Source organism: Eublepharis macularius, chromosome 4 (assembly GCF_028583425.1).
Source record: "Eublepharis macularius isolate TG4126 chromosome 4, MPM_Emac_v1.0, whole genome shotgun sequence".
NCBI lineage: Eukaryota > Metazoa > Chordata > Lepidosauria > Squamata > Eublepharidae > Eublepharis > Eublepharis macularius.
The window spans coordinates 95,829,044-95,901,132 of record NC_072793.1 but is presented as its reverse complement, the minus strand read 5'-3'; positions in this window follow the sequence as shown (position 1 = coordinate 95,901,132).

The following is a 72,089-nucleotide window of genomic DNA, read 5'->3' as shown; positions in this document are numbered from 1 at the left end:
GTCTGACACTCTGGGATCCGTTTACAGATCCCCAGAGTGGGTCAAATCTTCCCAGCTTAAGGTGTGTGTGTGGGGGGGGAAGCAAATAGCAGCCACAGATAGAGAGAGAATGGTCTGTTTCATCCACCCAGATTTTTGTCAATTGAAACTAACCCCCCCACCCCACACTGTTATTAGCCCTGGGATAGGGAACAGACAGGCAAAGAGATGGTTGCTAAAACTGTGGCATGAAAGGTTGAAACACCTTCTCTCCCTCACACTGCAGTTCCAATCTAAATCAGGCTCGTGGGGCTATTTCCCTTAAAAAAAAACTTTATGAAGAATTTATCAAAAATCTCTCAGTATCTGAAGGTCATTAGAAAAATTCATAAAATCATAGAAGCACTTTTAATGTTTATTGCATTTGTCATTGAGAACCAATGCTGTTTTAAAACTATGCAGATTCAGTTGCAAGTAACAGGATAATTAAACAAATAGCTTGCTTCCAGTTATAGGAAGAAATAACTAACTTCATTGCTGGATTAGCACTGGCTGATGGAATTAATGGGAATTCTCCTAATGGAGAATCTACACCAGAGCCAACCCTATACCAAATAAACATGAGCCTTGTGGCACCTTAAGCATTAACAACAAACTTTTATTCTAACATTGACGTACATAAACTAGAGTCTAATTTAACCAGTGGATCCTCGTTGTGGTGTCATTGGATGTATGAGGTATAGGGGGGGAAACAGCAGGATTAAGAGATCATGAAATGTAGGAAAGCACATAGTGAAAGGTAGCTGTGTAAAATTCAGATGTAATCATGAAAAATACAGAGACAAGTTTGCTAAGCTAGTTAATATCTATGATGGAGTGGGATTACTAAGTTTGCTAAGGTAGTTAATGCCTATAGCCAGCCATTAAAACATCCCAGCTCCCTATACCTTTGTGATGGGGATTTAACTGGAACCTGAGATTTTTTACTCAGAAGACTTGCATTTATTTTTGATACAACATATTAAACTGACTGCCCCTCCTGAATTATATTTTTATACACCAAATAATACTCCAGCAAGGACTGTTTTCATTCTTTTGATGAACTATCTGCTTGTATACTTTATTCTGATTATGTAAGATAATACATTTGCATGGTGGGCATCATTTATTGATGCCATATAAAACAAAAAAAAACATTTATTTCTCCTAAGCTCATAGAAGCGTTTTCATTTTAAGAGCAACAGAAATTTTCTAACGTCAAGAATTCAACTATGTGCCAATGCTGAATTGACCACTATAAACAAATGTTATAGCAGATGATATCCTTAGCATCTCTGGTTCTTTGGTTTATAGTATTTGATTCAGCATTGCATTGATAGTTTACTAGATAGCCCAGTCAAGTCTATCACTGAGGATATCTTTAAGACAAACTCACAGAGGACAACAGTTAGCTCAAGCTTGGCATTCCCTCCCCTTAAATCCAGCCTGCACAAGAAGAAGCCAGATAGAATGGCATAGACTGTAAGACTAGCTTTCATATGCAAATGATCTAATCTCCAGTCTTTCTGGGCATACTCAATGGGCACTGTTTTGAGACATAAGGAATTCAATAGGTAAACATATCATGAATAGATGTAAGGTTCCTGTTGGGATGTAGACTTCACTGTTAAGAAATGTAGGCTGTGTTAACAACATGGAACTGGTTTTGACAATGTGAGCAAGCAAAGAATCCTTACAAACAACTAGGCTAGCTAAAGTTAGATTAGAACCTGTCTATGATAATAAAACCAACAAAGTTAAAGATAGCCTTCAATTTGATCTGTTCAAATGAAGCAGAACAAACAGCAAGGATTTTCTTGAAGTTGAACAAGACATTTTCTTTGGGGCAAGCAATCACATTTTACTACTGTAAATAAATGCTGGCTTATTTTAGTATATTTTATATTTTAAGCTCTGTTGTTTCTAGCCCAGAATATCAATAAGTTATCATCAATTATTATTATTTAAATAAATATTACACGCATACCCCTCTTGGTGTGGTTCAGGCTTACATTTCCTTTGCTGGACTTTTCTAAGCTTGCTGGAAACTACAGGTCTTGTCCCCTTAAGAAGTGATTTCCCTTTGCACTGACTATTTTCAATGGAGCTCTGCCAGAATCTGTCATATGTCTAATGACTTTGATCTATGGGCTAGCTGGGACAATACAACAGGATTCCCCCTCCCCCCCGTAACTATGCATAAATCCAGCCTAACATAACATGTAAAGTAGGACTAAACAATTTGAACAATTTAATAAGCACATAACACTAAAATGCACTCACAATGAAATCTTATAGCCTAATCACTGTGCACACTGTCTAATCAGGACAGATGGAGGTGTTGGCTGACAAATTAACTGGGAAAGACCCAAGGTCTTATGAAAGCATCCTAATAGTGAGTAGACATGGGCACGAACAGAAAACTACCGAATATGGTGTTCGTTGCCATCCATGAACAACGAACAACGAACACTGACGACGATGATTCTGTTCACAAACATGTTCGTTGTTCATTGTTCATGGGAGGCAGCAGGCTCTCCTCCAGCCATCAAGATCCCTACTGCACCACTCCCAGAAACCCTACCTGAGCAGGCAGCAGGAAATGTACCAATAATAAATAATAGCTTGGCCCCAGAGCCTGGCAGCAGCCCTGGAACTTGAAGGGGTAGATCCCTTCCGCTCTACTCCCAGAAACCCTACCTGAGCAGGCAGCAGGGAATGTACCAATAATAAATAATAGCTTGGCCCCTGGAACCTGAAGGGGTAGATCCCTATCCCACCACACACAAAGAAAATTCAAGCTCCAATGCACTCACTCTGTCTCTCTAACAGCAGCTGTCTCTCCCTGAAAGCTGGGACCCACCCCCCACCCCCGTCTTTTCCTCTTGTAACAAATTTGGAGCTCCAGTCCACACTTGGAAGGAAGACCTGCCTATCAAGCTAAATTGGGCTTAGATTGGGGTTTCCAAGGCAACAGCAGGAGTTCATACAGAGTTCATACAATCCCTGCCTGAGTTGCCATGGGAATTGATTGCAGATGCCAGACTGTCTGGTTTGACGAACAGCAACAAACTAGGCTTGCAATGACCACGTGTTTATTTAGAATGGGGCCTCACAAACAGCTTGTTTGTGAACAGCAGATTGGGCTGTTCGTGGTTTTTTTTAGTTCGTATTGCTGTTCGTGCCCATCTCTAGTAGTGAGAAGCCCAGAGATGTCCAGGCCAGTCAGGTGTTGGGAAAGGAAGCAATTATTTTAACATGTTAAACTTTTCTGTTCATTTGTGCTATATATGTCCTTTCAGAAAGTTAATGGTGGTCCCAACTGTTGACCAGATAGCAGGTGGTGTTTTTCCTAATAAAGACCCCCAGCCTTTCATTTTTTTCCCTGTGCCCAGGAGGGAAACACTCTTTTACAACAATTAATATCAAGGACATAGCCTGGGCTAGTGGGAGGGAAAGAAGTGGCTAAATACAGGTTTCAGAGGTTTGGGGGCTGGATCCTGGAGAGGGTGGGGTTTAGGTAGGGGAGGCACCTCAGTGGAGTAGAATGCTATAGATTCCACCCTCCCAAGCAGGCTTTTCCTCCAGGGGATCTGATCTCCATCACTGGGAGATCAGTTGTAATTCTGGGAGATCTCCAACCACCACCTGAAGGCTGGCAGCCCTGTGTTCAAAACTGTAGTAGAATCCCAACCAATAGCCAACATCTTGGCCAATAAGGGAGGTGGGGAACTCCACACAACTGGTCATCACATGTAGTTTGGTCCTTGAGTTCCTTACTGAGATCCAGCAAATCCATTGGCACTTGGCACTTTCAAGGCCAGTTCTATCTGTGGGCTTTCAAGGGCAGTGAATATGATTATCATTTTGTAATGTTAGAGTCCAATCATATGAGGGACTCGCCAAAGTAAAACAAATAGCTTAGTGACAAACATAGCCATTTACCTTCCCTAAATGTCTGTAGCTCCTACTGCCTGCAGCTTCTCCCCACTAGCCAGCAGAGATCCTCTGTAAACTTTCTTCCTCTATATGCCTTAGTAGGATACGTCTCTAAATTACAACAACCACTGCGTCTTATGTTGAACACAGACCAAGGAAATATTGTGCTTCATCACACAATATGTATTATTGAATTCATTGCCATCAGATGTGTTGATAATGGCATTAAAATACCCCATTTATTTCATTTATACCCTGCCTTTCTCCCAATGGGGACCCAAAGTGGCTTATATCATTCTCTTCTCCATTTTATCCTCACAACAACCCTGTGAGGTAGCTTAGGCTGAAAGAGTGCAGCTGGCCCAAGGTCACCCAACAAGCTTCCATGACAGAGTGAAGATTTGAACTTGGGCACCCCCAATTCTAGTTTGATACTCTAATCACTACCCCACACTGGTTCTGTACAGACAAATCCACATTGTGAGCTGCCCTGAAGCTTTTGAGTGGCCAGTACTAGAGACAGAATGCTGGACGAGATGGACCTTAATATGATCTAGTGGTCAATTGCTTAAGCTCTTATCAGTATTGGTAACTGAGATTCTTTGTTGGATGGGGGCTTTTAAGTTTTTCCTATTGTGCTGAATAATGTGGCCAAGCTTTTCCTGGTCCATTGTTTTATTGTACTTTCATGTCCACAAACATATACAGTCACTAATAATACATCCACTCATCAATATGTCTAATTCTCAACATGGCCCCATACTTAAATCCAGAGGTAGGTACCATGAACAGAAAAGATAGCTTTCTACAAACCTGAGAAAAATCCCAGGTTCGCATAAAAATCTGAAATTTAAAAACAAACAAACCCCCACAAACTCTGGGGGTTAAACACCAGAAGCAGCACCTATGCCTTTAAAAATTGAATTCCACCAGAGATTTCAGTTTTCATTGTGGTGGTTGCTGGAGGGAAGAGTCATTGGGGTCAGGCCTAGCAGCAGCCACCAAACAACTTGCTGCTATACAATTTGTGCTACAAACCCAAGTGCAGTGATGGCTACAACTTGGTGCCATACAACTTGCTTTGGTCCAGTAGCAGCCTCCACAAAACTTGTAAGACTTGGTAGGGCCCAGAAGTGACTGCCACACAAATCACCTGAACAATTTGCTATCATAGAGCTTTTGCAATTGACCAGAATTTTACCAGGGAAAGTTGAGAGCCAGTGTGATGGTAGACTAGGATCTGGGAAGCTATGGTGGTAGACTAGGATCTGGGAAGTCCAGGGAAAAATCTCATGGAAGCTTGCTCAGTGACCATGGGCCTTGGTCATCGAAGCTTGGCAGTTATATTCTGTCAGCCTAAACTATCTCACAGGGTTGTTGTGAAGATAAAACAGAGGAAAACAGAATGCGGGTATAATTGAAGTAAGAACGTAACACTTACAGCATGTAACCCACCTTGGATCTCAGCGAGAAAAACAGACTATAAATAAAGAACAACAACGAAGAGCCCTGCTAGATCAGACAAGTGGTCCATCTAGTCCAGCATCTTGTCTCACACAGTGGTGAACCAGTTACACTGGAGGGCCAACAACAGGGCATAGAGGCTGAAGCCATGCCTTGATTTTGCCTCCTGGCACTGGCTTTCAGAAGTCTCTGGATGTGGGGGTTCTCTTTAGTAAATAAACAAAGTTAATAAAAAGAAAGCTAAAGATGCAGGGACAGATAAAAGAAAGGTTGGCCGGGGGGTGAGAAAAAGAGAAGAAAATGGGCCATTTCCCCACAGTCTAAAAATAGCGCAATATTCATGGAAGGCTGTCAGCTTCCTTGCACAATTTTTTACGCCATCCATTTACAAAACAGAGGCAGACATCCATGAAAGCACCATCATCACTGCATGCCTCCGTTTTGTAAACAGATGGTATCAAAAATTGCACGAAGAAGCCGGCAGCTTTCTGTGAGTATCTCGCTATTTTTAGACCACGGGGAAATGGCCAATGTAAGGGGATAGAATATAGGGGCTGTAACAGAGAATGAGGAAATAGTATGGGGACGGGAGACATCAGGAAATAAATTGACCCCTGCAAATCCTTGTAGACCCAAATCCTTATCAGACCCATAGCCCCCCCCCACTGCCCAGTGCTGTTTGGGAGTAGGGCCTTGGAGGTAGGATTGTCAAGTCCCTTTACCCTCCCAGCGGGAGGTAGGAGACCTGGCACTCACCTTTGTTGTTGTTCTTGGGCATGCTCCTGGGCTGTGCAATGACATCACTTCCAGAAAGTGACATCATCACACAGTGCCTCATTCTGTCCCTGGATGTGCTCCTGCACTCTGCAGCAGGCTGATTTTGGCCTGTTTGGGGCTGAATAGGGCCCATTTGGGCCCCAGATTGGCTCACTGCGGTGTGCGGGAGCATGCTGCGCCACCCAGGAGTGTGCCCCAGGAGGCACGTTCCCTCGCTTTCCCCCCTGCTGCCAAGGTAAGCGGTGGTGGGAGTGGAAGGTGGGAACAGGAGACCCCCCCTGTTCCCAGTGGAGGACTGGTAACCGTACTGGGAGAAGAAAGCATCACTGATATTTTAATGTCACTTCCAAGCTAAGACCCAGAAGTGACATTGTTTTCCCCCAAACTCTATGGTAAATACCATAGAGATTTAGTCCTTCCATAGAGTGTCCGAGGAGGGCAATGAATTAATTGTTCATTAATTTTATACAGGAGGAAGGCACTTATATGTGGAACCAAAGTGACATTGTTTTTACCACACAGTTTTATTAATTGCTTGGAATTTTATTAAACATTTTTGTAATAATTTTTTGTTTTTCTGTATTGACCTTGCTTTCTTCTTTTTTTCTCTTTTTTGGTTACCACTTCCAGGTCTTTACTTGGAAGTGACATTGAAATATCAGCAATAATGTCTCCCATTCTCATTTTTCTCCTGCTGGGGGCAGGCAATGCAGAGTAGGGCAGGAGTTCCTCTACCCTCAGCAGATACCTGGCAACCCTATTTGTAACCAATATATTTGTTGTACATCTGGCAGAGTCCTATTATATCTATGCATTTCTACCATCTTTTGATTCATTTGGATTGAAGAATATAAGGGGAATAGAAGACAATGCATTATAATCTATACAATAAAGACCAGAAGTCTACAGCTGAATTTCTGTGCAACAGTATAGTTGGACAGGGTCAGGTTTCATGAACAAAATAAATGGAAAAAGCAATAGAACTTATAAAAGCTGTGACTCCTACTCAAACAGAAGAACATGCTGACCTAGCCTGTGTATGTTCAGCGAGTTCTGTTTCCCACAGTTCTGTCTCCTTGCCTGCTATTTTCATCAGTGAAACACTCTGGGCTGGTACTTCCTCAACTGACTGATACATGTGTGTGGAACACAATCCAGGTATATCTGAACCCCACAAGTGATGGTTCTGGGAAAACTCTCACAGGCTTAATCAGTCAAGCACACGTTAGAATCTGGGTCTGAGGACATTTGTTAGTAAGAAAAAATAAGTTATTTAATATGCACATGTTCATAGGGGACCTCTTTGAGGAGGGGATAATGTAATTCCTCAATTAGACTTCCAGCAACTGATTTCAACTAAAGTTGGGTAAAAGGTGAGTTCCAAAAATGTTCTTGTTATAAAACTACAATGTTTTCAGATTTCCTGAAGAAACCCCTTGTAAGAATATTGTAACATGATAGCATATTATAGTCCCTACAAAGATACATAAATCAGTTAGTTAGGTGGGTAGCTGTGTTGGTCTGCAGTAGAACAGCAGGATTGGATTCCAGTAGCATCTCAGAGACCAACAACATTTTCAGGGTGTATGCAACCAAAAGGAAGACTGCAACCAAGAAACCAGAAGAAGACTGAGAGTTGGAAGAGCAGCTGTGAGGGAACTAGAAAAGATACTCTCTGAGGAAAAAATGTCTCTCTGGGAACCAAGATCAAGGTAAACCAAACAATGATATTCCCCATTAATATTTATGGACGTGAAAGTTGGATTGTGAAGAAAGCTGACAAGAAGAAAATTGATTCATCTGAAATGTGGTGTTGGAGGAGAGTTTTGCAGATACCATGGATGGCCAAAAAAACCAATAATTGGATTCCAGATCAAATCAAGCCTGAATTCTCGCCATATAAGCTAAAATGACAAAACTGAGGCTACTTTGTTCACATCATGAGAAGACAAAACTCACTGAAAAAGACAATAATGATAGGAAAAGTGGAAGGCAGTAGGAAAAGAGGAAGACATAAAATGAGATGGCTTCACTCAATAAAAGAAGCCACGTCCTCCAATTTGCAAGATCTGAGTAAATCTGTTAATGATAGGCCATTTTGGAGGTTTTTAATTCACAGGGTCCGGATAGGTCGGAGGCAACTTGATGGCACATCACACACACACACATGCTTTAAGAGTCAGAGATCCCTTCTTCAGAAATCTTCTTTAGACAAAAATGGTGTTATCAGTTTAAAACTAGTTTAAGATCTCATTTGCTTCATATGTTTTGCTTTTAGCATGTATCCAGTTATATAGTCTAAAATATCTCTTGTATTCCAGAAAATGTATGCATTTCATGTGTTTATTTATTATTTACTGTTTTCTATACCACATTTCCTTTAAAAAGCTCAAAACAGTTTCCAAACGTAAAAATTCAATCTAAAACAAATATTTAATTCATAATATTACTACAAAAGTATAAAAGCAATATTCAGAGAAATTTTTTTTCGAAAAAGCTCTGCTTTGCACTTTTACTTAAACTGCAGAAGGGAAGGAAAAGCTCTTGCATCATAGGGCAGCCTATTCCAAAGATACAGAACTACCACAGAAAACATTTTTGCCCAGGATGATGCTGAAAGTGGGCCCAGATGAGAACATAGGGTCCACCAAAAGAAACTCTTGAATGGATGTGGCATTTCTCATGTGGGAAAGCATGTGTTTTCCTGACATAATATGTGAAGCAGCTCTTTGAAGCAAGTGATTAACAGCATGATCCTGGCATGCTGCTGATACCAGTCAGCAGGGTAATTTCTAAATTTTAAAAAATCCCAACCAAAAGGCAATGAGGGCATAGGAACAGTAATGGATTCCATATAGACACCTCCATTGGCCTTTTCAGTGGTATGATCGAAAAGAACCTGGTAGCTAATAGGGAAAGAACCAACCAGCACAAATCAACATCAGCAAGTCTTAGTAGAGCCACTGAACTTCATTCTACCCACAAAGCAGAACAATGGAAGAAACAAAGGGCCAAGCTACAAGTGACAAATGACACTTGAATGGCAAGTGGAGCGCAAGTGGAGGGCAAGTGAACATGGAGAAATAAACTTGCTGTTCAAGCATCATTTGTCTCTTGTAGCTTGGCCCAAAGGCAAGATAGCAACCTCAACTGGATGGAGGACTGTAGGAGACCTATGCCTGCTAGTGTCCTGGGCTTCCTATAGGGTGGGGGTGGGGAGGAAGAGAGTTAATTCTCATCTGCTGACAGCCACTTTTTTGTCAAGCATGGGCAGTCTAAGCAAACCACCTAACCACCTCCACGGTTTGCTTGGTAAGAAAAGACCTATGGAAAAGCCATGGCTGCTTCCAGGCAACAGTTCAGATCACCTGGGAGAAGGAAATATTGCCCAGAAGAACAGCTTTTTGAAAGGTAGGAGCAGACACTGGAACAACAACAAGGGAAGACGCAACTGCACAGAGTTGTTTTTGTCAGATTTTGGCATTTATTTAAAGCATAGACATGGTTTAGTCTTGTTTAGTAACATTCTGATCATACATCCCTAGTAGGGTTGCTAGGCCCCCTCAACCTCCCAGCGGGGGGATTGGGGCCTAGCACTCACCTTTCCAGGGGTGGTGGTGTGTGCGTGCAAAGCGCGCACGCTCCCGCAAGCATGATGACATCACTTCCCGAAAGTAACATCATCACGCACTGCCCCGCCCAGAGTGCACACATGCTCCGCAGGTGCTTGCATCGGGGCCACTGCAGAGGGCAGGAGTGCTCCTGCCTTCCGCAGTGGCCCAAAATGGGCCCGATCCGTGCCAAAATGGGCTCATTTTGGACCCGTTTTGAAGCGGACCGGGCCCATTTTAAGCTGCTGCAGAGCGCAGGAGAGCTCCTGCCCTCTGCAGCACCAAAAACGGTTCCGTTTGGGCATGGATCAGGCCCGTTTTGAGCTGCTGTGGAGTGCACCCAGCCTGCTGCTGCTCGTTTTGGGCCCATTTTGGCATGGATCGGGCCCGTTTTGAGCCGCTGCAGAGGGCAGGAGTGCTCCTGCCTCTGCAGCGACCCAAACGGGCCCAATCCACACCAAAATGGGCTCATTTTGGGCCCATTTTGGCACGGATCAGGCCCATTTGGAGCTGCTGCAGAGCACAGGAGTGCTCCTGCCCTCTGCAGCACCAAAAATGGCTCCATTTGGGTGTGGATCAGACCCATTTTGAGCCGCTGTGGAGTGCGCCCAGGTGGCGGCTGCGCATGAGAGTGCGCAGCGACGCAGGGGAGCATGCACAGAAGATGCGCGTGCTCCCGCCAGCCAGGTAAGTGGGGGCAGGGTGTGAGGAGTGGGGGCGGGGGATTCCCCGCCCCCACCGGGGGTATGGTATCCCTAACCCCTAGTCATGTTTGTAATAAATATTCATTTATAATAACTAAGTATTCATAGATCTTCATGATATAAATGGGGAGCTGTGGCATAAAGTGAGCTCAGAAGATAGAGATATGGGCTTTAAGGAGATGGTTTGGTTACTGAAGCATGTAAGGACTATTTGTAATTTTACATCCCATATTACTAAGGCAGTCAGTGCTCATGAATCTGACGCTGCAGATGACCTGACATCACTAACAGGGAATTACCCTTCACAGTTTTTCAGCTATCTGACAGTTTGTCATATATTATTTAGTACTAGGCAGTACCTAGTACATAGTAATAGTTAAAGCCAGGCATGAACTGGATGAAGTTTGAACGTTCTGTGATGCTGCTGATCATGTACCCATGATTCGCTTAAAGTTTGTGAATGGATATTTTGCAGGAAGAAACTGAATAGTTTTTGAATAATGATTTAAATTATTTGTATATTTGTGTGCTTTACATTCAGTGCCCAGTTAAAGTATGGGTTACCGGCTTGTATGGGTTACTGGCTTGACTGTAATAGAAGCAATGTTCCTTTCCTATCTTGCCATAACACAGTATTAAGTCTACTGTGCTGGGCCTTAAAAACAGTCTTGCATTTGCTTGTTATTGTTGGCATTTCTATTTCTTGATCATAGTTTTTTTCTGCCCTTAACTAGGGGTTATTTGGGTTTTTACCACTGAATTAATTCAATCCTACTTTAATAAGTCATGATAGGAACAATTATGCCTGTGTGCACATATTTTTACCCATGTTGTTTACTATTTTGAATTAAGGCCAGAGGGCAGGTTGCTGGGATTTGTTAGGAAGTAATTATGAATCAACCATGTGACTGATCCTGCAGAACGCCCAGTGGCATCATATTAGAAAGTGTAAGAGACATGGAAACCATTCCTTAATGAACCACAGCCATTACAGAAAGCCTTTGATATCTCTAAGAACTGGTGGTCATGTGGCTTTGGGGCAAAGAGATGAATGTGGCCTCATGATATCACAAGTTTTCTTGGCAGGATTGAACTGATACAGCAGCAAACAAACCCTGATGAAAGGTTTAGGACTGTAAGTACTGCTACATAGGGATGCGAGCATGAAAAAATCAGGCGTTTTTATTTGTTTGTTTGTTTGTTTTGGGGTTTGGGAATGGGTTTCATATTAGTATTCCAGAATATTTGGATCCCTCCATACTTTTTCTAGCTTATGATTTGGAGTGGGTTTTTTTAACATTAAGACTTTTGGGGGTCCATTATTCCCTAAGGGGAAATGTTTTCTGAGGGGCTAGAGTGGCTGTTTTTTTTTAACCGACACCAAAGTTGCAGGGAAGATAGTCCTGCCTGTCCACTAAAAGCCCCACAAGTTTCAAACAAATCATATCAAGGGATCCAATTTTACACTCCCCTAGACAATTACTACCGGACATCCTAATTACATCCATTGTTTTCTATGGGGGAAATGCCATGCTTTCCCCAGGGCAAAGAGCCAATAGCCAAACATTCAAGAATAACCACTGGTCAAAAGCCTCCAAATGCAAACAGAACTAACAAGCCCAACAGAAGTCACTTAGCACTCCATCTTTGGTTTGAATACTTCTGACCTGGCCAAAGGAGATCTATGGGCAAATGACATAGCCCATAGAGAGCCAGTTGGGTGTAGTTGTTAAGAGAGCGGGACTCTAATCTGGAGAACCGGGTTTGATTCCTCGCTCCTCCACTTGAAGCCAGCTGGGTGACCTTGGGTCAGCCAGAGCTCTTCCAGAGCTCTCTCAGCCCCACCCACCTCACAGGGTGTTTTGTTGTGGGGATAATAACAACATACTTCGTAAACCACTATGAGTGGGCATTAAGTTGTCCTGAAGGGCGGTATATAAATTGAATGTTGTTGTTGTTGTTGTTGTTGTTATAACCCTGATGAGTTGCCCACATTGCACTTTAAGCTTTTTCATGGGATGATTTAAATGCATTTACTCAACTATTGTTTTATACAACATCTTTGTGTCCATTCTGCGCAAGGTCAGGTATTTTGGATGTATTAGTTATATTGATGGAGCACTTTGTATGAATATATACCACGGAGGAAGGCCCTTGGGTCAAAATGTGTCTGGTTTTGATTCTATACATATGGAGATAAAATTTACTAACATACCTGTGAATTTGTAAGTTTTCTATGTGCAAGGGTATGGTACTTATATGTTGCTGGTTTTAATCATACCTTTGCACTTCCATTTGTTTGATTAAATTATATATTGGTGTTTTATTCATTTGTATTATATTTGTAGTTATATTTAATTTACTTTTCCTATTCCAACCTCTCTGGTTACTAAAGAGTTATATTTTTTTCTTCCCATTTTTTCCTACCCTTCTACTAGTACCAGCTGCTCTTAACATCTTTATCACAGGTGCTTGACATCCCTTCTTTACAGGAGATTTGGAGGGCCAAGCACCAGAGGAAGTCACAGAACAACTCCCTTCTCTGCTGCCTGGAAGGTGCATGGCCACCCCACTAGCTTCTCTTTCCCACGAAGAAGCACTATCTGGCGGTACTTCTTCAAACAGTTTTTGAACAAGGCCATTGAGAGATGACCCAGGTCCTTCCCTTGACTTTCCCTTGATCCTAGTCCTACACAGCTGGCTCTGGAAGGGCTTCAGTTGCCTTCCCCCCCCCCCACCCACACAAACTAACCTGTTTTGAATGTAAAACTACACCTAGACTTCTTCAGTTCAATTCTTTTTGAAAACCTGCTTTTGACTTCCTAGCCTAAAGGTATACTAACATTTTTATAACTATAACCTGTGATGGAAGTATGGAATTCTTTTTAAATATCTCAGTATATTTCTTTCCAAGCCTAGAAGTGAAGCCTATTTCCCCCCTCAAAATTAAGTAAATGCCTATTCTTTCTAAAAACCTGATTTTATTTTTGGAAGACTAAAAGGTCAACCTAAACCCTATTTTTTAACCACCTGGCTTCAATTGCTTTGAAGCTTAGGTCAGTCTAATTTTTTTTTAAACAAAAAAACCCCTATGCTTCAAATGATTTTTTTTAAAAAAAACCACCTGGCTAATATTTTTGGAAGCTGAACCAAAGCTTTTTTTTTTTTTTTTTTGGAGAACTCTGAATCCTAAACTGAAATTTATTTTGTTTTTCTTTTTTTAAAAAAACATAAATACTCACCCACAGTTAACTGTTATTGAAACCTAACTAGAAATTTCCTTCAGAATCCCAATTTTTTTAAAGTGTAGAATCCTTTTTTCAGGGTGAGGCCTGGCCCTGGCCCTGCCGTTCACCCTTGCCTTTATCCCCCTGCACTCTGGTCCTTTGTGCACTTACAGTTTAAAATGCCATTTATGAGCATTCGCTGCTATCGCAGTGGCTTTGACTTGGCACCCCCATGTTCCACATTGTCCAAGGCAGTTTCAATTTGGTGTCTTGCTTTTCATTTTGGATGGGCTTTGAAGTCTCGGTGCAGTTTTGGGCTTTGGGGGCTTTGCAGTTCACATCACACTTTTTTTTTAACTTTGAGCATGCTTAGTAATGTTGCAATGCTGGAGCCCATCCCCCCTCCTTTTGCTGATTGGGCTGTCCCCTGCCAACTGGAGAGGCAATTGGTGGCAGATTTCTGGGGGGAAACATATCACTCTCATTTATTTCTTTAAAAAGCCAAGACAGGAAAGGGTTAAAATGCTGCTGCTTCTTTTCCTTCCTGCCACTTTGATTTGCAAAGGGCTGTATACCAGGAGGGAGGGGGAAGCAGCCATTTAACCCTTACTTGGCTTTTAAAGCTTTTAAAACCAGGAGAAATGAGGAGTAAATGAGAAGTTACAACACTTTCCTGGCTTTAAAAGTAAACAAACAAGAGAGTGTGCACAGATCCTAGAGGGAGGAAGGGGAAAGCAGCCATTTAACCCTTTTCTGGCTCAGAATTGTTTCTGACTTTGGGAAAAAAATAAGAGAGAGTGTGCATACCCAGAAGGAAGCCAATGGAGAAGCAGCTTTATGACCCTTACCTCGCTTTACTGGAAAAAATGGTGGAAAAGGAATTCAGAGAGCCGAGGAATGGTTAATTCCGCACAGACCAATCAGCTCCCAGGTAAAAGGAGAGGGGGAAAAGAGAAGCAGTGGGGGAATATAGAGTTTGCACTGATATTAATTGTGCCAGCCATGACTCGGCAGTGGCTTCAAAATAACCTAATGGTACGTCTGCAGGGGGGGAAATCAGGGATACAGAGGACAAACATCAGTACTGTGTCCCATGACTACCTTGCAAATGTGAAACTCCAAAAGAAACCAAGGGGCTCCTCCAGAAAAAGCCAAAGCAAAAAGAAGGCACACACCTGCTGGATGGTTAAAGTAATGTAAAGTAAATAACGTAAAGTTATTAAGTAAATAATTTATTAATAAATATTTTTAGAAATTTTTAAAGTGCTGGAAGTGCACTTTAAAATTTTTAAAGTGCCTCCAAAGTGCAAGAGTTATTGATACATTCTACACATTAAATAACATACAAAAAAATCTATGATCCACAATATAAATCCTGGAGAGAGATAATAATGTCACCGGTAACAATGTACCAACTGTATCATACACACACCATTGGATACACAAAAACCCTATTTGGCTTGATACACTGAATCACTCTATTATCAGTTCTATAAACAAACAGACTCTTTGAAGTTGGCTTCTCAGGTAAGTGGTTAATCCTCAACTCTGTTATTAAAGACATTTCTTCTTCTTTTTCAGATATAGAGAAGTAAAGATGTGCTGTCTGGCTTCTTCAAGATGAACAACGTGCAACCATCTCTTATAGAGGAATCTAGAGAGGTGGAGCCTAACGGGCATTTGCCAGCATTTTTAATTCCATTTCGTATTACAACTTTTTCAAAGGCTCAAAGCAATCAAGACAATCAATACAGCATTACACCAATCAATTCCTAGAGCCCAAATGGTGTGTGCTCTCGACGGAGAATTTTCCGCCAAACTCCTGCAAACATGGGAGGTGAAATGCTTTAAAGTCCGAGTGTGAAAAGGGACCGTCTGATTGGTTGAATAGCAACCAATGCTGGGCTTTTTGCAATGTTGCAATGTAGGTGCCTTAAAAAAACTTGCAAAAAAAGGCTGCAAACTCTGCAGAGGACCCTGAATCCCACTTGATATTTCCCTTTATGTTTCCTGTACTTTTTAGTCCATTGTTTTTTGGCAGTTTAATTTTTTAAAACAAATTGCAACATTGCAACATTGGTGCCTTTAAAAAACGTGTAAGTTTCCTAAGCGGATCAACTGATGAAGCTGATTTGTCCTAAATCAATCAACTGACGAAACTGATGTGCCTGCAGCAGAAATGGGCCATTTTTCTAGTGTAGAAAAGATAAACGGACACTACTTGATTTCAACCCCCTCAGGCGTGGAATTACACAAGGCCAAAAAGCAAATCCTAGCCTTGCTTATTGAAAGCCAGAAGACCCAGTTGTAGTGGTGTGGTCTCCACCAAGGGGATCTGCAGCCATGTAGAGTAAGGAGGAGGAGCTCCAGTTGGTACGGCCTCTGCCAGCAGAGCTCAAGGTGAAGCAGTTTTCATGCTTCGCAAATGAGTTAGGGACCACAGACTTCACCACTATGTTGCCTTGCATATTATCTGTTGCTTTGAATATGTACTCCTACATACTACCTTTGCTTCATGTTATCTAATGTCAGTCGTAGTTTCAATTATGTTCTGTTTCAGTAATTCTCCTACTCTGTATTTGATCCTTGCTAATGCTATGGCTTTGTAAAATCCTATTACATTGTTGTCCTTGACACTTTATGTAAATGTCCTTGACACTGTATGGAAATGCCTGCCTTTGTCCTTGTTACTGATTGTACTAATCTCATAGTATGTAATCCGCCTTGAGTCTCAGTGAGAAAAGCGAACTATAAATGATATCAACAACAACAACAACATAAACAAACAAACAAACAAATATGAAGGGAGCCCATGACCAGGCAGATTGCAGGGAAGATGAGACGAGAGCAGCAGTGATGGCATGGCTGGTGCAGCTCCCAGCCTTGCAGCTCCCAAAGGTGAGACTGCGGGGTCGAAGCAGTGTTGCTGTGCCACCCCTGACCTGGCTGGAAGCAAGTAAGGCTGGGTTGTGGGAGATACCAGCATGATATTGGGGGAGGCAGGACTCACTGGGGAGGCATGGGCTTTAAAGGAAAGGATGCCAGCAACAGGAGGCAGCTGAAGCAAGAGAGTTCCCTGGTGCATGGGCAGGCAAGATGAGACCAGGAGGGAGTTGAGAGGTGGATGACTCTGGGGGCCCAGACCCCAGGAGGAAGCCCACCAGTAGCGGACCAGAAGAAACCCAAGGATGCTGAGGAGGCACAGCTAGGCCAGAAGGACTCCCCAGGTGAGGTGGGCAAGGGAAGGACCTCATTGCAATCTTGCTGCAGCCTGAAGGAGCAGCAGGGGTCTGGTAAAGAAGCATAACTACAGAGGACTCCATGCAGTGGTAGTATTGGGTGACTTGGAAGAGGGAGCACTAGGAAGCCTAAGATGCTGATGAATGTTACAGAGAGCTGACAGTATCATCTAGCACCCTGGTTCTCAGGCCTTGGGAAAATCTTCACACCGGTGTAAGTATGCATGCAGAAAACACCATAGTTTTGGGATAGGGATGCTTAAAACTTTGTTTTTGGTCGAGTTTCCAGAAGAGCAAGGGGCAAGGCTGACTTAAGTTATAGTGTACAGGAGACAAGAGGAGGGAGATGAGAGCGTAACAATTCCTTATGCATGCACAGATAGAAACCCCACTTTAATAACATAATAACATTTGATTTATATACCACTCTTCAGGATAACTTAACACCCACTCAGAGCGGTCTACAAAGTATGTTATTATTATTCCCACAACAATAATCACCCTGTGAGGTGAGTGGGGCTGAGAGAGCTCCTAGAAGCTGTGACTAACCCAAGGTCACCCAGCTGGCTTCAAGTGGAGGAGTAAGGAATCAAACCCGGTTCTCCAGATTAGAGTCCTGCCACTCTTAACCACTACTCCAAACTGGCTCTTTCTAGATGTGTGCACTGAGAAAAATTCTGTTTCACTTTCATATCTGGAGTTTTTGATCAAACTGTTCTGTTATTTTTTTTCTGGCTGGGCCATTGCTGGCTAAGATCTAATCCATTTTGTTTTTTCTGTTTGCATGAGTTTTAGCCCACTGCACCCTCACAAGGCACCACATGCACACTGTTTTTTTCAAGGGTGGTTGGGGAAGCAAGGCTCTGAGGCACCTGTTTTTGCTCTTAATGGTAGCAAAACTACACAGAACACAGTCCTCCCTCCAAATCATCAACCTACTGCATTTGACCACACACAAAACAATGGAGTTTGGCCTTTAGGAACCCTGAAGAATATTTGGGGAAAGGCCTCAGGGCAAGTGTGGGGCAGCTGTGCGTGCACACACTGTTATTTTCAGGGTGAGTGGCAAACAAGCTGTATTTGCACTTAACCAAAAAACGCATCATTACCAACCATTAGTCCCCCCTCCTAGTCCAAAGGTTTGTAAAGATGTCATGGCACTGAATATAATGATTCTAATGGGTTTTATGTCTTTTAAAACTCTAATGGCGCTAGTGCCATTGATTATATCCTGGTTTCCTTGCCTCTTTTATCAAGGATTCAACATTTTGATATTCACAATAGATCAGAGAGTGATCATTTGCCTCAGTCTATACTTCTTTCTGCACTTACTAAACTTTCAACTATGATAAGTTATAATAGTGCAGGTCTAAATTTAGACAAATGACATCTTAAATAGAATGTTAGTCTAGCCAACAAAATTAGAGCTCTTCTAAACTCTCGGAAATTAATAGTATTGAGAAATTACACAAACTCACCTACCATAAATATTTTCGATACCTTTACAAATATTATTTCTTTGTTGAAAACTTACTTAACCCCAGTTAGACAATCTAACCAGGGCCACATAAGAAAGACTTGATTTTACCAGGAATGTAGACTTAAGAAGGCAAATGTTACGTGCATTTCAAAACAGAGTTAGAACACCTGTGTCTGATCATTCAGTTCAACTATTGTCTCAGTTTTGTTCCCAATACAAGCAACTCTTGAAGACGGAAAAAACTCTTCTATTGTAAATTACAGTGGAAAGAACTAAGTCTTTCCATCATACAAAAAAAATGATAAAAGGCTTTGGGAACTGATAGCTCTAGGCACCCAAATCAGTAATTTTAAAACGGATGCACTTATTCCAGCAGAAAAGTGGTTTTGTCATTTTTTACTCCTTACAGTAACACCCAAACTGAGTCATTTCCTGAATAGCCACTTATGGATTTGGACTCTCTTCCAACCTGAGACCCAATCTCAACCTCAGAATGTAATCAGCTGATTGACTCCTGGATGTTAGATAAAGCTCCAGGGGAAGATTTGGTGCCTCCTGAGGCATTTAAGCTGGATGCTCATTGGTGGTGCCCAAGACTTTTCTCAGAAATCAACTATGCTTGTATTATTCCCTCTTATTGGAAACAAAGTATTATAATTCCTATTTATAAAAAAGGTAATAGGCAAGACCATCTGGTAAAATACTGTTTTGGTACTACAAGGAAGAGAATCAGTGGTCCAACTTGCTGTTCCCTAATTTGCAGTTATATTCCTTGCCCACCTTAGAGGCTGCAATGTTTTGGGACCCAAGCAAAATTCGTAGTTGGCTTTTTGAAAAAGATGCCCTTCAGGATATAGGAATAGTCCCACAATCTAAATTTTCTTTGTGGTATCCTCAGCTCAAGAAAAACATTTTTTTCTCCTGCTATTCAGCTGACCTTTCTAATGTTACATTAAGAAAGGCTTTTACTAGTGCTCGTTTTCAAACTATGCCATCTGAGTATATACAGGGCAGATTTCAAAAAACACCTATGGAAGAAAGCCTCTGTCTTTGTGGTCTTAATCAGATGGAAGACACAGTACACGGTCAGTGCAATCCTAAGCGGGGGAGGCGACTAAGGGTTATGATGGCAAATGCTGGACTACACCAGCATAACCCTCTATGATGTCCGCTCCCAGCCACCATGGCCAAGCACAAGCATAAGTGCAGCATAAGTCCCTATGCTGGTGCCCTGGGGGGCATGCCAGGGGTGGAGCATGAGTTAGTCAGCTTTCTAAGCTGTTTCTGGCCAGGGCACAATCCCATCAGTGGCAGAAAGTTACATCACAAAAATGGTGACATAGCGTATAGGCACCCATTGTCCAGGGAAATCCAGCCCCCCCCTCCCACTTGGCCTTGCCCAAGCAGTCTGGCGAGCATAGGATGCTGACTACCATGAGAACCAATCTGCTTGCACCCCTGAGCAGCCAAGTCCCTCCCCATTAGCCAATTCGTTCCCTGCCCACCCTACATAACCTCTGTCTGGGACGGCCATGGTCCCAGAAGAGTGGCGACAGGGCTGGAGGCTCTGTCTGTGAGCTTCCTGCCATGGGGACTTAGAACATGAAGGAGGAGAGAGTGCACACAGTGCTGCATGAAGGGGCCAAAGTTGATGCCAGCAGGTGGGGGGATGTGGAGCAACATCCCAGGATCTCAGGGGCTCCTCTCCCACGAGGCCAGACCACCCTCCTTTTGCTATTTGCAGAGACAAGGATGGACTTGGGGAATCTGGTGCAGGGCATGGGATGACAGCCCCCAGAGCAGTTTCTCTGGTCCCAGAGGCTGCTTTTCCACTCTGGACTGGAGCATGGCTCTTGAGGTCCACCCTGCATTCTCCTCTCATCTTCACAATGCAGTGCTGTGTTTCAATGGAGCTGCCACAAGTTGATGGGCATTCACTGTTCTCATCACACCCAATGGGCCTGCCAGAATTGACACAGGTGGAACAGCTCTATCCTCAGCTCTGATCTTTGAACTCCAGAACCCAAAAGCCCAGAAAGAGCATTTGTAGAACTCTTTCCAGGCTTCAAAATTAAGAGTGAAGTGCTCCCAACTAAAGGCCTTAATCTAATCATTAGATTTCTTGTCACAGTGGACCTGCTGTCACAGTGGAGAGACCTGCTGGAATTGTAACTGGCATTTAGCTTGATGCTCTGTGCCTCTGAGCACCTGTTGTACTTTGAAATGTACTGTGTTTTTGACTAGAGTAGACCATGAAAATCACATTACCATAATCCTTTGCATTTGACCCTTGACCTATCATGATTTAATGACAGAACCAGGGCTTTTTTTCAGTGGGAACACGGTGGAACGGAGTTCCAGCATCTCTTAAAAATGGTCACACAGCCAGTGGCCCCGCCCCCTGATCTCCAGACAGAGGAGAGTTTAGTTTGCCTTTCCTCGCCACTGAGTGGCACGGAGGGCAATTTAAACTCCCTTCTGTCTGGAGATCAGGGGGGCGAGGCCACCGGCCATGTGACCATTTTCACCGAGGGCAATTTAAACTTTAAAAAACTCCCCCCTTGTTCCAGCTGACCCAAAGTGACGTCATTGTTCAATCTTGAGTTCCACCATTGAGTTCCACCACCTCTTTTCTGAGAAAAAAAGCCCTGGACAGAACTGTAATGTTGTTTCATGCTGTACCCAAAACATGATAAAGTACTGGCAGAGAAATGTGGAGATCATGCTGCTATACAGTCAACATGAGAGTCAGTGTTATGTTTCACTCATAGCCTCCTACACTGGAGATTCCTCTCCGTCCTGAAACAGTCCACTGCAGTTAAATTAGGAGTAAGGCAGAGGATCTTTGGTTTTGTTAATGGGACATTGAAGGAATGAAGGATGTGAGTCTCCCTTTTCTGACTGAAACCATTAACCCAGAGTGGAACGATGAAGGACAAGAAGTTAAAATGAAGCCACAGACAGAGTCTTAATAAAGAAAATGAAGGGAGCACAGTCTTTAATTAGATTGACTCCTTTCATTTGAAAAGACTTTGGGTCCACATGGAACTGTGTACAGTGCTATCTCTGCTCATTTAACACTGGATTAATAGTGTTAATCAGAGCCTGGAAAAGATGAAGTCTTTATCAGGCAAGATGAAGCATCTCCTGATGCTTTGTGACCTGTTATCTTAGGTTGACTTCTACAGTCACAATTGGCTTGCAGTGGTGCCTATGCAGAAGACAACAGCAGGCCACTGAATGGGCAGCAGCCTGATCCACATGCCTAAGTCCTCCTCATTGCAGATCTCCTGTAATAATTCTTTATTATTTCCAATTTCCCCCCTGCAGAACATGAATCTTTGCAGCAGCCAGGGTCTTGGACTGGAAGAGAACCCTCCCTCCTCACATCCATGTGAAGAATAAGATATGCCCACCCAGCATAGTTGCTGCTGGCTGCTAGGGTTCCTTGCATTGAGCATACAAGTGCACAGAAAGGAAGGGATTGATCTTTGGTTTTCTTCACAGGAAGAGAAATAGAGGGATGTCCCTCTCTTTTCTCTGTTTTTCACTAGTGAAAATGGGAGACTGGACAGGTCGCCCAGTCTCCCTTTCCAACTAAAAGTATTAATCGATAGTTGAATGAAATAGGAGGCAAAGTGAATAGCAAAGTTCTGTAAAAGTTCCTGGAAATAATCTAACCAGATCAGCCCTGCCACGTGGAATACTGATCTGGAAACACTTGGGCATGAACAATGCAACACCTCTATTTAATGAACCAAAACAGCAAATTCTGGGTGTATATCCAGCTTGTTTGTTTTGTTTTGCACACTCATACCACTTTTAGTGAGTCAGACCTCTAGGAGAGTGAAACAGGGTGGGGGCAGGGGATAAGCAGTTTGGTTGCTGGTGGCTAACCAAAAAATAAAAAGGAAGAGATGGCTAGGGTTTTTTATAAGTGGGTTCAAGCATCCCCATGCATACCCGGACACTCCCGCCACTTGGTTGTTGACAGCCTGGAAGCTTAGGCAAGGAGGGTCAAGGAGCTGTGGGATTAGGACAGCCAAAAAGCTGTACATCATACATTAATAGTTCACTTTTGTGCTAAGCTGTACCCAAGATCCACCAAATCCTATGAAATCCTGCCCTTAGTCTTTCCAAAAAGCACTGGGTTCCATTGTTATGCCAACCCACCCAAGAATGCAGGGCTGTAACCTCTGGCTCCACCACCAGACCTGCTCTGATTTCTGCCCTGCACTAGACAGCTCCTCAACTATGCCCTTCTTAGGGGCCAGAATTTTTGATTTTGAGTCTTGGCAACCCTAGTTGTTGACCCGGAGACATATGATGAGAGTAATGTCTGCTATGCCTTCAGCTTTTCCCAGTTCCCCCCCCACACCTTCCAAGTTCCCTGTGGCTCAGTCTAAGCTTTTCTTGTTTAACTGGCAAAAGTCTAAATTACACTCCCAAAAGAGGTGTGTCACCGTAGCAACCAGGGCCAGCAACAGCGGTAACAAGAGGAGAGCGCTCATGGCAAAGGAACAAGTGTCAATGAATTCACATCCATTAGTGTAACTTTAGGTTGACTGCCTTAGGTAATCCTAGCCAGGCTGCATTGTGGGTGGGTGGGGCAGTGAGGGTAGCAGGAGCTGTTCCAAGCAATATATTCTGCTCTCTAAAGGGGCCAAAGAAGCACTTGAGTGGTTTATTCCTATTCAGCTTTTTACCCCATCCTTCAGTGGGACCTGAAACTGGGGGGAAACGGGGTAGAGAGAGGGCAAATGCCCTCTTATAAAAGAATTCCTCACTGGCCAAGTTTTTTGTTGAGCTTTCTGGTTTCTACCATATGTTTTCATCTGAAGTTTAAAGGCTTTCTTCTCTGCCTCATTAAGTCAGTTAAACATGATGATTTGATTTAGTTTTTTACTTGTTCTTCTTTTGAGCAGTACTTCCTGGTGGAGTATGCGCCCCTCCCTTCTGATTGCTCCCCTCAAGGCTGGTAGAAATCACTCCATACCAGGGACATGTTATTGCACTGGGCCTCAGTGCTGTTCCACTGGGCTTGTTCATCAACCACATCTCTTCTCAACTCATCCGTTATTAGGATAGCTCAGGCAGAGGGACAGAAACTGCTGCTCTGTATCTTTAAGTCGCACATGTTTAGGTTAACCAGGGCCTGCTCCATTAACTATACCTGAGCTAGGTTATCTACTGTTACTAGCTGTTTATATTTTGTTGTTGTTTTTTTTTTAAAGAAAAGTTAATTGGGATTATTTGAAGCACTCAAGAAAGGCTTCTGCCAGGAGTTTTTTTGTCCAGGGATACAGTAGGAGCTGTGCCCAAATTTTCCTGTAAACATGACTTGTGTCTATTCATTTTGTTGCTGCTTCCAAATGTTTAATGCAACTATTAGTGTGAGACTAAGAGCAAAAAGGAAAAATAATGTAAGAAGACAAGGAAAAATGAGAATTTAACTGTCCCAGGGGAAATTAAAAATTATGTGGTTTACACTGGGGTTAATGTATCAATCATTAATATTTGATTATGAATATTTGTCCAGGTTTACAGTCAGAGATAGACCAGAGACAGTTTCCCATTTTTCTTCTAAAGAGTTTCAAACTCTTCAGGGAATCCTTTCTGAATTCATAAGGCACGATGTTCAAGAGGCCACAATAAATAGTGGAACTGAAAACATTTGGTGGAGTCAAGGTGGTACTTGCATTCTTTCCAAACCGGAGCTTTTTTTGCATGGGAGATTTTCACCACTTTTGGCCCAATACCTCTTGGGGTTTTCTTCCAAATTCTGGATTCTTAATTCCCTTTCAGATTTCAATGCAGCATTTTCAAGATTTCTCTTCAGATTTTCTGCCTGCATTTATTCCCCAATGTTTTTCTTGATGCAGTTTTGAGTCAGTTTTTTCAATCAGGCAGAATTTTCCATACCCCCACCCCTCTGGCAACAAGAGAAAGAGGCTGTCAGTTTCACAGACCCCGTGCTGGAACCAGTGCAGGGTCTGTAAAACTGACAGCCTGGGCAGCAGGAAAAGAGGCTGTCAGTTTCACAGACCCCACACTGGGTTCAGCTGATGGGCTGAAACCGGCATGGGGTCTGTGAAACTCTGAACCGGCCACGGAATGGCTGGAAAAATTTGTTTGTTCCGGAAAAACATGTTCCCACAGAATGCGTGTTTTGGTGCAAACGAACTGGCCATTCCATACGGAACTTTGTTCCGTGGTTCGTTTTGTGCCCATCTCTATTCCTGACAATGTATACTAAATTTAATTTCAGTATCTCAATGTTCAAGTGACATATCATGTCAGAAACAAACCAACAAACCAATGGAATGTTGAACAGGCAAATCAGATGGCTAAATTTGGTTAATCAATTAATTGTCTCATGAAGAATCCCTATGCTGACAAACCACAGCTGCCGATGAAAGAGTGTAGTGTTTTTTATTCTGTTTTATGTGTGGTATTGTGAAAGTATATATGTACATTAGTATATTTTGTTAAGTGTACTTTGTTTATACTGTAGGGTTTTTATAAATCTTTTTATAATTCTTTTTGACCAAAAAGTGTATACCAAAACACCTAAGGAAACAGGAACTAGGGGAAGAAAGGAAGACTGGATATATTGTTAAATATGAATAAAATTTCCAAATAATGTGTTTGCTTTGTATGTGCACAGTGTTGGGGGGATAGATGCAAGTAGGCCTATAATCAACCTTCCTTCAAGCCCCCCCCAAACCCCCAAATGCTGGCTATGCCATTCAATCTAACTTAACTATTTTTCCCATCATCATCAATAAAAGGTCCCTCTCTTGTTACCATTACAGTATCTATTCAGAATGTTTTCCTGTCTCAGGAAAAAAGTGGCAACTCTAATTCCAGTTTAAAACAGCACAATTTTTGTAGAAAGTGCAATTAGCCTGAGTAATTGTTGTGGCAAATAAATTTGTCTTATTTTGTTATTTATTAGTTTAACTAGTTTGCCCTCTGGTATTGACTGATAATGTGAACATTGTGGTTTTAAGATTTTCACTTTAGAGATCCAGTTGTAGCTTTCTGGGATCAATAAATTATTTATTTACTTCTTCTTTGGTATTGCCTCTTTATTTATTACCCAAAAAAGTTACTGTCAAACAGCAAAGTAAACAATAATCACAAATTAAAATTGCATTTTTAGAAAAAGGGATTGCTACAAGCAAACATAAGAAATTGATTGAAATGAACTTACGCCCAGTTAAATATCTTCTGGGGACATTCAGCAGATGGATGATGTTCTTGTTCAGGATTTCTCTGATCAAAGAGAGAGGCAGAATGAACTGAAAGGCAAAGGAAAGGGCAACTGTGATGCAGATTAACTGCCTTAATTGTCCACTATCAGGGTGGAGGGCAGCAGATAATTTGCTGACATTCCTTCACAAGATGTTTAGTTTAGCATGTCTGATCCCCCCAACCCCACTGATATGCAAATGATGATCCATGAAGCTAGCTTAGAGGAAGGCCAAACACGATGTCACTTGCAAATACTAATATTATTCCATATGTAGCAAAAGACCCACCAGTCCTTTTCCTGCAACCCTCAGTTCTTTGTCTTCCCAAATTCAGAAGCAAGGATGTAATTCTGATTATGCAAAGATATTGCGCTGATGTAAATTGGCAAGACTGTCTATATTTAAGTGATATCCACATGGAGGTTTAGGGTGGGTGGCTAGGCTGTAAATTTTGGTTAAAATACTGAATGAAAGCAGGAAACTCTCATGTCAGCACATACTCACAAAGATGAGCTTCATTTGCATGACACTTGCTCACTGTTTTAGTGTGTCTCACAGTTCACTCAAGAGATTGATATGTCATCTATGTGAGGGAGACAATATCCTTCAGTTCTACCATGTGCATAACCTGAGCTGAGAATCCAGGACTACATGGAATGACATAAACATGGTCTATATGTGTAGACAACAGCAGGATAGGGGAGAAGGAGTTCACTAAAGGCTAGTTCCAAGTTTCAACCATTTGTTGTGAACTAGCCACGAGAAGATTATTGCATCTCCTTGTCTACAGCTTCCTGGCCACTGAAATAGCTTTCTTTGTCCAATCAATGGGCACTTCTTTGTCTTTTTAAAAAATGTTCTCCTCTTTGGCTTTTTGCCCAGTGTCAACCATCCTTAACTTCAGCCCTTAACAAAGTGTTTGGCTTTAACACAAACAATTTCTCTTCTTCTGTGTACCTGCTCCCTCTCAACTGTGCTGTCACTGATCAGATATTTTTAGCTGACAAATGGGAAGTGAAAAGGAAACAAAGAAAATGCTCCTTTTTTGTGTGTATTTTGGCATGTAAATGATGCTGCAGAGAAGGGTAAAAAGAAACTGGTGTGAGTCTTCAAAACTAAGAATAAAAGGGACAAGCTCAGTGCCCTTCAATTGGCTTTGAAGTTCAGAAGGAACCTGTTAAGGACACCTTTGAAATGGAATCTGGTGGGGAGAAAATCAGTACTGAGATAGGAAATGTCTGTGAAAGCATTGCAATCGCTCTGATTGCTATGCAGAGAGCTGTTCTTTCTTAGTATCGTGGCATGCACAAATGTGTGAATGATCTAGGGATGTGGGGCAGGATACACAGTTTGTCTATGTCTTCCTAATCAGTTTTGGAGCTGAGTGAAACATGCCTCACTTCTGACTAGGTCTGTTTAACATGGGTGTTCTGTGATGCAATGGTGAATCAATGATTGTTCGAAGTAGGAAGGGCAGGGAACAGAAGGAAATGACAGAGTGACCACAGTGTATTAGCCAGTGTAAAATAATGTAAAGCAGGATGTAGATTAGAAATGAAATCAGCACAAATGATTAATAGTGAAGGGTGAGACCACCAAAAGTAGGGTCTAAGTTTTGGCCTACTCAAATCATTCTAGGATGAACAATGGTCCAGTGATCCAAATTCAATCACTGTGGAGACACATGGAAATGAACAACAGGAAACCACATAACAATTAAAATACAGGGAGTATTTGGAATGATGCAAACACTGATAAAGAAGGAAAACTGGAGGGGAAGAACCAATAAGTTAAAGATAATGTATTTGTAGGCCCTTCCTAGGTGGGAAAAGCCAAGTGGTATTAAAAGGATAGATTATTAAATTGAGGAGAGTAAGAAGAAAGGCCAGAAAAAAATTAGATAGGATCTGCTAAAGGTAGGGTTAGATACAGGCTTAATCAGGAGGACAGGAGGTTCATAAAGCCAGATCATTAGAAATGTTCAGTGTAATTGCTAAATGGGACTGGGTTTATTTGAAATTTGCTCTTGTGCCACACATGAAAACTGTATGAGTACTGAAGTTGTACTCTTCAAGTATGTCTGAGCCATTTTTTAGGCTTCCAGGTGCATAGAATCAATGTGCATAAGGGGAGTATCAGGATTGAGTTGGCAAGTTCAGCACTGACCTTAGAATCCATATGTACAATCTGTGCTTCTTCAGGGATCCTAATCATCTGGAGAAAGCCCTATATACAAATCCTGCAATTCAAATAGATTATTATAGGTACATTTTCCAATGAAACCTGTTTTATTTATTCATAGCCCACTCTTGTTTGCTGAGAATCAAGGCAAAGTATACAATGCAAAACAACGCAATCCAATAGCACGAAACTTCTGGTAAGCAATGCAATATGACTAGTATTACAAAATTAGAAAACATAATATGTCATAAAGAATTCAGAAGATGGAATTACAAAAGTAGAAGACAATGCTGTAAGATAATATTTAAACAGTAGAATTGACTACAACCCTGTTACCTTTAGAAACAACAGCAGCTGAATCATTCCATTATGCTACAACCCTAATTCCTTTATAAATATGCCCTCCTGAACTATTCTGTTTTACACAATCTTCAGAATGATACAAGGAGCCTTCCTGACCTCCTCAGACAGGCAGTTTACAAGGTGGGAGCCACAACAGAGAACGCATGTACATGGGCAGTTATCAATCCTATCCATTTTCATAGTGGCACTTTTCAAGGCTTTGCTTCAATAAGCAAAGATGTGACAAAGGAGCATAGCAGGAAAGGTGGTCATGCAAATATGAGGGTTTGATGCCATGCAAGGCTTTGTATGTAATAAACAGTACCTTAAATTAAACCTGGTAACTGATAAGTAGCCAATGGAGTGACTACAGATCCTGATATTAACTGAGCTGTAGCATTCTAAGGGCAGGCCCATGTAGACTGCGTTACTGCAGTCTAGTTTCAAGTTCACAATGGCGTGGATCCATGTGGCTAGACTGGCCAAGTCAAGACAGAGAGGCATCTTCCAGGTTAAATGAAGATGGAAGAAAGCTTTTTTGAAACTGCATTAACTTGCTTCTCCAGCAATAACGCTGTCCTCTACCTCCCAGGTACTTAATTGAGTCAGCAAGAGTCAGCTGAACACCATTGACTATGGGAAGCACAATGTCTTTCTAGACTTCAGCCTTCCCAACTAACATTACCTCTGTCTTGTTAGAATTCAGTTTCAACTTGTTGTCTCTTAGCCATTAACAACAGAAGTCAGGCAGTAGTTCAAGACCAGGTCAGATAGTGGATAAAGAAATATAGAGCTGAGTGTCATGAGCATATTAATAACAGCCAACTCAAAAACCATGAAAGATTTCTCCTAAGAGCTTTATATAGAGATTGAATAACATGAGGAAGAGGCTTATGCCTTGTGTGAACCCCATGGAACAAGTACTTGAAATATTTTTATCAGCAAAAAACTTTGCAAACACATTACAACAAATCACCTGTTCCTGAGAACAAGCTGATGCTAGTAGCAGAGAAATAAAATCTCTTTGCCTTTGTCACTGCTCATAGGTTTTCTAATGAGCTCTATAATAAGCTCAGTTGTTGGATTCCTTCCTAAATTTTTGCCAATGCCTCTCTAGACATCTCCTGTCCTGACCCTCTTCAGGTCACTCAGCTCCATAGAAAACCAAGGGGCCAGGTTCCACTTTGAGAGTGGGATAGATTGAAGAGGGGCCACCATGTCAACGAGGGAACTTCCAGGTGCTTCATATTCTAAGCTCCCACTATGGCCTCAACCAAGCTGTCCTTAAGGAGCCTAAAACCCCACAGAACATTTCAGGATCCAGTAAGATCCACAAGACTCTCAGGTGGACCACTTTAACCACCCTCCCCTCCAACGGAGTGTCGGTGTCACATTCACTTAAAATTTGAGGAGGCAGTGATCACACCCTAGCACAGTCTGAACATTCTGACCTCTCCCAAAAGGATTAGTACAAAACATGAAAGACAAGGCAATGTCAGACTGTGGCTAAATAATGTCCTTCTCACAGGTTCCCCTTTACACGCAAACAAGAGTCCATTGTTTGAATAAGGAAACTTTACTGTAGAAATGGTTCATTATAGTCCACTGTCCTGAATAGGAGACTCAGGATGGTACAAGATCATTGTTACCAATGAAGGGCAAAGCATGAGGTACAAAGTAACAGTTCCCAGCTGCACCAGCCTCCCCCCATAGTTCTCAAAACAACATCTTTCAGTCTTGGGAAGTTGCTCCCTCTCAAGGCCAATCCTTGGTGGAACGGTGTTAGACAAAACAACCTCATCCGGTGAGAAATCCGCTTGGGAACTGGTGCACCTGTGGGGAAAGCACTTAAACACTAGAAGCATTAGAAAATGGAGTCAGTACAGTTTATATATGCACTAGACCTGACATTCTGCCCCCCTTAAAACAAATTCCCCCCTGGTTTGTATGGATAGCGAGTATGAAAAGCTGTAGTTAATCTAGGAGCATGAACATGTACAGAGTTCACCCACTCATCATAACCAGAATCAAAGTCCTTCCACCTAATGAGGTAAAAAAGTTGGTTACGTTTGAATTTAGAGTCCAGAATTTGTTGTACTTCATAGTGTATTTGGTCATCTATTAGAGTTGGGATGGGTGGAGCTTTGACGTGCCATTTGTCATCGGTTGGGGCTCTTTTTAAGAGACTGACATGGAATGTATCATGAACATGGCGCAAATTTTTGGGTAAATTTACGGCAACAGTCACTTTGTTGATTACTTTGCGCACAGGAAAAGGTCCGAGGAACTTCAATGCTAGTTTGCGGCTGGTTTGGGCCAGTTTTAAATTCTTGGTGGAAATGTAGACATGATCTCCAGGATGTAAATCCCAATCGGCCGCACGATGGCGATCTGCGTATTTTTTGTAGTCCTGCTTGGCTTTCTCGAGGTGTTGTTTTATAAGAGTCCATTGGTGAGCGGCCTCCCCCCACCATGAGGATACATCTGGCGAACTAGGGGAATGAAGAGGGGGAATGTCCAACGGGAAAGGGTTGAAGTGAACTCCATATACAACCTTGAACGGAGCCTCCCCAGTGGAAGCATGTACACTGTTGTTGTATGAGAACTCAGCTAGAGGGAGAAGGTCCACCCAATTATCTTGCTGGAAATTAATGTAGCAACGAAGGAACTGCTCTAAGATCTGATTAGTTTTTTCGGATTGTCCGTCGGTTTGTGGGTGGTGGCTTGAACTGATTCCTTGTTCAATATTCAACATCTGTAAAAGCTCCCGCCAGAAGTTGGCAACGAACTGTCCGCCGCGATCCGAAATCACCTTGGACGGAAAAGAATGTAATTTTACAATGTGTTTCAAGAATAAATCCGCCAATTTTCGAGCGGTGGGTACAGCCTTACATGGAATAAAATGTGCTTGTTTGGAGAACAGATCTACCACTACTAAAATGCAATTATGTCCTTTTGAATTGGGCAAATCAGTGATAAAGTCCATGGATATTATTTCCCAAGGTCGGTTAGGTGTTTCTAACGGTTGTAGGAGACCCGGAGGTTTCCCTTTCCGAGTTTTGGCGCTGAGGCAAATGGGGCAGGAACCAACATATTGAGAAATGTCCTTGCGCATGCCCGGCCACCAGAATTGCCGTTGTATTAAATGTAACGTTTTTAGGTATCCATAATGACCGGCCGTGGGGGCATCGTGACATCGCTGCAGGACCTCCCGTCGGAGGCTGTCCGGGACATAAAGTTTGGTTCCGGCTAGCCAATCCCCCTGTGGGGATTGAATCAGTTTGGTTTTGGGTGCTTTACCCCCCTCCTTTTCCACTTCAGCTTTAAGTTTCGTTTTCCACTCTTGGCTGTGCGGGAGGGGCTGGCTTGCTCGGCTGCGGGTAGTCACCACGCCTCCCAATTGCGTAGGTGAGAAGACTGTGTCTATAGTCTCCTCCCTTTTGCTTTTGTGTTGGGGCATGCGCGATAGGGCGTCGGCAAGAAAGTTAGTTTTGCCCGGGAGGTAATTTAAAGTGAAATTGAATTTGGAAAAGAATTCTGCCCATCGTAATTGTTTGGCGTTTAGTCTGCGAGGGCTTCGAAGGGCCTCCAGATTTTTATGATCAGTCCAAACCTCGAAAGGGTGCCTCGCCCCTTCTAGCCAATGCCGCCAGTTAGTGAGGGCTGCTTTGACAGCGAAGGCTTCCTTCTCCCATACATTCCAATTCCTCTCAGCCTCAGAGAACTTCCTTGAAAGGAACGCACAAGGCCGCAGCCTTTCATCCTCCCCCTTCTGCAATAATACCGCTCCAATGGCCGTATCGCTGGCGTCGACCTGCACCACGAAAGGACAGTTTTCGTTGGGGTGGGAGAGGACGGGTTCTGTAACGAACTGCCCTTTTAGGCATTCAAAGGCTGTTTGGCAATCGGATGTCCAGTGTATTCTGGAGGAGGGTTTCTTTGCCTGGTCCCCTTTATCTTTGGTTTTTAATAGTTCTGTTAGGGGGAGCGTGATTTGCGCGAAATTTGCAATAAAGTCTCTGTAAAAGTTGGCAAAACCCAGGAAGGACTGTAGTTCTTTACGGGTGGTGGGAGTTTGCCATTCTTGGATCGCTTGTATTTTAGATGGATCCATCTTCAAACCCTCTGAGGAAATACAGTAACCAAGGTAAGTGAGCTCGGTTTTATGGAATTCACATTTGGATAACTTGATGGGCAGTTTATTTTTCATTAACGTAGCTAGGACTTTTTGGACTAGTTGTATGTGGTCCTCCGTGGTGTCTGAGTAAATTAACACATCATCAAGGTACACCACAACTCCTTTATAGAGGAATTCATGTAAGACTTCATTTATCATGGACATGAAAACGGACGGGGCTCCCGCCAAACCAAACGGCATAACTAAGTACTCAAACTGTCCGAGGGGCGTATTAAACGCTGTCTTCCATTCATCCCCTGCCTTAATACGAACGTGGAAGTAAGCATCTTTCAAATCTAATTTCGTAAAGATCTTACCTTGGGCCACGACGTTGAGGAGGTCTCGGATGAGCGGGATGGGATAGGCGTTGTTGGTTGACACAGCATTAAGTCCTCTAAAATCCGTGCATAGCCGGAGTCCCCCATCTTTTTTCTTCACGAAGAGGACCGGAGCCGCATGGGGACTATTGGCTGGGCGGATGAATCCCCTTTGGAGATTGGTGTCGATGAATTTCCTGAGCTCTTCCCGTTCACGGGGATTCATAGGGTAGAGTCGGCCTTTGGGCAGTGAGGCCCCAGGTAATATCTCTACTGCGCAGTCGGTTCTCCTGTGTGGGGGCAAAGTATTGGCTTCTTCTTCGGAGAAAGCGTTCAAGAAAGGCCAATAATATTCGGGTATTTGTTTTATGTCCTCCTGGGTGAGAAGAGCCTTTTCGGTGTGGGAGGGATCACTGCCCCAATTTTGGTCCCATCGATGGGTTTTACAGTTGGCGTGATTGAAGGTGACGCACCCTTCTGCCCAATTTATGTGGGGGTTGTGATCACAAAGCCACTTGCTGCCTAGAATTAACGGGTATTTGGCAGTAGAGCTGATGACGAAAGATCTTTTCTCCCAGTGTTGGCCCATGCCTGTGACCACTGGAAATGTTTCTGTAGTAACAGGGTTCATGTTGGTGCCATCCATTTGTTCAAAAATTACCGGGTTTTGCAATTCGCGGACTGGTAGGACTAGTCCGTTGACTAGGGCTGGGGCGATGATGTCTCTCGAACAGCCCGAGTCGATGAGAGCTTGTACACGGATGTGCATCTTCCTCTCCGGGTTAAGCAAAGTCAGAGGCATGAATAATATGGACCCAGGCGGCCGGTCCCGTGTAGGGACGGGCTTGGGGTGGATCTGTCGTTTGGGCCCTTTTACGACAGATCCATTTCGTTTCCCGACTGAGGGCTTTCTGGATTCCCCTCTACATTTGGGGAAGCTGGGTCGTATTCCATGATTTCTTCCGCCTCTAACCCCCTGTCTGAGGCAGGTCGCAGGGGAGCGCCGCGACCTCTGCCCGTTCTGGGAGCCGGTGTCGGGCGTTGGAATGGAGGAAATGGGGTAGGGGTTGGACGCCGTAGCTGGAGTGGAGGTCTTTGCACAGGCCGGTAGGGGCATTGTGCTGCAAAGTGACCGGCTTGTCCGCATTGCAAACACAACCCTTGCTGCCATCTAGCATCTCTCGCTCCGCGAGTTGCGTATCCAGCACCCCGTCCTCCCTTCTGTAAAGTCAGAGGGCGTCTTTGTCCCATTTGTTGTTGTTGTTCAACCAAGCGGACTTCCAAAATGCGATTCTCAACTTCGCACGCGAGTTGGATCCAGCCCAATAGAGTAGGAGGGTTGTCCTGCATAAGGGCTCTATCTAGAAGTCTCGGGTTCAGCCCTTGTTTGAACAGAATAATTTTGGTGGATTCCTCACACCTAGGGCATTTAGCAGCTAGTTGTCGGAATTTCGTAACATAGTCTCTTGCCGACATGCTGCCTTGTCTAATGGCTTGCAATTCTGTTCGGGCCCTAGTTTCCTCTAAGGGGTCTTCGTATTGTGCTCGAATAGCATCCACCAACCCCTGGAGAGTATTGAGTTCCGGGGCCCCAATATTGTATAGTCCTACATACCAGTCTGCTGCTTTGCCTTGTAAACGAGAACCGAGATGCTCAATTTGGCTGGCCTCGTTACCAAAGAGGTGTCCCCACCGGTTGAAGAATTGTACTACCTGCACTAGAAAAAATCCCAGTTTGGAGGGATCCCCGTCAAAAGTAGCTTCCAGTTTCACCCAGCCCATGGGAAGGTCTTGTCTCGGAGCTGGTGCTGGGTAAAAGTCCATCGGAACCATCAAGGGTCCTTGCGGCACGGGGAGGGGTTGTTGGGGCCATGGTTGTGGCAGCGGTGCTGGCTGTGCTGGCGGCGGTAGCCCCGGCTGGGCTGGTGGCGGCGGCACCGGCTGGGCGGGCGGCGGTAACACCGGCTGGGCTGGCGGCGGTGGTCTTGGTTGGGTTGGAGGCGGCAACCGCGGCCGGGCTGGCGGTGGCAACACCGGAGGCGTCGGCAGTAGTGGTTGAGGTGGAGGTGGCCGTAGAGGTTGGGCCATGATCGGCCGCTGTGGGGCGGGTCGGCGGGGTCGTAGTGGTATAGGCCCCACCGGTTGATTAGGAGGTGGTAATATTGGTTGATCTGGAGGCAAACGTATCGGTTGCTGAAGAGGTATTAGTTGCGGTCGAAGCGGGAGGGGCCGCAGCGGCGAAGGCCTGATGGGTGCTGGGCCGCGCGGGCTTGCCCCTCCCGGCGTCGTTACTCTGGGAAGCAGAGGCTGTTCCCGTGGCACTGGTAGACCTTCCCTTGGGATTTGCTGAATGGGAATAACTTCTGGCGGTTGGTGTGGCGACCCCTCCCTTGGAGGAGCCGGAGGCTCTTCTGACTGATCCGGTCGGACCGTTATTGGGGAAGCTGGAGGGGGTATCACCGGCGACGTGGTCGGACGGGTTGGCCCTTCTTCACCGTCTCTAGGCACCTCAGCTGGAGTATCTCCGGGAGGTGGACCTCCGTCCGGTCTAGGGGGTTCCGTCAGAGCTTCTCCAGGCACCTCAACTGGAGTATCCCCGGGAGGCGGAACTTCTTCCAGTCTAGGGAGTTCCGAGGGAGTTTTTCCCGGTTCCCCAGGACAGGTTTCCTCCTCTCCTTCCAATCTGGGAGGGTCGATAGGGCCCTCGCCTGTGAGGCGGAGATCCTTCTTCACCCTCAGCAGGGTAACTTGAGTGCGGCGGCTGCCACGGGACGATATCCCTCATATGGGGAATAACGCTTTGTAGTGTTGCTATTTGTACGGCCATCTCTTCAGGTGATGGCCTCTCGCCTGCTACCATCACCGAGAGCAGATGTATGGCATGAGCTAGGCTGTCCTCCATGTCGATCAATCTAGCTTCCAGCTGTTGGATTCGACTTGGACCCGGTTGTCCCATCGTAGAACCTCCTGCGGCGGCGGCTACCGGGGAAAACGGCCCCCAGGGCGGAGGGTCTCCCTGATCGTCTTGCGATCTCGCTGCTAGAATTCCTTTGGCTAGGCCCGTCACTGCTGAAATGCCGGAATCTACAGCAAGGGTGCGATTTTGCATCTGCACCCAACTTGATGCAGGAACCTCCTGTGGCTCCTTCCACTGGGCAAGTTCCGAATAATCCCAACTTAGGACGCCGCGGCGGGACGTGTCCCATTCCGTGTGCTCGGTCGTCCTATTCCAAAACAGCCACGGTTGGCTGCTGTCAAATTCAGGGACTGTCTCTAGGCTCCGGCGCCCGTCCATGGATAACTGTTGGTGCACCCCACTGGCCCTGCGCTCCCTCGTTTCTCGGGGTCTGGGTCCCCACTCCGACGGGGTGGGTAACGAGAACAAGGGGAGAGCGGTGGCTGTCGGCCTTTCCCCTCCACTGCCGAGATCGATGAGAGGCGGGGTAGTAGTCGAAGCTCCGTTCCCCGTTGGTACAGGCTCCTGGGGTTGCACTGGTTGTTCGTCGGGAGGCGCATACGGATCAAACAAAGGATCCCTGTCCGGGACTGCCTTGGATTCCGCTGGGCCCGACTCAGGCATGATTGGTAACAAAATGTCAGACTGTGGCTAAATAATGTCCTTCTCACAGGTTCCCCTTTACACGCAAACAAGAGTCCATTGTTTGAATAAGGAAACTTTACTGTAGAAATGGTTCATTATAGTCCACTGTCCTGAATAGGAGACTCAGGATGGTACAAGATCATTGTTACCAATGAAGGGCAAAGCATGAGGTACAAAGTAACAGTTCCCAGCTGCACCAGCCTCCCCCCATAGTTCTCAAAACAACATCTTTCAGTCTTGGGAAGTTGCTCCCTCTCAAGGCCAATCCTTGGTGGAACGGTGTTAGACAAAACAACCTCATCCGGTGAGAAATCCGCTTGGGAACTGGTGCACCTGTGGGGAAAGCACTTAAACACTAGAAGCATTAGAAAATGGAGTCAGTACAGTTTATATATGCACTAGACCTGACAGGCATATCCTTTTATGTGTTGGGCCCATCACAATCTGAAAGACCCACGACAGCCAAAGAGCTTACATATCCTGAACTGGGCCGAGCAAGATGCCCTTGGTATGAATGTTAAAACCTCCCAATACAATCAGCCGAGGTGTCTCCAGCACCAAGCCTGAGAGCTAACAGACAGGGTGCCTACCTGGGAACTAGGTGGTTGGCAGACAAGTAGAATGCCCCATCTATCCCTGGAACCCAACCTAAGTAGCAGACAATCAGTGCTGCCAATAGTTTGTACTGGGAGTCTGTGAAAGGGGAAATACTCATGGAGAATGACAGCCACCCCCTCCCTAGCTTCCATTGAAGAGTTGGTGAAGGACTAACCAGGTTAGGATTGCTAGGTCTCCCTGGCAACTGACAGGAGGGGCAGGGGGTGGCGCAGTACTTACTGGGACAATCCATGCATGATGATGTCACTTCCAAAAGTGATGTCATCACATGGGGTGTGGGAGTGTGCATGTGTGCTTCAGGATACAAATTCTTTAAGAAGTGGCACAAATTTAGGTGGGCCAAAGAGCATGAGTTTGCCTGGGCTGCCTGCCAGTGACAGCCGATCACCAGGTGGCCTGCTGCCTCCCACCGATCACCAGCAATCAGTAGGCAGAAAGGCCAGAAGTTTGCCCACCAGCAGCAGGCATTGGGCAATTCTAAACCAGGTGGAGTTAACTGAGCATACCACATTTTCTTCCAACTACATCTCAGTCCCTCCAGTCACAGCAGTTGTCAGTTGTCTCCTGCTCTAGCAACCCAGTACAGTAAAGTTTTGTTCCTCACTGTCTTGGTATTGCACAGTATTAAAGAAGAAGCAGAGGAAACAGTGGCCCATGTACCAGCATCTCTTGGGATGGGTCAAAGGTTAAAGAAGTAACAATCACTCTTAGGTATCACCAATAATCTGTGAAAACTGCCTCCCACATATCTTCCAGCTCCCATCTGTACTGAAATAGTATGGCTGGGGTACAGTGATCCTGCACCCCCATATGTTGTTGATTATTCCTGCTTAGAACATCTGAAAAGGGTAAAGCATGGAAGAATAGATTAAATGGACAAAGTGGATTCCTTGGCATTATTGAATGGGGCAGCGTAACAAGGAAGATATTGGCTAATGAGGGATTTGTTAAGGTTGTGTAAAAAATCAACACATTTTCCTTAGGAGGAGGAGAAAGTTACAGAAAAGAAAAGAAAATACAGGAGTTAGTGTGAGGGCAGATGGTTCTTTCTTTCTCAGGAAAAGTTTTTCAAGTGATTAGTATGGTGGAATGTCAATACCTGTTATAAATTAAAAATCTAGCTAGGTGATAGGAATAGAAAAGATCAGTATGAATGTTGGTGTGGGGTTTTGCAAAGACAGTAGAGGTGTACATTTGTGTTTGAGAGAAAGAGAGAGGTGGGATTTGTTGATGACACACAGAGCCTATGTTTAAGGTGGGAGATAATTTTGAATGATCTCATAATGCTTTGCTAGGTCAATAGAATTAGGGGCTGGAATGAAAGAAATAATATATGAATAAAGAGCACATAAGCAGCAACGTTGGGGAGGGAAGGAATTACCAGTTTTCTTGCATTTGGGGAAAGTGGTTGGAGTTGTGTTTTCCTGCTTAGTAAACTAAATTTACTTCAAGTTTGTTTGTTTTTATTTTATTCCACCAGGCATTTGGAGTATACTGATCCTAACTGTGATTTCACCATCTGCTGATGATTATGTGATATAGTTGTATTGCTGTAGTTTGATACGTTACAATGGTTGTGCTTTGTGCATATCAATGGCTGTAAGTGACCTTGAGTTCTGTTTGAAAGGAGGAATATACATTTTAAAAAGGATATATTTAGTTACTCAAGTGCAAACTCGTTCTATACTGTTGCTCATGTGCAAATTTATAGAGATACTGCAGCACTTACCATTGTATGCTTCCTCTCTCATGTATTGGAGCAGAGATCCCTTGAGTCTTTTTAGAAAAATCTCCTTGCAGCAAAGCAATTTGCCCTTCCCTACAATGTGTGGGCTAGACATCCTGTCATGGAGGACAAGCAGAAGTGATATGCTAATGATAAAATGCAGTTGGAGCAGACATTGACTGATCATTTGGAAGAAACCTTTTGGATCATAGGGATGATGGGGGTGGTAGGGGCTCAGGGATCTTGAAGGGCAGGATGGCTATGCAGGGATTGCCGAGAATGTAAAGAAAGCTAAAGAGAGAGGCATTCTTTCCAGTATAGTAAAATCCATCGCCACCCCACCCGCACACACTCAGACATCCCTTGATGTTGGCTTATAGGAATGCAAAGAAATCCTTTCCCACATGGACTAACATTGCCTGCCTAAGTGAATATGAGTGTTGGCAAGTGATTTATTACGGGAGGATTAGGAGCTCTGCTTGGAAATCAATAAAAAAATTATTTGGAGAAAAGAGAAAAGACACTTGGGCCTGCGTTGATGGACACAACATACCAGAATCTCCCAAGGGAGGGAAAGAGAACCATGAAAATGGTAAAGAACATCAAAGAGATCGGAGTGAATGATATTTTTGCCACCTGGGAGAGAACTCACAGATCTTTCTCAGTGTGCTAAAAGAACAAAAATTAGTCTTTAAGATCAACGCTAAGATGTTTTTCTTAAATTTGCTTTATCAGGATTAATAAAAAGCTATTGTTTTTCTGGCACTCCCCTAAATGCTTCTGCTAATGAAATAAATGATATTTCACTGTGGTTAGGATGCTCTGTCCTGACAGATAGATGGCATCCAAGTAGGTTTTATAAGCAGGGAGTTGTAAAAAATGTTAAGAGGGAGACTTGAAAGCATGGGCTAATATAATAGTTTATACAGGATAGACTGCCCCCCTTATTATTAAAGAAAAATGTGCATACAATAGAAAAACAAAGAGAAATGTTTGCTGTGGAACCCTTTGATGAAGTCTGCACTGGGGGCAAACATTATAATACTTAAAGAGATTTACAACAGTTATGGTTTGCAGATGGCAACATGAAGTTGAACTGTTAATGCTTTTGAAAGGTATGGACTGGAGTATTTAAATACAGAGCATCAGGGCAAAATCAAGTATCAAAGACTGAACTCACATGTGCCACATAAAAAGTGTTTTTTTCCCAGCCCTTCTCCTGCTATTGGTGTGCATGTGTGAAAAACAGAAAGGTGTTTTAAGAGCACATATAAGGTTTCTGAATCAATTGGTGGTGGCCTTGCAGGAAGGCTGAGTTGCAGTTGCAATTCAATCTCCTTCTCTTTTACAGAGGCTGACACAAACCAACACAAAAACCTCTGTGTTGATCATTTATACTGATTCTCCACCTTAGTCTTTTATTCCAGAGACATTCTGCAGACATTACATTCCCTCCCATTCACATGAACTGAAAGCCCAACAGTAGCACATATAGGAAATGTGAGGGTCCCCGCAATGCACTTGATCTGTACGGCTGCTGCTGTGTATGAATTAGGCAACACATACATTTCCCATGTGAGTACAGTGTTTATTCACATGAACCAGAACCCTGGAAAATCAAGGTTCTAGTTCATGTTATTGTAGCCACCTGGAAAACCCACACATATGGATTGGGTACAACGTGCTCCTGAAATGTGCAGTTGAGGATTCCTGGTTTGTATGAGCAGAATGTGATGTCTACATAGCTCTACTGATTCTTTATGATACCTAGGATAGTATCTTCAGTACTTCCCCTTTCCTAGAAGTACAGTAACACCCTTGAACCTCTGTCTTTTTAAAAAAGAACAATTCGCCCTTAATTGATTATGGAGCCTGCGGTGAGGACAGATGTAAGAGAAGAAAGTGGTTCTCCTAGAGTGGTTCTGATCCACTCTAGAAGTAACAATGCATGTAACAATCAAACTGTGTAATGCATGGGAGATCCATACTCTGATCTCCTGGTGCATTTTTAAACTTTAATAAGTACATGGATAATAATAACTGCACTTATATACTGCTCTTCTCAACAGATTAGTGCCCCGCTCAGAGCGGTGAACACAGTCAGAGTTATTATTATCCCCACAATACAGCTGGGGAGCTAGGCCTAAGAGGAGTGGCTCACCCAAGGCCACCTGTGCTGAGCTCATGGCAGTAATGGAATTTGAACCAGCAGAGTGTTGATTCCCAGCCCAACCACTTAACCACTATGCTAGATGGGGAAGGATTGATTGGGATTGGGGACACAGAAATGAGGGCAGGTAACCTTTTGTCTGTTCTACTTTTCTGGTAGAAATTATCCTTCTTGAGTGACTATTAGCCCCAGTAGGGAAAAAGACAGGCACAACATGAGCTCCCATTTTATTTCCCTGCTTTGGCTAATAGCTGTTCAGGGAAGTAAATTTCTACTTGGAGAATTCTGAGGAGAAGGAAAGCCCCTTCATCTGTTCCACAGCTGCAATCCAAATTGTGGCCTCAGTGTCTAGATTAAATTTAAGCTACATGCTAGGACCAGACTTGAGATCTGATTGTGCATTTTCTACATAACATATGAGCATAGCTTATATAAAGTCCCCCATGTCATTTCTTCTCACGATCAGGAAGAGTAGAGAATGCTGGTGGCTGTCTGCTTACCTGTTAGACAAGTCAATTATAGTCATTCTTGCTGACAGTAATGGCCAGAATGACACTGAGCCCCTTGGGCATGCTGGGAAGCTGGTGGATGTGTCAGTAGCACAGACAGGGCTTGAGGGCACTACTATCACGCTGTGCATAGCCTGAGACAGATGCGACCAAAAGAAAGAATTGACCTGGAAAGGAAAGAGAGACAGGCATTTTCATGCAGAAAGTTTTCTACTGACAATAGTACAGTTTGGTCCCAACCGCAGTTCGTCATGGGGAGTGTCACTTCAGACAACAGCTTTCAGTGTTTCCTTGGGACAATCTACCTCAAAGAAGACTACTTTAGCCAGTACATAATCCCATGACATTTTACATTTGATTTGCATGTAAAATGTCAATTCAGCTGTTATTTTTATCGTTGTATCTGCAGCCAAGTGACATCCAGTATTTGAGGTTACCATTTCCTTCCATTCTTTAGGGGTTTGATTTAATTTATCCATGTTCAGACCATTTTAACTGTGTGGATTTTTTAAAAAAAACTAACTCTACCATGATAACTCTGCATCCCAGGATCTGGGCCCTGCTAGGAGAGAAGCCCTGCTCATGAGTTGCCTTCTTTCCCAGAACAGCCAGTGGCGATGGAAGTGGACTGGCACTGACTGAGCTTCTGCTTTCTCATAATAGCTGAAGAATAAAAATGGATTAAAAGCCTTTTAATACTTATTATTCCACTAGAAACAGGCAGTTAGAGCAGCAGATGCCAGTTATTAGTCCCAAGAGAGCACTCGCATGACATCCATTCCACATTCTGCTCTACGTGTCCAGGCCAAGAGAAACTCCCAGCTCTACCCTCACCCCCATACATACGCTAGGTGTGCATGCATAGCCGTCTCTTCTCTTTTGCAAGGAAATGAAAACTTTTAACAGTCATGAATAATTATTATTACAAAAATTAACACTCAAAATGATGCTTGCTTTCCAAGAGATTTCATTTTCCCCTCTGTGCTGGGAGGAAGGAAATCCACTTGCGTCTCATAAGTGACTGTTTATAACGTTAGTTTCTAGAGCAGCTGTAGAAACAGGTTATGGGTTTGCAATGGGTTCAGACACTTGCCAATGGAGGCAAAGATAGACAGGCCAGCCAATGCTGTGCTTTGCTATGTTGCTCCCCCGCCTGCTCCTCCCTTCCTTCTGGATCGGTGTTCTGACTTCAGGAGAGCTCCATTGCCTATGATACTTTCCCTGCATTTCAAAAAAAGGGGGGGAAGCAGGTGGGAGAGCCTGAGCTCAGCCATGATTGATTATGCAGGGCCAGGGACCCAGAGAGAACACGTGCAGTTTCAGGTTTTCACCTCCCTAATAATAATCGTCGTTTTTATATGAGTGTGTATTCAGAGAGCTGTTTTATACACACTCTTTGGGACCCAAATTGCAATAAAGACTTTTTGCTTCATAGTTCCCTTGGTAGAAGAGAGAGCTGGGTTTGGCTCCAAGTTGCTTTTGCTGCCTGGAGAAAAAAGCTAATAAAACAGAATTCAAGGCCCAATTACTAGAATCCAGTGATGAATATTGCCCTCTTGCTCCACCAGGCAGCCAAAGGCCTGCAAACATATGTGGGGTTAAAATCTTGTTCTTGCTGGCTTTTGAAATTTCTTCAAATATCATACTCAGCCTTTATTCTCACAATATTACTTGCAATGTGTACCACTACTTTCTTCTGCATCACCAAGGGTATGACCAAGCTATCACCCACCTATCTTTGTACCTATTGACCGCTTATCATTCACCGTCTACTAGGGCTTGCCAATTACAGAAAGCTTCAGCTGTCTGTGTCCACACATTAAGCCTCTGTTAAAGAAATATGACATTTTTCCAGGTCTGTTGGCAACTCTAGTCCTCCAGTTTAAATAATGAAGATGCATTATTAGAAACTGCCCACTGGGGCAGTCTAAAGCCCACATAATAGGAATTTGTGTTTCAAATTAAAAGTACAGTCAAGGATTCAGCCATTGATTTGTTGCCAGGTTTGGTAGCTACAGAGAATTCTGTGCAGAAATAGGTTGGACTGAGAAAATTTTCCTAAAACTATTTGTCTGCTGTTCAGCAACTTTCTGCAGTTTCTATTAACATTTTAAATATATACTTTTTCTTTTTTAGCCAAATTATGTCTGAAAAAATCAGAATTAGGATTAACAATACTTCCTAGGTTTTTTGTTAATTGTAATTCTGAGGTTTGGTTATGTTTTTTCCCCGTAAGTTTCAGCTCTTAGGGAGAGGATTACCAAGGAACCAAATTGTACTGAAACCATACACACTTAACCTGAACCAGAAGAAACACCCATCAAATGACTCTTCTATTTGAAATCTCTAGATTTCTAGAATGAAAATACATTTGATTTCAAGGGTATTCTCACCACTATTTTGCAAAACCTAAACAATTCCACTTGTCTAGTCTATTGATACCCACCTTTTCCTTAAATTTTATTAAATCCATACTACAAATACCATTGATTTAAAAACGATTCACATAAAATTATTTGTGAAAAGTGCCAAGGTCACTAAGTGAGCTTGCATCAAGAACAGAGCATGAGTCTCTTGACTTGCAACCACATGGGTATGTGCTTAAGCTGCCAGGACAGGCTTCCATCCCCCTTTCTTCAGCTATGTCAAGAGAGTGCTGTGGAACTGTTATGGATGGGCTTAGACAAGGTCAAGGGTTCAAGACTCAGTGGCCCTAAATCAACAGTAACCTTCTAAATGACAGTTTTACAAGACTAGCTCCTTTCACTCAGCTAATCCTGGGGCATGTGAAGGATGAAGTTTGATTGGCTGCCAAGATCCAGCTTCCATCAGGATCCAGAAGCCTAAGTGTCAGCTGTTCGCATTTAGGGCTATGGAAAATCTCATCAGTCTGTTAATGAAAAGGCCTATGAGTTGTGTAAGTTCCCTTTAATAGGCTTCCTTTCTCTTCTAAGACTTGTGGATGTAGCATGCCACATTAACACTCCTCTGTTCGGTATTAGGACTATGTCGCAAAAAGATTGTCCTCTGAGCTGCAAGCAGTCACTGAGAGATAAATCACTCGCATTCAAATGAGACTTTAGTCTTCCAGATCCCAAACCCACCAGCCTCTTTATCCTAAGCTAATACTTTATCCTAAGAGCCCCGTGGTGCAGAGTGCTAAGCTGCAGTAGTCCAAGCTCTGCTCACGACCTGAGTTCGATCCTGGCGGAAGCTGAGTTCAGGTAGCCGGCTCAAGGTTGACTCAGCCTCCCATCCTTCCGAGGTCGGTGAAAGGAGTATCCAGTTTCCCGGGGATAAAGTGTAGATGACTGGGGAAGGCAATGGCAAACCACCCCGCCAAGAAAACGTCTTGATGTGACGTCCCCCCATGGGTCAGTAATGACTCGGGGCTAGCACAGGGGACTACCTTTACCTTTAATACTTTATCCTAAGCTAATAACTGTCACTCACAAACTTTGCTTGAAGACAGGCAAAAAAGATGTACACTCCCATACATTAATGATATTTGGCAATCCTCAGTTTTTGATGCAATTATCCATAGTGTCCTTCTATACTATGTCTAGATAAGCAAAGATCAGTAGGTACCATTTTGTGACATTTTTAGTCCTTTGAGGGCAGAATACAGAAGGATGCTGCTAGGAGTCTATTGCTGTACCCCAAGGCCTTTGGTCTGTGGAGTTCTACAAGTTCTCCTTGTAACCCTGGATCAGTCACTCTCTCTCAGCATTTCTCATGGGATTGTGGTGAGGATACAATGGAAGAAAGGAGAATGACGTTGTAAGCCACTGGGGAGAAAAAAGTGGTTTAAGTGTGTGTGTGTGTATATATATAAAACGTTGACTAATAAATGAAGTTGTACTCCCCTGGAGAAACACATGCACACTTTGCATCTGGCATTACTCCTAGACATCCAGGTAACAGACATGGCCGAGATTGTTTTTTTATCAACTAAAGCTGATGAACCAGCTGCAGTCATTCTTGGAGAAGACTGCTTTGGCCATTGTTACTCATGCTCTGATCACTTGCAGAATAGACTATTGCAAACCATTGCACTACACATGCCTTTCAGAAGTTCTCAGCAACTTCCAATGGTTCAAAATGTAGCTCCTTGGCTTTGGACAGGGGGAGGCCAGTTTGAGCACATTGTACCTCTGTGATTATATCTTTGTTGGCTTTCAGAGTGTTTCCAGGTTAATTTCAAAATGCTGATTTTAACCTTCAAGGGCCTTAACTATTTGACACCAGGGTACTGCGAGGTTCTCCTTCTCCAACATGAACCTACTTGACCACGAACATCATCAAAAAAGCCTCACTTTTGCATTTCTGCACCTTCTGAAGTCATGTGGGCAGTTATATGGAACAGGGTCTTTTTCATGGTTCTCTTCTCTCAAGACTGCAGAACACCCTTATTTACATCGTTTAGTCTGTTTCCCAGAACACCATCAAGACTATGTTATTGAACTGGATTTTTAGATTAAGTTTGTTGCTGTTCTGTAGCTTGTGTTTATTTTAGGCTGACTTGCTGTATTATGTACGTTATATTAATTGCTCTCTTCTGAGAGGTTTTTTTAAAAAAATATGCAAGGTTCAAGTCCAGTACCACCATAAAGACCAACAAGAGTTCCAGAGTATAAGCTTTCAAGAGTCAATCTCCCTCTGAGAGATACTTTGCCAGTATCTGATGAAGGAGCTTGACTCTTAAAAGCTTATACCCTGGAACTCTTGTTGGTCTTTATGGTGCTACTGGATTTGAAACTTGCTCATCTACCTCAGACTAACACAGCAACCCACCTACAACTTTTAAAAATGTGTTATTTCTTGCGATCTGATATGTTTAATTTTATGATTATAAACCGCTTGTGGGGGGGTCCCTTAGTACGAAGAAGTGGGATGTGTATATTCAAACAATACATAGATAATTATTCCTAAGCTATGAACTGCTTCTTTACCCGGTGATTTTTGCAGTTCATGCTGTTGCTGATGGGACAAGATCAGGTTATTTTTTTTCTAGTCAGTTGGCAGTCCTAGTCAGTTTTTCACTCTGAATTTGTTTCTGAGGTCTTTACTCTCTAGTTTAATTGAGGCCAACTGTTGGCCGGTTCCATCCCTCAGGCACTTCAAAGTTTCCTCTGATCTGCTTTAAAGATAAGGGCTGAGGTGTGCAGAAGAAATCCACATGCTCCCTCAGGGCTTCTTACAGATCCTTCCCTTGCAACAGCTTCCAGCTGGCTTGCTCATGCAAGCCAGCACACAGATCAGCTGCCTTTTCTACTCCACAGGATACAGGAAGGAGTTCAGAATCTAACTTGTATATCTGTCAATTTGTTAAAACTACTGCCAGGGATGATTCTGGACAATGTTCCAGGTTGGAGTAAAGACTTATTTTTTTCATGCAGATTCAGAATCTTGGGATCACAATCATAAGTGTTGTTCCTGGGTTTTCAACCTAAAAGGCACATTCCACTTAATTGCGATTTTTTTTAAAAAAAAAAATTCAAAATAACTTTGTAATGTGACCACTTCATCAAATTTTAAAAGAGTGGATTCAGAACGGGAATTTGTAAAATTCAGTTTCCAAACTTGATAGTCAAAATTCCAGTTGGAATTTTTATGAAATGCAGTTAATATAGTACAATTCCCAGGGTTAACTATCCTCATTCAAAATCACTTTGTTCTTAAACAGTACACTGTAAGCTTAACTCAGTACAAACAGGTTCTCTGAACTTCTCAAGCTGCTTCTAGATCATTGGCTGTTTCAGCACTTCCCACCCCTGCAATCCAGCCCTGCTATGCGCGATTTAGCAGTTCATTGCAAAACCAGGACAGGCATTGAAGTTTGCAGTTCTCGCTTCCTTAACTAAAAAAAATATTATCCGGGAATATCTATGTCTTTATCTGCAAACTCCTTACCCTTCAGCTCTTTTAGATGGCTTGTAGATTAGACATTGCCATTCCTGAGTGCAGTCCACCCAAGAAGTCCTTACCTATGGCAGTGCAACACAACAGTTCAGTAACCAACCATTACATTCTCTTCACTCACCCCTACATTCTGTAGAATAGCTCTGGGTTAGGGATATTCCCATTGGTCTTTTTTTGTTTCTTTTTGTTCTCATATGTTGTTGTTGTGAGCCTTTTCATTTCTCATGGTTTTCTTACTAGCATTGTTGATGACTTGTATATTTAATGCTTTTAGTTTGTTCATTACACATTATTTATACATAGCCTTTGCAAATAATGTTTAAAATTGTGTACATTTGACAGGAAAAAATGGCACAAGGAAACCAAACAGTATGAAATCAAAAATTCACAGCCTTGGATCCTAAGCTTTGATGTTGGTTGGTCTGCACTGTTTTCCACTGCATGGACAGTTCTCCACTGCAGACTATATTCTTCTGATGCAGGGAGCTTCCAGCCATGCAAAACTAACATATTTTAGTAAGACAAAAATCACCAAGCATCAGAGGAAAACATTGCACAGCAAAAGACTGCCTCTGCAATGGGGTGCAAATAAAGGCACGGTTGCACCTTACTCTTAATCACCCTGTCCCTTTCCTAATGCATCCATTTCATACATTTCATATAATTGTTGGATTATAATGTGCTAACACAGAAGAAGGGATTCCCTGCTGTTCCCACTGTCCCTGCCAAACCAGCTGAAGGTTTGTCACTTTTACTTCCTGACTGCATCCCTCTGACCTAGCAGCTTAAAGGGCAGAGCAGGTGGATTTGAGATGCCTTGAAATCAGACATTCTCTTTCATCCATAGCCAGGCAGTCTCACTTTCATTTTACCTTCCTGCCCCTCAGGAGTAGCAACAGCTCTTGAAAGTTAGATGTGAATCTGTAATGCAAGCAGCTGAACTGTTCCTCCTTTCATCCCTATTCTGTTCTTTCATCCCTTGCATTTCTCTCCCTCAGGTTTAATTTTGGGCTGGGGAAAATGTAGGCCTAGAAAGTTGGAGGAAAGATTTTCTAATGATGCAAACTATTTTGCCTGCTTAGCATGAAGGTTTAGCAAACTGAGATTAGCTGGGCCAGACTTCTTGGTATGCCATTGACTCCAGATCATATTTAGACTGTGTATTGTAGACACAGGAATTCTTGGAGCCATCTGCAAACTCAGGCCAACATTTTAAATAACATTTTCAGCAGCTACGGTCAGGTTTAGATTTTGCACTAGTGAATTCCTTCATTATTAGACTCTTGAAGATCCTTTTGACTCATGAAAATCAGAAATGAATTCTTGGTTTAAATGGAGCCCCTCTAGGACATCAGGGAACTGCCCTCACTACAGGCAGTTAGTTGGAAGGGAAAGGCTTGTGTTTGGAGACCATTTTCCCTCAAATAGATAGTAGTTTTTCATTTATATGCTCATGAAGAGATTATCTTATTTGGGATAAGAAAGGAATCCCCCTCAGTCCCAGTTCAGAATGCCCAAAGCTGCCAGTTAGTTTCCTGGTCAAGTTTTTGTGCTTTTAAGTGGCACATAACTGACTCCATAAGCAAATGGCACTTTTCATCTGTGAAGAAGATTCATTGATGGGTAAAACTTCACCTGCTGACTTCAGACTGGTATGAAGCTGTTAAAGACTAGAGATGGGCACGAGCAGGAAAAAAAACCCCGAACATTATGTTCGTTGTTCATTGCCATCCACGAACAGGGATACACAAACATGGACGGACATGACATGTTCATGAACATGCTCATAGCTGGAGGTTCGTGGGAGCCAGAACGTCCCCCTTGGGACTTAGCTGAACTTGAGCCGGGGAAAGGAGAGTCCATGGGTCTCCCCCTTTCATGTCATTTTCTGTTTACAGTGGCAAAAACTGGACTGTCTGCTGGAAGCTGCTTTGAGGGGTTACAAACTGACCTTCCCAATGTCCAATACTGACCAAATCTGCAGGGGACTTAGTCCTCACTGTCCTCTGAAGGCCCCTCAAGTTTCAGAGAGATTGCACCCCGGGAAAGGCATGATCCATGGGTCCCTCCCTTTCCTGACATTTTCTTTTCACAGTGGCAAAAACTGAACTGTCTGCGGGAAGCTACTTTGAGGGGTTACAAGCCAGAAGGAAAGCCAGAAGGAGTTCAGACACAGTTCAGACAGTCCATGCCTATGTTGCCAGGGGAATTAATTGAAAGGCACCAGACTGTCTGGCTTTACAAATGGCTGACGAACACCACGAAGAATAACCTAGCTACTTGAGTCCTCCTAGAGCTGTAAGTTCAACAAACACCTGATTGATGTGCACAATAATTAAATCATGTGGGCTATTCTTTATTCACTCATTTACAAAAGATATACTTCTCAAAACCCAGAGTAGTTTCCAAAACAATTAAAATAAAATAAAACATCAGATGCCAAGATCTTATATCAAATCAAGCAGCTTAAAGACAGAATAAAAAAGTAAATGGCAACAGCAATAACACACACACACCCCGGTTAAACCTACCCGTTACAGAAAGGCTTGTTGAAACATGACGGCCTTGCTTTTCTCCTTTTAAAAGGGAACACTTACAAACTTGAGTAGGCGGTATGCTCCAAAGGCTTTGGGCTGCCACAGTCTATCTGTTGAGTGCACTTTTATCCTGCCCTTCCTTCAAGGAACTCAGAGAAATGTACGTGGTTCTTTCATTATTTTACCTAGACAACAAACCTGTGAGGTAGGTTAGGTTCAGAGAGAGTGACTGGTGCAAGGGCACTGATCCAACTTCTTGGTAGAGGGGGAATTTGAACCCTCATACCAGACTGGCTCTCAATGAAATGCCCTGCTTTTTCACAGTGAAAACCCTGCTCTGTTCCTCCCCATCCACATTGTTCTTACATTTATAGCAGGACTGTAGGCAGGTCTTTTCCAGATGAAGTGAGGGAAGGCAGAGCTAATGTATAGGCTGTCAGTGCATGGAGGATACAGGCTAAGGGTCTGACTAGACGTGACAGTGGCAGACCCGTTTTTAAATTATTCAGAAAATTCATATGCCATCTCTTCCACAAACCTGCTCAAAACAGCTAACAATAAAAATAATGATTAAACACAAACCAGTGCCATTAAAACAAGCTAAGGCATAACAGCATAAGACATACACTACACAGACTGCCACCAAATAAATACAGAGTGGGAGGGAATTTAATGTAGAGGATGAACCTGCAGGAATTTCTCAGAACAGACATTAAGAAAGGGTGGAAAATTTGAAAATCACATTACCTGGATGACTGCAGTTTTGGATGTGTACCTTTCCTGCCCCTTGGGTTGGATCTTTTTACTCCATTCAGCTAAGTACAGAGGGTTCCTTTGTCATATGAAGCCTTTCAAAGCTCCTTGAGCTAGAGGAAGGCTTCGGCTGCCAATCCCCTGGTTGGAGAGAGGGATCCCCCAATTAGAATGAGGACATTTTTAAAAAACTCACCAGTGTCTGATGCACAATAATGTCACTTCCAGGAAAAATCCAGAAACAATGGCAGTAGCTCTAGAAATCATTGGAAACTGTATGGTTTTACCTTCAAGTTTCCAGAAACTCTATGGTAAAATCATAAAGTTTCCAACAATTCCTAGAGCTACTGTTATCATCTCCAGGTTTCCTCCAGAAATGACATCATCACATTCGTGATGTTGCCCCCCCCCCCCACACACACACACTATATCTCAGCCTCCAACCCTCTGGCTGGTTGTCTGGTTTCGCTAGTAACTCTACATGATACAACCCTTGGATTCTAGGATGCTGAGAAAATTAAGGCATTTAAAAAAAAGAAGGCAGCTAGAACAAAAAATGTCATTGTGCCCAAAGTGGTGTGAGCTGGTTCAGTAAACTGCACTGTCTGCCTGTCTTCTCTCTGTTCTGAATTAATACATGAGTTCTGATGGCCATGAGATAGCATAGTTATGAGAGCCTGGTTTTTGTGTGGATTCTGGAGTGTGTGTGTATATATGGCAAAATAGATATGAGGATAATGGAGGAGGCAAGAAAAGTAGGCCTGACACCATAAGAGAAAAACCAGACATCATCCTTTGCTTGAAAACATGGCCTCCATTTATTTCTCTGATGGATGCTAATTACCCTATCAGAGAAATTGGGATCATTCAACTCCTTTCTGCAGAAGGCCATTCAGAAATAACCTTTACAAACTTGCTTGACACACACTGTGGACAGATACTGCTATGCTTTGGTCTCATTAGTGAGTTCATATAGGAACATGAATCACTCCAAAGAGCACCGCGGTTTGCCTGGATGAATAAATCTTGGTGTCCCATATAGCACACAGTAAGCATAGAATGTGGTATCAGTACAGAGACAATGAAGAGACAATCTGTCCTAATTCCATACATTTATATGCTCAAGAATGTATATACTTAAGAAGCAGTGGTTTTCTTCTAATTTGAAATGTCCAGTGTCACTTTAATTCTCTTCCCCCCACCCCCACCCCCAATGACAGTGTGGCACATCTCTTAACTTTTAAAAATATCCTTGGATTGCTTTGAGGAACTGTTAAACAATACTCTCTCACAGTACAAATGTGCTCAGTGTCATGTTTTACCCAAAGGGCCTCAGACCAAATTACCTGATCCCAGTTGGCATGGATTGGTCACCCTGATTGGCTCTTCCTTGGCTCCTCTGCCCTGATACAATTTTCTCCTTCAGATATGGCACACCCAGACTTTTCCATGCATTTTCCTACACTAGTGCGCCCAGCCTGCAGGTACCTTGATCTAGAAAAGTAAGTGAAGGGTCTGTGGCTCTGTTCCCAACCTCATCCTTCCTTCCTCTCTTCCCCTCTGCCCCAGGGACACCTCCTTGTGCAGCTGGAGGGCTTACACCCACAGCCTTTTCTCTTCAGGTGGCTTTCCCTGGCCTCCATTCTCTCTCTCCCTCCTTTTCCTCCTGCTGTCCTGTACTTTCCTTTGAGCTGTGTGGGTGGCATGGACAAGCTCCGCCCCTGTTCCCACTGGTAGCACTTTTCACTTCTGGCCCAGTCACATTTATTTCTGGCCAGGAATGCACTGTTTTCTCTCTGGATCCACGGGGTCATCCACCAGCCCACCAACCAGGTCAACCTACATCACTAGACCTCTGCCAGGCAGGACATGAACCCGGGCACATAGCCCCCCAGTATCCTCTCCCACTCCACAGGAATGGCAGCAGCAGGTGGTGGCACAAAGGAGACGAAGTGCCAGATTGGCTGCATGCAACCTCCCTATATATCCAGAGCAGAGTGCTGAAAGTAGCACTTCCATGCAGGATCCTGGCCAATGCACAGTGCAGCCTCTGTTCCAGTTACTGTTGACTGAGTAACAGTGGACCTAGTTGAAGACAGGTATGATGGAATATCATGCCTTCCAACATCTTAAGAGAAGTTGTATACACTACAAAGCCTGATATGTTACTTCAGAAAAAGCAGTGCTCTCTAATGCTTACTTCCTCCACAAGAATTATATGGGGCAATAGTATCCTTGGACTCCTTCCCAGGAAAATCTAGAGGTTAGGAGCTTCTAACCAGTCTCTTGCATGACCTAAGATCTGCCATATCACATAGGAGTTTTCATAACAAATTTTCATTCATCTTCTTGTGCAACGAATTTGGTCTTGATTATCCCTGTCAAAGGAGCATGGGAAGTTGAAAGTTATGGCTTTCTAACTGTGACAGGAGCAGGTGTCACAAATGGGGTTGAATATAAGAAAAATGTAAAGGGTTTTGCAGAGCAAAAGATCCCAGCAAAAAAGAATCCAGATAGTAAACAGTGTACCATTGCTCTGCGATGTTGCATCTGGACCAGAGCACAAGCTCAGGACCAGATTTACAGAAGACTGTTTGGTCAGATGGGTTTAGTCAGAAGCTGAAGCCCATTCCTGCAACATGAAACAGCAGTTTGAAAAGTGGATTAAGGGAAGCATCTAGTACAGGTGTCTCTAACACGGTGCCTGTGGGCACCATGGTGCCCACCGACACATTTCCTGACACCCAACAAGCGTTTATTCAAAGTGGCTGGGGCCAGATGGGGCTTCTACCCATAAAGGCTCCTCTTTGGCTACTGGAGATCTGATTGGGTGAGCAGATTTTAAAAAATGTTGCTTTGGAAGCAGCTCCCACCACAGCACAAGGATCATCATTGAATGATATAGGGTGTGCTGTGTCTATATGCAAGATAATATTTTAAAACAGTATGTTCATTTAAAAATGTGTTAAACAGAGCTTCTGCACGAACTGTTGAAAAGTTACTGTTAGCTATGCACAACCTTACTTCCTGACATTTTGTGGTTGGCTCCACTTCCTGTAGTGGCTGTTTAGTGGTTGTGCCCACCACTCTGTGTCAGAATTCCAAAGGTGCTGGATGTCAGATTGGATGACAAATTCAAATCAAAGGAATGTTAAACTGGAGACAATTGATGTTAAAGAAGGAATATATAACTACCTCTGGATTAAGAAATCACTAAAAACAATTCAAATACAAGATGGTAATCATATATTGAGAGATGATCTATTAAGAATATGGTTTCAATGCAGAAATAGAATAAGCCCGCCAACCTTGCCATTGACATCTCCAGTTGACGTTTATTTTGACAATAGTACAAAAAAGAAATTTGATCATATAACCTATGAGTATATAATGGATAAACAAGGAAAAATAAAATCCTGGCAAGCAGTTCAAGATGAAGGAAAAAACTAAGAAGGATGACTAAGATGACTAAGAAAGAAAACAACTTTTGAACAATTAATCACTAAAGATTTAAGACACCTATTAGGAAAAATCTATAAAATGTTACTTCAATATGACACTGAATCAGAGGAAGTTTTAAAAAGTATGATAAAATAAATGCAAAATTTTGAAGAAAACATATATATGGGTCAGTGGGGAAACCTATGGACTAAAGAAATAAAATAAAATGTTTTTAGATGGTATATTACCCCTAAAGATAAAGCAAAAACAAATAAAGACTGTAATGAGAAGTGCTGGAAATATCAGAATACAGATGGAATATTTTAGCACATCTGGTGAACATGCAAGAAAGCAAGAAAATATTGGACAGAGCTATAGGAAGAAATACAAAAGATTAAGTTTCCAATGGATCTGAAAAATATGCTATTAAATATCTTACCAAGTAAGATTACAAAAATACACAGTGAATTATTTAAGTATATGGCGATGGTGGCAAAAGTAATATTTCCAGCAAAATGGAAGGCAGTGAAATGCCCAGACCTGAAGGAATGGAAGAATAAACTAAATGGATATGCAACAATGGTAAAATTAACATCTTTTATACATAATGGACTGACTTCTTTATATATATAAAAGAATTCCAAAGGTACCTGTAGGCTCAGAAAGGATGGGGAATTTGGGGATTCCTCCTGAGCTAGTATTTAATCTAAATTACTGAACATGGGCAAGTTACTGTAGGGAAATGAGGCTTGTTTGCTATGCAGACGAACAAGGATTTCAATGAAATAGATCACCCATCTGCAAAAGGACTACCATAAGGGTAAAGTACAACATAAAATAATATTGTGTTTGTCTCTGTATGCACCTTGGAATGCTTTGTGTACCCAGGCATACTTGTGGGTGCCTCTGTATGTGCAAATATTTTTGTTTCTATTCACATGATTGATCTCTGGTACAGCATAGATTTCTACAAGTCAAACCTTATTGCATTGTCTATTGAATGTCCAATGTTGACTTGTTATTGTTATTGACTTACTCTGTGTAATCTGCCTTGAGTCCCAGCAAGAGTGATGGACTACAGATAAAATAAATAAATAAAAATAAATATGGTTGTAAACTTATTTTCTTTGTGAAAGTTGCTGCTGGGATGTGTGTGAAAATGTTCACAGCTCCCCTGCAGTAGCACTACTCTTATCTTTTTTTTTGTATGTGTTTGCAGTCATTGTTCCCTTGATCAGCTACTACTTTGGTGGAGGGGGAAGGGAGGAATATATCTCTGTCACCTTTGCCACTGGGCCAGCATGCCTTGCCTTTCCATGCTGCATTGGCGTAGCACTGCCCACCAATGCGGCACAGCAATGCTTATGTTAATACAGCTTGAACTGCATGTTATTATGAGGCTTCCCAGTTGCTCCCCTCCCCAGGCAATCTCCCAGGGATTTGCCTTGTTGCTTGCTGATCGTAGATGATCAGCTCGAGGTGAAAATCCCCCAGAGATTGCCTGCCACTGGCAGGCAACCCCGGAAAGCATGCTTCGGGTACGCTCCCAGCAGAGCACAACAACGTCACTTTCTGAAGTGACGGCATTTCACCAGCCGCTTCACCGGGGCCAGTTTTGGTCCCAAATAGGTCAGATTTAGCCCTGCATAAAAGTGATGTCATCACACCAGTCCAGGAGCACGCACATGCAAAGTGCATGTGTGAGGAGATCACAAAAGGTAAGTTCCAGGTTCTCCTCTTCCCACTGGGAGGGTATAGGGACTTGGGAACCCTACTTGTTAATATGATTAATTGGGGCAGAGAGTTGAGTGGGCACACCCAGCAAGTAATTTATTGTGGATTACTCTCATCCAATCCATACTACATTACTTTCACCTGGGGGGGGGCGGCATCTTCCAATGTGCATCCATGTGTGCCATCTCCATCCACATTCTGCCTAGTTGGCTACCTCAGCTAGGTCAGGTGGAGGGATGTACTCCCTTTTTCCACCAGTCCAGTTTTGCAACTGTCTGCCAAAGGGCACTCACTCACAAAGCCTAAAAGGGAGATGTGTTTCCTATGGGTCAATACTGAGTTTTGAAATCACCCTGCCCCGCTGCAATTTTTCTTTTGGAGCAAGAAATAGATATGAGAACTGATCCTTCTGGACCAGACTCTTCAGAATAATTACAGGCAATCCATTCAATCACTCTGAGGTTACATTGCCAGATCTGATGATACCCACTGAGTCAAGGCTCTGATTCAGTGTGAACTGGCATGCTTTAGTCTGCACGTTTCCATGTGGCTCCAGAAATCTGCTTCCATCCTTACAGTAACAGATTATCCTGGTAAATTGCAGCTGTAAATTCCCTCTGCCTCGTTGCTTTGACATGTGGGAGTCACAGCTGTGCCCCAGCCTAAACAAGGGACCCCAGGGTGGCTTTGTTCTTCCAGAACTCTGCCCAAACAGATAAAGAGTGCTTGACTTGGTAAACCCACAAAGCGAAACAAGGCCACAAAACTGATTCACAGCTTTGCTGGTTCCAGAGGCGGGAAGGGGGAATGGGGAGGAGCAGGTGGGATGGTACAACCTCTCTGAGCAGCTGGGAACTCAAACAGATGGGATCAGATAAAGGCAGTCTCCATCTTACAGTTGTTTTGAGGACTTTCAGAGAGAAGTCATGTTTTCCAGTCCCAACATCCGGCTGAAGGCCAGGCAGGCAAAGCTCTCTGTGTGTGAAGTCTTCGATATAGTGAACCTTTAAACATGAAATCATTCACCCACTGCTGGAAGTCACCTGGAGGGGCTTCTGCGATGTGCTGTTTCTGCATGCTTAATTGACTCAGCGACCTATCACATGGAGAGTACCATCAAATCCAGTATTCTCACCTGATAATAGCTGGCTTTGTTTTGCAATGAGATAGTAATGATTAATAGCAGTACCTGATGATAAATAGAACTGAAGGGGACTCGCTGGATTGAACATGGCTGGAAGTCAGTTCTTCTCTTCTTAAGTCTGATTCTACACCTGTGTACTGTTTTGTTCCCAAGTGCTTGTAGCAGAAAGCATTTGCCTTGCTCCTGGAAGAGTGGTCTATAAATGGCTATTAATCAAAATAACTGAATGGAACCTTCATCTTGAGATGTTCTATTCCAGCCTGTTCTCTGGGGTGGTCTGACAACAGAAGTGCCCGGTCAGTGACCTGTGCTGGGAGAGAAAATGGGGGGATATGGCCTGTTGATTCTTCTAGATCTCTTAGAATCTGTTAATGCCATTGGCCATGGTATCCTTTGGGACTATTTTCGTAGGAGAAGAGTTTGTGACATGGATCTGCGGTGCTCCTACCTCACAGGATGGTTCCAGAAGATGGTATTGAGTGTTTATTATTTTTCTGGGGAAGTTGTTTTAGGGCTTTCACGAAGTTTCATCTTGTCATCCCTGCCTTTAAACATCTACCCAGAGGGAGGGGCAAGAATTGCAGGAGGCACTACAAGGAGCCACATCAGGCTTCCCCTCCCCCCATCAGCTGGCCTTGCTTTGTCTACCTTCCCACAGGCTTGGTGTGGAGGCTGCAGCAGCTTTGCTCTGAACCTGCTCTCCCAGCTCAGCCTATACTCAGTCACCATCCTTGGTATGGCTGGGGCCATCCCCTGCCCTGCCCAGCAGACTTCCTCTTTGCTGTTATCATGGTGGCGGCAGCTTCTTCTTTCCACACACACCCCTATCTCACTGCAGTTGCAGCTGCTTCCTTGCCCCCCCCCCTTAGTTGGTTCCCTACTTTGTGGTTGCTGCTGCATGTTTCCTGTCCCCACCTCCGTCTTGGTGCATCTGTGGCTGCTTTCCCCCAAGGCTACTTAATTTTCTCTAAAGTCCTCCGGGGCATCATCTTTGCTTTCCTTGCCTCTGCTGCTGCTATTATTGAATGCAGTTAGGGTTGCCAGATGGCTTCCTCCTGGCTAGGGGTCCCATTTTCCCACCTAGGGATCCCCTGCTTTCACCTTCTGCCCCCCGCCTCCACTTACCTGTCTGGCAGGAGAGGAAAGCACGATGACGAGAATGGGCCTCCCAGACGTGCTCCTGGGGCAGTGCAATGACATCACTGATGTCATCACAATGCCTCAGAAGCACTCCTGTGTGGCGGCGTGGGACAATTTGGGCCCCAAATGGGCCAAATTAGGCCTGTTTGAGGCCCAAATCAGCCTGCTGTGAAGTAGGCATGCCCTCTGCGGCTGCGTGGTGATGTCACTGGAATTGATGTCACCAAAAGTGATGTCACCACACAGCCACAGACCAAGAAGGAGTATTAAGAGCCAAGTCTATCCCCCTCCCACCAGGAGGGTAAGAGGACCTAGCAACCTTACCCCCACCCCAAACTTGACAGGGGCCCTGGCACTTATCCTTCTTTCCTTTGTGCATGCTCGAAGTGTGCACATGCTCCCAGCCCAGTGTGATGATGACACGTCCATGATGTCATCACTGGAGTACAAGAGACAGGATGAGTTGGCTGGGCACTCCCTGGGTGTGCGCCACGCAGCAAGCCCAGCAGGCAAGTGGGCTGGCTGCTCCCTCGGCATGTTGATCAAAGAGAGAATCACAGAAGTAGAGCTTAAATACAAAATATATACACACCTAAGAAAACGAACTAACTAAATAATTCCAACCCCCCCTAAATAGTGAATTCGTTTATTTAGTTAGTTTTCATGGGTGTGAATATATTTTGTATTTAAGCTCCTTGGGCGTATGGCAGGCCAGGCGGTCATGAAAACAGGGGTGTGCTCCATGTAGGTGTCCAGTATTTCAACTTTGTTTTCCCCGGACAGTCTGACAAAAAAAAAAAGAATGTTCGGGAGGAAACCAGACACCTGGCAACCCTTAGGGCAGTAGAGATAAGTGGCGCCTAGGGCAGGAAGAGGCAAGGCCTGCTCCAAGGCCACAGAAGTTGTCTGGCCACTGGCTTTTAATGCAGCTGGTGGCTGGGATGGGATCTGTCCCTCTGGTGGTGGTGGTAGAATGCCACTTTTGTGGCATGCACAAACCTCCATCTGGTCGCCCAGTGGAGGTTTGTGCATGCCAGGCTAGTGTTGGTGACTTTTTGGTAAATCCTCTTAACTTTTTATTACTTGTGCATGCACAGACCCCAGATAAGTGTTGGGGGGGGAGATTTAAACCCCCAGTGGGTTCTTTCCCCTCATATTTCAGATTTTTCTGCAACTCTGGATCCCCCAAGGTTGTAGAAACATCTGTTTTGTTCCCAAGTGGCCCCAATCCTCAGGTGTAAATATCCACAGATCAGGGCCACTTGGCTATTAGTATATAAGATATGAAACCAGTGGGTGTGGTGGTTATTCTAGTGCACCTGGTCATCAGTACTCTGACATTACCCAGCTTTCTTCTCCTTTTCTTCAGCATCAGGTGGAGAAGGAGCCTTCATGAATAGATGTGAGGTCAATAGTGGACTGGATAAGAGACAATAAACTAAAATTCAGTCTAAATTAAATGGATATGCTGATGGTTGCTGATATGGGTACCCTCTGCTAACGTTATGAGAGTTAGGCTTGTTCATGGGAGTGGGGGTGTCACACTCCACCTTAAGGAGCTCAGTTTGTATGTTGGGATGAATCCTCAGTCTTGCATTGCTCATAAATGCCCAAGTGCCTGGTGTGATCGGGAGTGCATTCTTTCAGATTCATCTGATTTGCCAACCACATTTCTTTCTGGAGACAAAATAGATGACCTCTGTCTTGTAAGCCCTGGGAATGACATGACTTGACTATTCTAATGAATTTTATATTGGGCTGCCCTTTTTAGACACACTGGAAATTTCAGTTGGTTCAGGATGTGGCAACCTGTCTTTTAATCGGAGCTAACTGCAGTCATATATAACACCAATTCTTTATAATCTACACTGGCTGTCAGTTTGTTTCCAATCTAAATTCAAGATGCTGAATTTGGCCTTGAAACACCTAAACAGCCTGGATCAGGGATACCATAGAAAATTTTTCCGCCTCTACCATCACTCCAGTACTTTTGCAAAGCCACCACTACCAGTTTTAAGTATAGCTCCTATTAAAAATAGAGCTTTCCCAAGAATGACACCTCTGCTAGGGACATTCCTCCACAGACACATTTGGACCCATTGCAAATAACCAAGTTGTGCTCTTTACTGAGTTGCCTTGGACCTTTTAAATAGACAACATGGGATATAATTGTTGAAAACAAATAAATGTATATCATTTTTTTAAAGCGTGTGAAAAGTATGTGAAGGAATAATGAAATCTTTTGGAGAGGGGCAAAAATTCTTGAAATTTTGGCTTGCCTTGCCGGTAAATTCTATTCGCAGTGCAGGTGAGGGAAAGGAGAGCAGTGAGTCACTTTCCGAAGACTACAGTCGTAGGGAACTTCATCCAGATTGAAATATGATTCTTCAGACTGACTATTTTTCTCTCTTTCTTTGTCCAACTTTTAACTGGCCATGTTTCAGAGAGTCCATACAGAATCTGTGCTGCTCTCTCTCTCTCTTTGTTTTACTGGTGGGAAATTTAGGAGGGTGGTTCAGGAATCTATTCTTCTTAGGATAAAACAACCTCCCCCCCACTCACATTCCAATGAATGAAAGAAAACACGCCATCACCCCATCCTGTTTCACCATCTCTGGCAGTAGATTCTGTTTTCAGCCCCCGAGTTTATCCATCCAAGGAGTTTTGTTACTTACGACTGTGTTATGCCAAACCCTTCATGTTTTCAGCTGAGTCAGGCGAAGCCTTGTGTTTTGTCCCAGGTGCCCTCCACATAAAGGGCTTTATTGCTTCAGCTCATGCAGAAAAGGAACTGGCCACCCAATCTGGGACCTCTCCCCTTAGCTTGCTTTCAGGCTGTCCAGTACCGTCATAGTAGGCAGGGCCCAGAAGCTATTAATCACTGTAATGTTATGGCTCACAGCACTTGCCAATAAAAGAGAGCTTAGTCATCTTAAATGACAAGGTTTTTTCTTGCTTACTTTCTCTTTTTAGGTAGAAATTTGTTGTCAAGAAACTGAATGAAAGAATCGATTCTTAGCTTTGTTATTTAGTGGAAGTCCTCACTATTAGGGGGCCATCCCCACAAGGTTTTCTAAAGCCCAAAACAGGAGAAACAGTAAGAAAAAGTATGAAGGAGTGTGAGCTCATCTTGTTCTCCTTTCCCCTTTTTGCTCACCTAATGTGTAATATTACATGTAATTCAGGTAATGTTCACTAGTAATGTTTTCTTACTCTTACATTGATTTTTGTGTTAGTGCATTTCAATTATTTCTCACCCCTTCCCACCAGAATACTTCCAGAATCACTGTACCAGGAAAACTGGCTAGATGTCTGTTGTTTTCTGTGAGGAATTGCATATATTGCCTCTTCTCCATTCTTCTAGAGCTGCATTTTTCGGTGCAATCTGCTACCAATTATCATGCAACAAGTTAGTGAAACCCATGATCCGCTCAGCCCCATTGATCCAGTTGAGTGCCTCGTTTCTTCCTGTGAGTGTGGAAACTTGTTTCTCATTAAAGAGCTACAATTCTTCTGATCATCATTACACTGGGCACAAGTCCCTCTTCAAAGCTATTTATGTGCCCTTCCTCCTTCATTATCAGCAAACAATATTCACTTTCCTTTTGTCTGAAAGGGTAATTTGCACCAGTCTACCATGTATACATTGCTGAGTTCTAATTTCTTTAACCAGCTGCTTTGGAAATCAACTAATCTTATGGTCTCTCCTTTCTTTAGGCATGGTGCGCCTACTTTGAAGGGGAGTGTGAGTGCACACATTTCATGAATTCTGTCTGAGTTTACACTAATTAAAACCAAGCCTGAAATTTCAAGGTAAAGAAGGATATTGTGCTATCATTATACTATTGCAAATGTTCACAATTGGGGCTGATTCCACAAGAGTGTTTCTTCTGGTGGTGGTGGTGGTGATGCAATTCAGTTCATATTTGCAACAGGGATTCCACAAGGCATTGAGTAATCCAGTTTTTCATGCTTGTTAGCCGTGGCTTCCTTTTCACACTAGATGAGGAATGCATTGCTCCTGCTGCCCCCCCCCCCTCCCCATTACCATCCTACTATCATGATTCTCTGTCCACATTAAAAAAAATGATGCACACATAGCTCTGTTTAAGAATAGTGCAACTATGCTTTTAAAAATTTTGCACATTTGCATAGTGCTGCTCCAGCATTGAATTCTTTGGTAGTGCTAATTGCTGGAAGGTACTGGATGTCCCATTGTGGTCATCTACAGTGAAAAGACTAATTGGCCTTCTACTGTCTGGGGACAGAGCACTTCAGGAACTTTTCAAATGCTAATTGAGAGCGGAAAAAACACTTGCCACTTATATTGTCATAATATAGTAGCAGCTTTAATTGCCCTGACCCCCACCCCACCCCACCCCAAACCCTTTTGCTGGTGTCAGCAAAGACACCAAGGCAGCTTACTGTGAAAATGCAGATAAAGGGGGCAAAGGGGGCATTTCCTTTCATTCAAACACAAGGCATACCTTCCCTTCCGGACACATGAAAAAGATTATTCCAACAATGCCGGGCAAGGAAAGATGTCACTTTTTTCCCAGGTTTCTTTTAAAAATGGCGTTTTTAGCAGAAAAAAGTCTATTCACAATTTGTGCAGGAGTAGAGGATAACATCATCTGGAAACAAAAAACACAGCACATAACTTACGTTGCTGAAAACTCTGTGTGGAATCAGCTTGCTGTGGCTTGTCCACACAGGAAAATCCAGTTCTGAATAGTTACTATACTGCAACAAAAGGTGTAATATCACTTCTAAGAAGGATGGCACATTGGGTTCTCTGCAGCAACCCAAAGTTTTCGGCAGCAGCAAGATCAGCTGGAACAAAGAGCACGGCTGGTTGTGTTAATGTAAAACAAACGTTTTATTTTTGAGAGGTTATTTCCTTTCTCCCTCCCTCTCATTCAAGTGCCTGTTTGCCTCTCTGTCTGAGTAAGACTCTGTATGTCTTTTGCTGTAGCATGCCATATATATTTAATGAACAATCAAGAAAAAACAACTGGGGAATGGGACTGAAACAGTCTGGCAGTGTTCCCTTTTCCTTCTGCTTAGCAGAGGCTACTCAGATATGCCCCCCAGCAAAATGTGACCACTATTTTGTCCATCATCCTCTTATACCTGTGAGCAGCAATTTAAAAAAAAACTTTGAGGAAGAGTTGCTGATATCTGCTTTGCCCAAGTCAGTAATGCCTATACTCCATCTTTGGTGGCAGTAGGTGCTGTGGGCTGTAGGATTGATCTCTCGTACTGTCACTTTTGGATTCTTTTTACCAGTCAGGCTTGTTACTTGCCCTGTAACTACTTTCCATGTGACCCTCACACTCACACTGCCCTAGCCTTCCCTGCCATGGAGAACATGAAAGGCTTCCAAGTGGAGAGGGGAGGAGGTTGCAGCCCTTTATCCCTCCTTTCTGTACCCTCTGCTCTTACGCACTGCCTGAGCAGTGATATGCCATCCTCAGTGGCTTGCTGCAGGTCCTCCTTAAAGAGGTTACCCTTCCAATCCCCTGCCCTGGCTTGCTCCTCCCTTCCACCATTTCACTCTGCTAGAAAAGGCCTGGAGCCATTTCTCAGCAATAGCTGCCTCCTAGGTATTAGAAATGGAGATGGGGGTGGTAACAGAGTTACCCAGTCAGAAGCATTTCCCCCAACATCCAGCATTTTTCTTCAGGCAATTAAATTGTAGAAAAGATAGAACTTACAGTTTATTGAGGTAGATTCATGAGATGGTCACCTCCAGGTTGTATTACTGTAACTCGCTTTCTGCTGGGTTGCCTTTGGGCTGTACCTGGAAGTTGCAACTGGTACACGTCCTTATGGGGACACCATTTCGGGCACATATCCATCCTGTGCTGCTGTGCCAGTTGCACTGGCTTCCAGTTCAGTTCCGGATCCAGTTCAAAGTGTTGGTTTTAGTGTTCAAAGCCCTTTATGGACTAGGACTGCAGGACTGCCTCTCCCACTATGTCCCCTGCAAGGCCTTGTGCTCTGCGGATAGGCAGCTCCTAGTGGTCACCGGCCTGCAGGACATTTGTCTGGCCTCGACCAGGGCCAGGGCTTTTTTGGCCCTGGCTCTGACCTGATAGAATACTCTCCCAATTGAGATATGGGCCCTGCAGGACCTGTTAAGAGTTCCTTAGGGCTTGCAAAATGGAGATGTTCCACCGGGCCTTTGGCTGAGAGCCAGTGAATTGTCCCCTTCCTGTTTGCCACATCCCATGCTCTGCTGGCAGCTGCCCTGGGCTGTGCCACAACTATATACATGGTTTTTAAGATATTTATTATAGCCTGAGTTGATCATGGCATCAGTTGTTTTGTATTGTTTTTATGGTTTTTAGATATGTATATGGTTTTAATTGTTGTTAGCCAGTCTGAGCCTGTTCGCGGGAAGGGTGGGGTATAAATTTGATAAAATAAAATAAAAATAATAGATTCCATTCACAGCATTTTCTTGTAGTAGACAGAAGAAAGAAACGTAGACTGAAGCATTATATTCCCACCTTAGACAAAGAGAGATATCTTGCTAATCAGGAAAATAACACATACACATGTGTGCAGCCCCCCTCCCCCCATCTGAAGCATACTGAGATGCCTATTCCAATACTAGATGGCTACATTCCCCGAGTCAAGGCTTGATGATGTGACTAGGTCCATCTGGCTGCCAAACTCAATTAATTAACCCAAAGCCTTCAACCATACCCTACCCGTTCTGGGCATGTCCTATCTGAGCTATTGCAACTGCCAGTTGTGTATGTTTTATCTCAGCCCAGGTGAATTGCCCCTTCAAATCTGGGGTGGGTTCTGTTATTAGACAGGGGACTACTTTTCTTTGATAGCTGCTTTGAGGATACTCCCTTTTGGAACCATCTCATAAAGTTTTGTACTCATCATTATCTTTTGGTTGGGAAGCAAATGTCAGCTGCTGACATTATAGCACTCTTATTACTTCAATTTGGATCCATGAATGATCAAAACTTAATTTTTTTTCTCTTCAAAAATCTTAATTGCAGTAGTTGCTTCCTCCTTGTGGAAACTTTGTCCCAAGTTTATTTTTCTGCCCCTGGACAGAGTGCTGAGGTTTGCCAAATTTGTGCAACTTTCAAGAAGTGCTTTAAAATTGTATTGACACACAGCCTGGTAAGTTCACCAAAAGGATATAGATAAGTCTTACAACTCAACAAGAAAATGTATATAGAACATGGATTTTAAATATCTGTTCCAAAACCAACCATTGTCCAACATTAGTGTTTCAGTTGGGTCCAACCACGAGATGCTCAGACATCACATTTGGTGGGTCTGCCTCTCACTTCCAATAGGTTCAGGCCCAGACCTCTTTAAAGTCTGATCTATCCCAAAATAAACCTTCTTGAGATCCATAACCTGAATGCCCCCTGTTGCTCCCTTTTGTTTCCATACCTTGCTATAGTGATACAGAAGGTTTGTGGTAGTGCCTCATTATAAATTATTTCCTGTTACAAGTCTGTGAACCAGTGTCAACGTGCATTAGGAATCCCATGAAATATACTACCCATGGTTTTTACTACACACTCTCTACTGTGATTGGGGACAGCACTGTCCTATGTAATTATATAGCTTACCATTTTCATAGTGCCCAGTGCTGCTGCGACTTAGACTCATGGCAGCATCCAGAGACAATGAAAATATCTGAATGAAGTTCAGGTTCTCCAGAATTATTTCTGGGGAAATCTTGTCCTCTTTACTCAACATTCTCTTCTCTCTGTTCTACCTGCTAGAATCATTGGTTGGCACTGTGTGCTGTTCTTGTGACCAGAGCAAAACACAGAGATTTCACACCAATCTGGTGGCAGCTCTTCAACATTGTCTGTGGGCTGCTGGTGCCACTTTTTGTCTTTGCCATTGTTGAGCCCCAGTGGAAATGTTGAATAGATTAAGAATCACAATTAAGTCCATGCGAGGTTGGTGTTGTAAAAGACTGAGTCAGGTGCATATGTTTTAAATGGCTACAAAAATACATTAACATGTACTATGGTCATGGTGTGGACATTGGGGGCATTCATTTTGCTTGGAAGGCTTTTAGTTCAAGGACATCAAAGAACTTAAAGATGTTAGAGATCCTGAATAATAAATTTCCAGAAGGGGCCTGACCTATTCTCAAGTCATGATGGTAATAACAAAAGAGTTGAGCCCATGAATATCAGCTCTGAAAACCTAAGCTGAAACAACTGGTGGAAATTACCAGATTTACCTCTTTAAAGACATTTTGAGATTGAAATTAATTACAATGCATTTGTTTCTTCTGTACATAAGAAAAGGTTTTCTCAAATGCAATGATCTTTGAAGAGATAATAGGCATTCCCTTACTGCCAGAAAATATAAACCTTATGTTTATGAGCAAATGAAATCTTTGCTCCTCAGTGAATGATTTTATGAGACTTTTATAGAGAAACTGAAACGAACACAATTTAAATCATAAGCATTAAGTGAATGAGAATCACATTGCTAGAATTGCTTTAAGAGAGCTGAATAAACAGTATTTTAAAGATCTGAGTGAGTAGGGTTTCCTTATTTTATTTTAACTGGAATATGTTTTTTTATTTTTTTCAAAAAAAAATCTTTTTAGGCAGGAGATTGACAATCATAAAAAACAAAGACATTCTGTAGGTCTTTTAACAACTTCTACTCTGACTACAACCAGCACTTGTCAGTCTGTAATAACCACTCTCATAAATCTTGCAGTGCTGTTAGTCCTTTTCTGCAGACTGGAACTAAGGCACAACTTTGAATAATATATTCCAAGTGATCCAGGGATGATACAGATGATTAGTTCTGTACAGCAATGGGTACTTTCCGCCCTTTGTATTACCATAGCATTAGAACTAGCTGACTATTGGCACATTAATAAAAGTATCACATGAAGAAAGAAGAGAAGAATAAAATGGTGAGAATCCTGTTTACACCTTTCCCTCTATTTCCTGCACCACCTTCTTCAAACCAGTAAAATCAAACTGAGGAGTGAAATTGACTGCTAGAACAGATCACATGAACCTTCTGGCCTATTCAGTTTTACTACTGAAGTGAACTTTTTAAAAAGTGCCTGAAGTGTAGGAAGGAGACATACAGTTTGCACACAGTTTGATTTTTTCTTATTGGAAGTTTTCTATGTGGAAAAATAAGTAATTAATGTTTATCATTCCAGCCAGCTATTTTTTTTAATTGCACGAGGAAGGGAAGCAATATGTTAAATGCCGGTAGCAATGCTTCAGGCTCTGACTAATAAGTTCCCTTAACTACTGAATATAGCCAACAGCAACCACCCTCATAACGGGGGGGGGGGGGAGGTGGGGGGGGAAATTAACGAGCAATGGTGTAAAATTGTTCCTGGACTGTATCACTTCAGATGGTAGGTGGGGGAACTACATGACAGAAATATCTCCCTTGGGGAGGTAAATACTACATACAAAAAACTAATGAGTTAGTGAACATCCTAAACTAGAACTGTTCTTCCTAACATCTACTTTTTTACATGCTGGGCATTTTTTTTATTTTGAGGGAGAATTCACTCATGAAATCTCCAGCTTGCAGTCTGAAGTGGTACAGTCCAGAAACAGCTTTTCTTTCCACATGTTGAGGGCTTGCTGGTTTTACACTTCTAGCAGACCCACACTCAGGCAGACTACCCTCCACTGGTGGAGTCCACAGCAGCAGAGCTATTGCCTCATGGAAACAATGACTGCGTAAAGAACTTGGCAAACAGAAATCCAGAGCTTTATAAGACCTTCACTAAATGATTTGAAGGTTCACAGGCCAATAAAAGAGAAATGTGAACATAGCTCTGCCCTTGCACCACAGCTCATTAGCACAGAGGAGGCAGTAATGAATTTCTTTATGGACACCTTCACCTGGCCAACACAAGCTGAGACACCCCCCCCCCCCAGTGAAGAAGCGTGAGTGACAGTGAGACAGGGGAGGCCTGAGGAGTGATCCTGTTCAAAAGCTCCAGTGCAGCTCCAAAGGGACGTAATTAAAAATGATTAAACCATCCTCCCTTCCAACTCCGTGTGATGTCACATAAATTCTTCCCTAACAAGTCCCAGGCTACCTTTGACTGAGCTACGTGGTTCACAGGGCTCCAGGAAGGAATTAAAGACACATTTGTGTTCATTTCATAAGAAGGCAATAAAGTTCCTGCAAAGCACTCTTGGCGGTCAGAGGTCAGCACCAGTGAGTACATTTTTATTTAAGCCTCTTATTACCAAAGGCAAATGCTGGGTTGTGTTAATCTTCCTGGGCTTCTCCTGTCTACAAGTGCTTTTGAGGAATAAATGGATCTTCTCGATTACAGGGGAATGGAGCAGAATCTCTGAGTTCTGGCACTGAGCTAACCAGAGGCATGGCTCAAAGAGCCATGCAAGACATGGGAAATATCACCACCGCACCCTCTCTGATCTTATAAATATCACCAGACACCCCAAAACAACATTTTTCAGAGCTGTCATGTGATCGGTCACTGACCTTTCGTAACCCCAACCCATGTCAATTGACTTGGACTGCACAATAAATGTCTCTCAGCAATGCTTCCCTGTAACATGCCCAGAGAGGGATCTTTCGGATGATGTAGTTAGTACCTCAGTATTCACCTATCCAAAGAGATGTCTCTTGATGGATTAAGGAATGACAAATTTGACTTCTGCGTATCAGTGGTTAGATGGTGTCAGATATTCATTGCTACATGTAAGAGTGTGTCAAATACTGATTGTTGTCCAAAAATGCTAATGTTGAATGTTTGCTGAATATTTGCACATTTGGATGATATTCCCTATTAAAATTTGCAGAGAATTTTGAGGGAAATTTTATTAATCAAATTGGTTTCAGTAGCCATAAACTGTGGCAACATAATAGTGCGAGAGGATGTTTGAGATCCTCCATGGTAAAGGCAGGAATACATAGCACTTTCAGAAGGTAATGATCCTGCCATGCCAATAGTGTGGTTTTTACATTCCAAATAACATAATCAATTGTTTCAAAGCCAGTGCAAACCAATGAAATCCACAAGGTGTTGTGCCATATACCGGGAGGTAGAGCTTCTTTGGGAGAGAGAGAGGGGGTTACTATTGGCCAATTCATGTAGTCAGCAGAGCAGTGCTAACAATCAATTCTTGTATGGGACATGGTAAACCATCCCATCGTGCCACCCCTGCAACTGCCTAAGAATGTTTGACATATGCCGGGGGTATCTCTTATGACGTATTGTTATTTCTGATTTCTGTGACTGCCAGGAAGAAGGGTACCGGAAATGGGACGTGAATGCTAGCACACCTGTTGCAGTTATGCAGCAGAATGAATTAGAGTAATATCCCCCTCGGATCTAATGGACACTGTTCCTAATGTATTTTGTATACTTAGGGTAACTTTTGTACTTCATATATTTATTATCCTGTAATGAGGCACTGTCACTTTATATGATTAAGCATGGGTCACTTTATCTTTTCCTTATTGTTATATATGCAATACATTTTGATTGTTACTAGGCACTCAGCACTTTATTGTAGTCTGTCTGACAGCTTTGAGTTTGCTGTGTATTTTGTGACCTTGGTTGCTATTGTTTACTATTTGACTATATGTGATTGCCTCATGCTAATGATATAAACTACAGTCTGGCAGTGATTGTGTCTTTAAAACTGTAATGAGAAATTAATAAGATGAGATAAATTGACAAACAAGATAACTTTCATTGATATTTATTGTGTTAAGTAGTTCTTTGTAGTTAGTCTGTCATAGCGCTCTTTGCTGCTTTTTTCCGGTGCCAGTGTTTTAGCCTCAAACAGTTTGAGGGCCACTGGGATATAATGACTGCCCTTGGTGTGCAGAAATTTAATTATATTATGGGCCAATTTTTGTCCAGCATCAGCTGCATAATCACAGTGTGCCCTCCTTGAATCAGAGGCTTGTAATACTACCCTTAAATATTTAAAACTGATCACCTGTTCTATCCTGTGGCCATTTATATTCCACACCCGAATTTTGGGTCTCCTCCCAAATGCCATAATTTTGGGGTTTTGATAGTTTATTATCAGACGATCTCTGCTGCAGTATTGGGTGAATGCTTCCATTGTCCTTTTCAACCCTATTGCAGCCCTTGATAAAATGACTGTATCATCTGTATATAATAGCACCGGGATTTCACAATCCAATAGTTTAGGAGGATGGAAATCTGGATCACTTAAATGGCTAACCATGGCATTGATGTAAAAGATAAAAACTAAAGGAGCCAAAATACAGCCTTGTTTAATTCCCTTATTGGTATTTATTAAATTTGAGAGGCCCATTCCTATTACATCTGACTTTAAGGGTAGAATTATCACGTAGAGCATGGATTAGGTATAAAGCCTATGATCAACTGAAATTTTCTCTAATTTTTCCCACAACTTGGTTCTAGAAATCAAATCAAAAGCTGCCTTCAAATTTATAAAGGTAGCAAAAAGTGAGGTTGGACTTTTCATAGAGTATTTTTTCAATTAGATGTAGAATCAAACAATGATTTGTGGTAGCTCCAGGGCATTTTTTCTGGGGAAAGAGGTGGTGGAACTCAGTGGGTTGCCCTTGGCGAAATTGGTGAGCGGCGCGGAGGGCAATCTCAACTCCCCTCTATCTGGAGATCAGGGGGCGAGGCCACCAGCCATGTGACTATTTTCAAGAGGTTCTGGAACTCCGTTCCACCACGTTCCTGCTGAAAAAAAGCCCTGGGTAGCTCTATTGTCAGTCTCTGGCAGTTAGGTCCCTTTAAGTTCTCCACAGTTAACACACAGGTGTTCCAGTTGAAGCAACTTTATTAGAGATCCATGCAGTTCAGGGTGTTCACACAAAGGTAGCAATTGGCAGAAGTGACTATTCAAAAATGGATACTACTAATTATAGGGAAACTTGGGGTCCATTGACATTCTGGTGCGAAACCCCACAGAGTTACATGGGAACCAATTAGTTTAGGCTAGACAGAATACAGAGTTAAATCATCACAGTCTCTGAAAAAAGATACATTGCTCACTGCTTGCAGCTGGCAACCAAGGACACTTGCTCCAAAAGTGCAAGTAAATATTTTCAACAGATAACAGAGAGGCCCCACTGGCTCTCCTGTACATTGCATGTTAGCAGTTTACACACTGGCTGAATCCACATTACCGCGGCACGTCCCGGTGTTGCACTAAATGTTCGCTAAACACCCGGAAGTATAGCGTCTTTCAAGCGCGATTTCTGAATTGAGCTAGGAAGACGCTATACCTCCTGGTGTTTAGCGAACATTTAGTGCAACACCGGGACGCGCCGAGGTAATGTGGATTCATCCACTCTCAGATGATATAATAGAATACAACTATTCTGATGTAAAACACAATATTGGCAGATATGCTGGCATACATGACATCTATCTTCCCTAAAACCAGCTTGCTCTTCTGCTGTTTGATCTTCTTGCTCCAGGTGGTTTGTCATTGCCTGCCTCCACAACCCTGGTTTTTGTTGGAGGTCTCCCATCTAATTACTAACCAAGGCTGACCCTGCTTAACTTCTGAGATCTAACAAGATCAGGTTCACCTGGGCGATTCAGGTCAGGGCCATGGCCACAGACTGCACCACAAACATTGGATCCACTGCTGTGTGTCACCACCAAAGCCATGAAACATAGATCCAATATACTGATACTCATGGATCCTCCAGATTTTTACACAGAGGCCACTCAGAACTCTAAATGAAATGATCACATTCATGGGCACAGAATGAACAAAAAAATACCCCTGATCCAAGTTTTTGTGGCATTGTCTTTGTGAGAAATTGCATTAAATACTTGGAGACTCATGGACTGCTATAATCGTTAAAATTGATCCACCAAAATATATGGTAAAATTGCACATCTCATCAGTGTCCATGGACTGACCAGAAGAACAGATGTAGCATTTCATGGTTCCTCAATTGTGTGAAAACTGCATTAAAATTCATGGATCCTCATAATTTTTAAGGGAGTCCAAAAAAGAATGCATTCTGTTATCCCGCACCAGAACCAGTGTGGTGTACTGGT